We start from the raw sequence: 60,948 nt of genomic DNA, 5'->3' as shown, positions 1-60,948 counted from the left end.
CTCAGTCGGTTAAGTGTCTGACTTTGGCTCAGAGGGTCATGATCTTGCGGCTCCTGGGATCGAACCCCGCTTCCCGCTCTGTGTTGACAACTCAGAGCCTGGGGCCTATTTCAGATTCCGTGTCTCTCTCTCTCACTCTCCGCCGCTGCCCCCCGCCTGCACTCTGTCTCTCTCTCTCAAAAATAAATAAACATTAAAAAAAAAAGAAAAAAGAAAAGTTTTTTACCAGAGAATTAAGAAGCTCTATATGTTGATACAGAATGATAAAACACATGGTTATAAGAAAAAAAAAATGCAAAATCACATGGCTGGTGCACTACCACTTTATTTTTAAAAGGAGGGAAAAAGCATCCATATGTATTTGCATGTACAGTTCCCCCCTTATCCACACAAGATAGGTTCCAAAACCCCCAGTGGATGCCTAAAATGGTTGATAGTACCGAGCTTTATACAAACTACGTTTTTTTCCCTATACGTACCTATGATGAAGCTTAATTTATAAATCAGGCACGGTAAGCGATTAACAACTACTAAAGTGTACCAATTATGACAGTGTACTGTAAGGAAAGTTATGTATGTAATAAATGTGGTCTCTCTCGCTCTCAAAACACCCTGTACCTACTCACCCTTCTTGTGATGGTGCCAGATGTCAAAACGCCCGCGAAACGAGAGGAAGCGAGGTGAATGACGTAGGCAGCGTGACGTAGTGTTAGGCTGCTACTGACCCTCTGATGATTCGTCAGGAGGATCTTTTGTTCCCAGTTACTGAAACTGCGGAAAGCGAAACCGCAGACAAGGTGGGGACTACTATATATATTGTATACATAATTACACATGTGTGTTGTTCTGAAAAAAATACACAAGAAATGAATGATACTGTTGGTCTATTAGAGATATAACTGGATGACTGAGGGACAGAGGTAAGAGAGGATTTTCACTAAATGCCCTTTTAAGGTTTTTAAATTGTTAAGCATGAGAATGTATGACCTATTCAGCTATTCTTTTCCAGCAAATAAATACACAGCAATAAGAAGAATTTTGTAGACAGATGTACACTTTTTTATTTATTTCTCCAAAATGGGATGAGAAACTTAAGAATGTGTTGAGAACTGGTCCTGACTTGAGTTTTTGCTTTTGACTGAAACTTGGACACTAAATAACAGATTTCACATTTCTCTCTTTTGATGAGTGAAAAAAGAAGTTTGTAAACAGTTTGTGTTCCCTCTCTTCTAAGACTGTATTTTAATGACTTACCCAGTAAACAGAAAAATACTTCCAATTCGCGACTCATTTAAAACAAAACAAAACAAAACACTATGGTTCAGAATAAAACACTTGTATACAAGCTTTTTTTTTTTTTTTTTTTTTCAATTTGAGAAGAAAAGATTCCTCTGACAATCACATTCAGACACTGCTCAGGAAAATAAAAGAATAATCACGTTACAGATTTCTCTATGGGGGAAAGTAATGGGCGGGGGACTTTCTAGCCTTTGCTCCGTAAACACACTGCCAGCATTTAGAGAGGTTCAGCTGCTCAGGAGTGGGAAAGTCTGATTTCCACTGGCCCGTGGAGTCTGGCTGCAACCAATAGGTGATGTTTTATGAAAGAAAGAAAACAAATCAAAAAACTTCCCCAGCCCTGTTATAGACATTCAGAAGAGTTTAAGGAAAACTGCTCTTACAAATTACTAAATGTGAGGGGTGCCTGGGTGGCTCAGTCAGTTAAGTGTCTGACTCTTGATCTCAGCTCAGGTCTTGATCTCAGGGTTGTGAGTTCAAGCCCCATCTCTTAACAAAAACAAAACAAAACAAAAAACTAAATGTGAAAAAACAATTACTAAATGTAAACTTTGGTGAAAGTTAAAAAGCTAGTAAGAAAGAATACAAATCAAAACCCCAAAGAGGTATCACCTCACACCTGTCAGAATGGCGAAAATCAAAAACATAAGAAACAACAAATATTGGTGAGGATGCAGAGAAAAAGGAATCCTTGTGCACTGTTGGTGAGAATGCACACTGGTGCAGCCACTGTGGAAAACAGATGGAGGTTCCTCAAAAAATTACAAAGAGAATTACCCTATGATCCAGTAATTCCACTACTGGGTATTTACCCAAAGAATATGAAAATACTAATTAAAAAAGATATATGCACCCCTATGTTTAGCGCATTATTTACAATAGCCAAGATATGGAAGCAACCCAAGTGTCCACCCATAGATGAATGGATAAAGAAGAGGCGCTACAGATAGAAAGAGAATAGAATAATATTCAGCCATAAAAAAGAATGAAATCTTGCCATTTGCAACAACATGGATGGACCTAGAGGGTAAAATGCTAAGTGAAAAAAGTCAAAGAAACCCAAATACCATATGATTCCACTCATGTGTAGAATTTAAGAAACAAAACAAATGAACAAAGAAAAATGACAAACTAGAAAATAGTCTCTTAAGTGTAGAGAACTGATGGTTACCATAGGGGAGGCGGGATGGGGGATGGATGAAATAGGGGAAGGAGAGTAAGAGGACACTTACCATGATGAGCACTGAGTAATGTATAGAATTGTTGAATCACTACATTATACACCTGCAACTAATATAACTCTATACATTAATTATACTGGAATTACTTCCCAGTCTCCTACTTTTACCACTTAGGAGTCAGGATGTGATTACTTATTCAGTTCTTTATTATTCAAACCCAAGCATTCTTTTTATTTTTTACTTTAATTTTATGTATTGAATTTAAGCTTCAAAATCCAAAAGGCACAAAAGGGTATAAAATGAATAGTTTACCTCGTATCTGTCTCTCAGCAACCAACATTATTAGTTTCTTGTATATTCTTTCAGATATATTCTATATGCATACAAGGAAACCTTACCTTTTTTTTTCTCAACCTTCCCTTTTCTTCTCTTTTACACAAATGGCTACATGGAACCATGTCTTTAAATTGAAATAAAACTCAAAAAATCTTTACATAATCTTAACTCCTTATATGAACACATTACTCCTGTCTATAAAGAAATCTCTTTTAAAAAGACAAATTTCTTTTCAACATCTCCCATATCACTCAAAGTTAAGAGAGAGTTGTTTGGAAGAAAAAAAAAAACGGGTGAGATCTAAAAAACTAAACTGCATACAATTACACAACAAATCAACTCACTGAATTTCTGGTCCAGGATTCTGATTGATCCCTGAAAAAAACTATAGATCTTCAAAGTTCCCACCAAGGGTAGTTTTGCAGAGGCAACATTAACACTCCATGGAAACCTGTTCCGGGGTCCAAAGGCCCCTTCAATGAAATTCAAGAGGGAGAGAAGAGGGAAGTAGGAAGCTAAATTCCAATGTTTGGTTCTTGTGGATTAGCAACAAGGAAGTGAAGGCAGATGAAAAGAAGCCAGGATTGCCTCAGATCAGTTAATCAGTAACACATATGCTAGCACTAGATCCTTCTGCCTTTTAGCGGGAATTGATAATTCATGGGCACCTGAATGTCTGGACAAGTGTGTAAGTCCCTTGTTAAGTTAAGAAGAACCAGCCACAGAGAAAAGAGGCTGCTAGTAGGGTAAGCCACAGATGCTCAAGAAGAGGGAAACCTTGGAACCTGCCGGGGTCCTTCCTGTGTAGTACCCAAAGCCAAGACTGATTTCCAAAGTGGAGTCCAGCATCCATTTTCTGAAACCCTCAAACTTCTCTTCCCTGCTAGAGTCAGACATAGGGAGTAAGAAGGGCCAGGAGAGAGGTGTGCTTTTAAAAGCATGGTTTGCGGGGCACCTGGGTGGCTCAGTCAGTTAGGCGTCTGACTTCAGCTCAGGTCATGATCTCACAGTCTGTGGGTTCCAGCCCCGTGTCAGGCTCTGTGCTGGCAGCTCGGAGCCTGGAGCCTGCTTCGGATTCTGTGTCTCCCTCTCTCTCTGCCCCTCCCCTGCTCATACTCTGTCTCAAAAATTAATAAAAGCATTAAAAAAAAATTTTAAAAACATGGCTTGCTACTAAGAACACTAGACCAAATGTCTGCCAGCAATGTCAAGGTTCAACGCAGCTCAGCTGTGTTAAGTGCAGACATTCGTAAACTTCAGTTTCTGCGTGGGTAAACCAGCCCAGTCCAATCCAGTTTCAATTTCTCAACAACAAAGCAGAGCTGTTTTAGGGGCACCAAAACTCCAGCTTAAGTTTAGAAATTTTCCGCAACTGGACCACCTGGGTGGCTCACTTGGTTAAATAGCCACTCTTAATTTCAGTTCAGGTCATGATCTCACAGTTCATGAGATCAAGCCCCGTGTCAAGCTCTGCCCTGACAGCCTGGAGCCTTCTTGGGTTTCTCTCTCTCCCTCTCTCTCTCTGCCCCTCCCCAACTTGCATACACACACCCTCCCTCTCTGTCTCTCAAAATAAATAATCTTTAAAAGAAAAAAAGAAATTTTCAGCAACTATCCAAGATAGTTATTATCCAAGTTAGCAATTATCCAAGATAATTCTGATCTCCAATTTGAAAAGCATTACAGGAAGATACCCACTGGTTCATGCCAGCAATGTCTCTCACTACTATTTCAAAAAAATAAGTGGGCAAAGGTTACAGAAGATAAAACTAATATTTAAGTCTTAGGATGCCAGAAAACACACATTAAAACCATGAGGGGTCCTCTTAGACCCGCTGCAATTTGACAACAATCCAGAAGTGATAAATAAGTGAGCCGCTTTGATGTAGAAAAGCCCCTGCAGAAGAGAACCTAAACACCACTCACTTCTAAACAAATAGCCAACACAGTTTACAAACAGTCTTGAGTGTTTTTCTGGAACCAGGGCTGAATTTATAACCTCCTAAACTCCACATAGGGAATGCAGCTTCTCCACTCACCAAACAGCTGATTAGAAACGTTTCTACCTGCCTGTACTTTGGATAAAAGAGTTTGAAAAGAAAGCCAACCCAGTATTTTTCATAAACTCAGTCTTTGTTTCCCAAGTGGCAACATGATCTGATAGAACACATAGGCTGAAAGACCCAGGCTCAAATTCCAAGTCTGTTCCATGCTGGCTTAGATCTTGGGCAAGAAATGAACCTCTCTGAGCCTCATCAGGGACATGAGAGAATTCCTGCCTCCTGATTATTGTGGGCTTTAAAGAGACACACAGTAAATGTCGAGCCACGTGGTCAGAACACATTAGTATTCATTTTCTCCTTTTCTTGCAGAACACCTTCAAATTTTTACTAAATAACCAGAAAAACTGTTTCCCATTACATTAAATCATAATGATGCCAGAATTCCTCAGACTAAAATAGATAATAATTGAAAAAGCTCTTCTGCATATATGCAAACCATGTGTCCGTATGATATACACATGTGTATAACCAAATATATAATCAAAAGGTGCTCACTGTCAATTCTACTCAGTGAAATTAAATCACAGGACATTGCTGTTTATCATTTTTTGTCTACAACTATAGTAACTTCAAGTCTAGAGCAAGGATTTCATATGTGCCTGACCTTGATTTCCTGGAAATAGCAGAATCATTAAAAATCAGAAACTTGGCATTTTCATCCCAATTCGGTCATTTATTAACCATGTGACTTTAAGAAAATCATTTAGCAACCTTGGGCCCTGGTTTCCTGACTTACATAATGAACATGATAGATTCATCTTTTTCTGCTCTGTAATTTTATGACTAAAATGAGGCACAGGTGCTTAGCTTAGTGCATCCAAAATGCAGTCGGTGAGAATGTTTTTAACTTTGCTATAAAAGTTCTCCTGGTTGTCCCCTCTGCACCCACCCTGTCCTCTTCTACTTTGAAGCACAGAAAACAGAGGCCCTGATGATAATAACACAAAGCTGTGTAAACTTCTTCATGGGCCCTTAAAACGCACTTCTAATTCGGTACACCCTACCACAGCAGTACTGAATTTCTCCTTAAACAAAAATGGTCACGGGTGTCAAAGAGATGTGAGTGAGTGTCCACTGAACTGTGTCTAAATGATTTTCCTTGTGAGGAAAGCCAGCCTGGAATAAGCCCCTACTAGTGAGAAGAGAAAACATGCTTCCCAGGCTGAGGAGGCATTGTTCAAAGTAATGAGTTCTGCACCACTTGGTCCACACTTCACAGCAGAGTCTGATTTTCATAGACAAAGAGCAATAACCAAATGGAGATGCTCTTCAGCAAGATTTTCTGAGCTGATTATTGTTATTAAACTCATGAGGTGGTGGGAGAAAAAAAAAAAAAAAAAAAGGAGACTACAGTCTCCCTAACCTGCTACATTCTCCAAAAGAGGAAGGTTTGTCAACCTTGGTCAGTATTATGCCAGGGGGTTGTCTGTCACAGCTATAATGGATTTCGAGTCTAAACTCACTACAAATGCCTAGAATTATTCCAGCTCAAAAGTCTAAATGTTTAAATGCTCTACTGTATTCCTTTTATCCTTCTATCATAATTTTATCTTTTTTTTTTTTTTTTTTTTTTTTTTTTTTGCCCAGAGAAATAACAGTCATGATCCTTGAAGCATGCAGACCAACACTATTCTTAGAAGGGAGCTGCAGGAGGTTTATTATGTCATGAAACATGGAGCCAGAACAAAGGACTACTGAATCACTCACCTTATCTTCATCTAAGAAACCTGAGAATTACAGGGTTTCCCTGTTCCTCTCAAACTCAGCACTGCACTTGTGAAGACAGCAAGTTGTAGGGCCCAGTCTATACTACAAAAATGTAAAAAAAAAAAAAAAAAAAAAAATAGATGCACACAATGCTTCTCACAATATACTTCTCTAAAATACTCAGAAACAATGTTCAGGATTATTTTAAATCAAAGTTTAAACATTTGTTTCTGAATCTAGATGTATGATTGCTCAGCACTAAATCAACTGTTCTCCCTAAGAGTACTGTAAGTATTTACTCTGAAAACCTGAAACAGCATTAGAATTATTTCAGAACTCAACTCTGAGTTTATCGAAGGCAGGAATATAGATTGATTTATATGCCTTATATACAGTTTTCAATAAATATTTGTTGACTAAATGAATAAATCTCATTTAATTAAGAGTTTTCCCAGTATATTACATTAGGGCACCTTAACACAAAGCACCAATATTCTATTTTTATAATTCTATCCTTGTAATTATTTAGAAGACTGATTCTAAAAATAAGTTCAATTGATATTGATGATGTAAGAAAATGTATCAAACAGAAGCAGTAACTTTAACAGCTTTTATGCCGAATATGGTGCAGCAATAAATCTTGGCTCTGCCCATCAACCTTCCCTCCCTTTGTCTCCTTCCCAATGCCTGTCCCCAGCCTTCCCCCAAGCACTTGCAATCTCATTATCCCATGATCTGCTAAACTGCAGTTCACCTCCTGGAACCAGCAGAAACACATGTCACTGAGAATTACGGAACTGGAGCCAGTTACAAACCACCAAATAGGGTCACAAAGTATCTGAACCTGAAAATTAAGAGTGTTTCTATTTTTTTTAATTATGAGAAAAGGGGAAAAAACTTAATTGGACAGTTTTGAACATTTGAGCTAGATGGATTGCATAATGTCTAGGCATTTATAATGAATGGGATGGGAGAGATAACTTTAACAGCATGTTATTTGCTAATCAGCTGAAAAGTAATATTATGTTGACTTCATTTGCTGATGGTGGAAGGATATTGTCTGAAAACTTCTACCACTAATAAACATTTGCTACTCTTGAAGGCAAATTGTTTAAAAGTAGGATACAGCAAGACCATACCCCTAGTTCTTCATCTAAAGTATTTTTATGCCACACTTTATTCAGAAAGAGTTACTCCATTTTTAACTTTTACTATTTTAATTTTAACCAATATTTATTTAATAACAACTAGACACATTAATCCTGCAGCCTAGAAAAATGATCAACAAGATTCAGGTCCTTAAGATGTGTACCCTTGCCAAATGCTAACCTGTGTGTAAATAAATGGGATTTCCTAAAAGGGATAGAAGCTGTGGAGACTCACAATTTCAAGAAAAGGAAAAGGACATTCTTAACGGGAAGCTTGAGAAAACTGACTGGTTCCCAGTAAGGCTTCTTGAAACATTCCCTGCAGAAGATTAACCTCAGAAGTGAACAAAACTGAGGGGCAACTGGAAAAACAATCACTCCTTCTGGGAAAGCTTTTGTTTCTTTTCAGTGGCATTTTACTTCGGTCCATTTTGGAGCTCATCTCCTTCTCATAAACATGCCATAAGGAGGACACAGGTGCTCGGGTTTGCACACACTGCACTAACCACCTGCGCAAAGGAGGCCCAAGTCTGTAACCTTACTGCTCAAGAGCAAGGGTCTGATTGAATTTTTTAATGCCTCACCACCAAGGAAATATATTTTATTTAGTGGGGGTAACAGTTTAGTTACTGCCCCAATGATCAAAATGGTAATGCGAAACGGCGGGGAGGTGGGGGACAGTCTTCTATTTCAGTTTAGTTGGTTATTGTTTTAATGCTGAACTGTTAGCGTAAAAATGAGATCATAAACTCATTCCGAGTTACAAACAAAGAAAAGGAAGAGGAGAGAGGGGGCCGCAGACGCCCAACAGGGGACTGGGCTTAGGGGCGAGCCTGGTGGCATCTCTGACTCGCGGCGCCGTCGCCATGGGAACCCCGCGCAGGCGCAGAGAGCGACGCCGCGCAGCCGAGACTTGCCTCCACCTCCCCGCGCGGCGTCGCTCCGGTGCCCTCGTTTATTCCAGGAAAGGGTAATGGAGTAAATCCTCCTCGCGCTGAGTGTACCCGGCCTTCTCCGAAAGGGTCCTGAGTGGGGTCACCGAGCACAGGAAGAGTCGTGAGACTCCCCAAGAATAATGGACAGCGTACTTTTCCTTTCTGGGAAACGCGGACCTGCTTTCTCCGCGCTGTCGGGAGGTCAGAGTACGGTTCTGGGGACCCCGCGTGTGGGTGAAGCATCCTGCAGCAAAGCTTCGCCCTCCAACGGACGAAACCCCATCCACCGCCACGGGCGACTCGAGAAGTCATTTCTGGCGCGGGCACATGCACACCCACGTCTTCTGAATTACGCCCCCCAACCAACCCCCCTCCAGGACTAGCCGTGGTCCAGTTCGCGCTGGGGGTTTGGGGGATCCCCACGCACAATACTCACAGTCCCTTAAAGAGCGCGTCCCGGCCGGGACTGGGAAGAGGAACTTGAGCCACCTGCTCATTTGCACACCTGGTCTGGTGTACCAGTCCTCGTTCTCTTTCCGCCTAGCTCCCCCCAAAGCACTGACCTGCTCAACTTTGAGTGTACGGCAGTTGAAGGATTCCTGGGAGTCCTTGGCACAGGAGCAACCTCCAAAGTGCTGGGGTGGTGAATTGTGGGCCCCTGTGACTTTCAACTCCAAAACCCCGTCGAGGGACGGAAAAGCCCCCCAGAAGCGCACTTCTCCCCACCAGCCAACAGAAAACCCTGAGACGCGCAGGGGAGAGCGGGGCGCCGCCGCCACAACCTGCTTTCTCATTCAAATCCTTACGCTTACACTGGAGCCCCCTCCCTCCCAGCCCCGCAGCTCCTGAGGAAATCAGGAACTGGAGCTAGAGAGAGCGGACTGGAGCTCCCACCTCCTCCAAGGGCCCCAGCCGGCCGGGGGTAAGGGGTCGAGGGCTGGACCTGGACCGCCCCCTACCCCCGGGCGCATGCGCCCTTACGGGGCTCTCAGGGGGCAAGAGCCAGAAGCACTGGGAATAAAGTCTTTTTTTTTTTACCCGTAGGTTTCAAAGTTTCCCAAACCCAGGGACACCTCCTGGATTCTCAGTTTGGGGCTGTGTTCCCAAGAGCCTCGGTGGTTGTAGGATAAAGGAGTTTGGAGAAACGAAGTTGGAAGCGAGGAAACAGAATGGGAACGGTTTGCAGCTTGCACCAAAGTAAAAAAGTGTCAGAACCACACCTTAAAAGAAAATCCCAAACCGCCCATCTTATGTCACCTTCTCTTACATTTCTAAGAAAATAGCATTTAGTATGCTGTTATAACCAAGGAAATCTGCCTTGAGTAAAGTGCAACTAAGACGGAGGAAGAGGGAGTGTAGGTAACCCCCTGCCTTTATTCCCCCCACCTCCCACCGTCAGTTCTTCCAGATGTTTCTCCTAAACGTTAACGGGACAGTTATTCAATCGATCAGTTTAGTGGCTGGCAGACTCCAGCGGCCACCCGGCAGTAAGAGCTTGGCCAGGGCGGAGGAAAGCTTGCACACAGTAGGTATTCAAATAGTGATGCAAATGATGAAATCTACTGAGTGCAAAGACAAGGTGATTGACTCGGTTGGTGCGGCTGCTGGAACGCTGACTACCGCTAGCCTCGGCAGTCACGGGGTGATCCGGTCTCAGGATTCCAGGATTTGCATTTATCAGCCTTCATTCAACCTGCCCTATTGTTAGTTCAAAGCCTGGCTGGGAGGGACTTCTAGACTCTGCTCCTCACTCACCTTCAGTTTAAAATTCTCCACCAATAAGAAGGTCCTAGAAAAGCTGGCAGCATAGGGTTGGCAGGGATTTTCTGGGCTTAGTGACAACATAAACTAAAGTCATTTTCTTTTTCATGCGTGAATTTGCTCAGGAAGTTACAACTGAGTGCTCCAGCTTGGAGAGAAGGGCCGGGCTGCCTGTCCGCTTTGACGGACAGTTAGTGTGGGGGGTGGCAGCACCGTGACCTCTCAGTGCAAGATCTAGGGTTTCACCTTTTCATCCCACTTAGCCGATACCATAGAAACAACCCATTTGTATTATTCAATTCAACAGAGGCAATTACAATGTCACAGCAAAGCACCATGGGCATGAAGAAACTTTATCCTGAAAGCAATCTTGGACTCTCAAAAAAAAAAAAAAAAACGCCACGGGAATAGTCATTTGAATTTCTTCATGCCAGGCTACCAGGAAAAAAGCAATTTGGAAAAACACATATAAGGTCGTTTGGCTCCAAAGAAAGAAACCTCCCAATTTTTTAAATATGTCCATACAAAAATCCTCAATTTATAAGAAATTAAACAGGTAAGGTAACTCTTCTAACCCCAAATTGCTTCTTGTTTTGCATGCAAACATGTGCTGTTTAGAGATTTGTTTTGCTGGTAATCTCCATGGTGAACAGGAAGTCCAAAAAGAGAGAATGAGAGACGCGCACACCAAGACAACCCTTCACACAACCATGGAAGTTATCCACTCCAAACCTCCTGTGTTTGTCTTTCTCATACCTGAAAACCCACAGATGGGTGTTAAAATAAGCTCAGACACCAAGTTTCAAAACAAGAGCATTTGTTTGTGATGCAGTCTTTATTTTGAAAGTTTTAATTTCCATAATTTCAAGAACTTCAAATTTCTTTATGCAGTGTTTCAAACCTACTAAAATCAAGGCAAATACCCATATAATACTCCTGCTCCTTTACACCTTTTTTTTAAATAAAGCATTACAGATACAGCTAAAACCCCATTTCCTGGCCCTCCTCCCTCCCATTGTGTGAATCATACTTAATCATGGTCTTAAGTGTTTAGGACATATGGATATATCCATAAATCTTTTAATGTAGCTTTTCCCTGTGAGTTCTTTTTTTTTAACACCATTAATCAGAAAAATCACTAACTAAAACCAAGAAAATATTGTTACATTGCTAAGTGTTTGGAAGCCAGACAGAACTATTTTTCCCTGCTGGTGACGGGGGAATGATAACAAAGGGATTAGACAGTGGGTAGTAAACAGCCTCTCTAGGTTACACAAACCCTTCCATGGTTACAGAATGGTCAATAGAAAAACAAAACAAATACTACCCCCTTCCTTCACTGGGTACAAGAGAATTGGGGGAAAAAATGGGATCTAGATTAACACTTCTTTGGGCAGGTAAAACAAAAGTCCTATCTGAGTAATACCTTTTTTTGCATGGTCTCTTGGTCACCTAAACACTAATCTTTTAGTGTGGATTTACCCCTTTTCCAAATATAAGGGCTTCTGCTGGTAGCTCAATTCAAGGTTGAAATCAATCCCGCTGAGAAGTCCGGAGTTGAATCTTCCTTGCTTCCCCATACACGGGGACCTCCATCTGTACTGCAAGTTCAGCCAAGCCCTTTACAGCAGTCCTTTGACTTAACCTCCCCTGTGCAGTAAAAGGGCTATGAAAGCACCGATTTTTCTTAAATGCCATTTACTGGTGAAAGACATCCTTCCCCACCCCCACTCTCCTCTGGCTTCCAGAGCGATGACTCTCATTAATTATACTGGCACAGCACTGTCTGGCCTCCCTTCTAAATAGCTGCCAGATTTCTACATATCACCTCTGCCTTGATACAGAATGTGCACTGACAACAGGATCACAGAAAATCCTGTAAAAGGTGCCTGATAGCTGGTAAGATGATTGATGTGCTTTGAGGTGGGCCTGCTGTGCTGTGCTGCGCATAAAGGGTTTCTTAGAAAACTGCACTAGGAATCTCTGTTTTGGAAGTAGATATTTCTAGCTGTACCAAAAGGGTGGCTTTCAGTTGCAAAAACAGGCATATTTAAGATACTCGAATTTAATCAGCAATAATCTGCAAGTTATATCCATAAGGCAAGAAAGTGAAGGAGATGAATATTATCCCTATTTTAACCAATGCACCAAAAAGTCACAAGAATAACCAAAGAGTTTGACAATTACTGAGGAGTTATATCTCTCCCAACACATTTCTTGAGTACTTGCCATGTACCAGACACTGTGCTAGATGGTAATTCTTAGCTGGAATTCAGATAGTACTCCTAAAGTACAGATCAGTAGCTCTCCTAACGGCCCTACTTTTAAATACAAATAACAAAACCACAACTCAAAGTAGCTTGAGTAAAATAGCCAGTGTAGTGAGTCCCACCTTACAAAAGAGGCAAGGATAAAGGCTTCAGGAATCACTGGATCCAGGAAATCAGAATTCATCATTTCTTTCTCATATTCTCACTTTTGATCCTTCCTTTTCTCTCCCTGCTTTTCTCAATGTTTCTTTGTTTAATGTTTATTTTTGAGAGTGAGAGAGAGCACGAATGGGGAAGGGACAGAGAGAGAGGGAGACACAGAATCTGAAGCAGGCTCCAGGCTCTGAGCTGTCAGCACAGAGCCTGACGTGGGGCTCGAACCCACGAACCGTGAGATCATGACCTGAGCCCAAGTCGGATGCTTAACTGACTGACCCACCCAGGCACCCCTCGATGTTTCAACCTTACTCTTTCCTATTACATAGGCGCTTCCTCTATAGGCCAGTGGGTAGAGAAAACATTACCAGAGACAGCTCCAGGTCTCAATCATCTCAGCTAGTGTTCCCAGGGTAAAGAGAGGATTTTTTTTTTTTTGCTTTTACTATCTGTAAATAAGATTGTAAGAAAGTGGGGTGCCTAGGTGGCTCAATCAGTTGAGTGTCTTTTCAGCTCAGGTCATGATCTCACGGATCGTGGGACAGGCTCTGCACTGTCAGCACAGGATTCTCTGTCTCCCTCTCTCTCTGCCCCTCCCTGCCGCACACACACTCTGTCAATTAAAAAAAAAAAAGAAAGAAAGAAAGAAAAATGAAAAGATTGTAGGCAAGGATCCTAAATGACCTGGTTCAGGTCACGTGTCCATCCATAGGTCAATTAATGTGGTCAACAACAAGTAGAGTGTATATATAGCCAGTCTCTGATTATATACCCACCCCTACAGCCAGGAGTTGGGGTACCTTGAGTAGCAGCCCCACCAGAACTATGTGGAGTCAGGAGGATTTGTCCCCCATAGGAAGGGGGCTGTTCTTTCCAAATGAGGGTAGGAATGGGTTCTGGCAGATAAAAAGAGCAAGGGTCCCCTACTGTGTCACCTCCTGAATCTGCCACCAAAGATAGCCATAAACACCTTTGATAGATTCCTATGTGTATGACAGACATTAAAAAAAAATGAGTAAAGAAACTTCCCGTGTCCATTAGGAAGAACTGAGGGGACGGGCAGTATAAATGCCACCAATCTTTCCCTCCCTAGCTACAGAAGCATATATCCCCACATGAAGCATATATCCACACATGAAACACATATTCCCACATGAAGCATATATCCCCATATGAAGCATATACCCCCACATGAAGCATATATCCCCATTTGCTAAGCTGAAAAAGGAGAGAAAGGAACATAAATAAGCAAGATGGCTGACCTCGAGAAGAGTGGCTTTGTATTTGTGCTTTTCACTTTTTATCACAGAAATTTTCATACGTACACAAAAGTAGAATAGTACAATGAAGCCCTACATATTGGTCACCCAACTCTCAACAATTATTAATATTATGAAAATCTTTTATCTATTCAGGAATGTGACGGATTCACTGAATACTTAGTTTCATAAATTAACACATTTTGCCCTGTTGTGATCTTGGTTAATGGAAGGAATGCGTGCCTACAAAATAACTAAATTAAATAAGACTACTACAAATAAATAAGTAAATAAATAAATAAATAAATGAATAAATAAATAAATAAGACTACTACATGTGAAGCTCTTAGCAAAATGCCTAGCACAAAATAACCTCTCAAAAATCTCAATTATTGGGGCGCCTGGGTGGCTTAGTCGGTTAAGCATCCAACTCTTGGTTTCTGCTCAGGTCATGATCTCATGGTTTGTGAGTTCAAGCCCCACGCTGGGCTCTGTTGCTGAAGGTGCAGAGCCTGCTTAGGATTCTCTCTCTCTGCCCTTCCCTTGCTCATGCTCTCTCTCTCTCAAAATAAATAAACAGTCTTAAAAAAAAAAAAAAGTCAATTTTGTAGGGGTGCCTGCCTGGCTCAGTTGATGGAGCATGTAACTTTTGATCTTGGGGTTGTGAGTTTGAGCCCCACGCTGGGGGTAAAGATTACTTAATAAATAAATTACTGGTATTACTTGCAACCTATTTAAAGCTTTTAAACATTAGCAAAGTCTACACATTGAAATGTATTTGGGCTACAGAGGAAAACAAATTAAGGCTAAACTCCTTGCCAATAGACAATAACATTTTTAAGTGCTCCATTTAAAAATTTTTTTTTAATGTTTAATTTTGAGAGAAAGAGAGTGTGTGTGAGTGAGCAGGGGAGGGGCAGAGAGAGAGGGAGACACAGAATCTGAAGCAGGCTTCAGGCTCTGAGGTGTCAGCGCAGAGCTGACATGGGGCTCGAATTCACAACCAATGAAATCATGACCTGAGCCAAAGTCAGACGTTTAACTGACTGACTCACCCAGGAGCCCTGTAAGTGCTCAATTTTTAAATGGGTGATTTGTAATTTTTATAGCACAAGCCTATGTAATTGTTTCCCCCTTCCTATATGAAAACATCAAAAATATTACAAGCAGGGGCACCTGGCCGGCTCAGTCAGTGGAGCATAGGGCTCTTGATCTCAGGGTTGTGGGTTCAAGCCCCACATTGGGTGTAGCGATTACTCAAAAACAAAAATGTTTTTAAAAGTATATTATAAGCAAATGCACTTTTCACCTTACAAATAGTAAGACACATGTTAAACTGTCAAGGTCAGGAAAGAGCTTGGACTAAATATCGGAATTCTGAATTCCAGGTTCCCTACTTGAGTACCTTGGCAAAATAATCCAGCCTTCAATGCTGGGTGAAAACAAAATAGCAGAATTGAGTCTGTCTAGGTTAAATCCATCAGTTCAACTAAGATTTTCTTATACCTCGGTTATACTTCTTAAAAGACTCTCAGTTCCCAGTATAGAATGAATACTTTTTTTTAAGTGAATACTTTTTTTAAAAGTTCATTTATTTTTTTCAATAATCTCTACACCCAACATAGGGCTCAAACTCACAACCCCAAGATCAAGAGTCCCATGCTTTTCTGACTGAGCCAGCCAGGAGCCCCAGAAAGAGTACTTTTTAAAAGGCAGGAAGGATGCTAATTAAAGTGAACTTATTCCATTTTCTGTTTTTCTCCAACTTACTTCACTGTTTTCTCCTGGTGGTTGGGGGGCAGGGAATAAAGTATTCTAGAGAATACTTGACAATAGTATCAGCGCCCCCTTGACTTCCTCCTAAGAGCTTCCCAGCCCAGCTCTGTGACTTTTGTTTCCAGAAAGACCTCCCACAGAGCCAGTATCTACAATTTTCAAGATAGTCAGTGTCTGCTAGGCAGGACAGACATAATTGAAGTACTTTCTTGGGCCCAGAAAATAATACTGAAACTCGGATATCACATATTTTCATTACGGAATATACTGGGTTTCCCCTCCCATACCACCATTAAAAATTCCTGTAGAATCCCATAATATAATAAAAAGAAAAATGTATCTTCACAATCTATTCAGTTGCGGACCAGTCATCTAATACAGCAATCATTTTTATAGACATTGAACAAAAGTTTAGGCAAATGAGCAAATTGTAAGGCGAAGAGAAAATGAAGAGAACTGGTAAGCCAGAACGCAACTTCTTAAAGCTTTCAAAGCTGAGGAGGAGGGAAGGCAATTTACACCATAAGGAAAATTCTCCTATTTCTATACTATTTGGAATCCTTCTGGTGTATGACCTCTCTTATTATTAACACCTGTTTTTTTAACCAGAAGACAAACATTTAGGTTTTTCCATAAATAGTAAAAGGAAAAACTGCATTTTAAAAGCCATGTTAGTTTTTGTTTCATTTAAGTATTTCCACTAAATATGTATTTAGGGCGCTTGATTTGCCCAAAATAAGTATTGTTTTCAAATTTGACAAGTTTTAAAATATTCTTTCAGACCACTGAAGGCAAATTAATCTTCACAATGTAGGATCATATGATGTATAGAGGAAAATTAGAATGGAAAAATAGATTCTGGTCAAGATGAGTAGGCAACAAAGAAACGGTTCACTTTATACTGTTTTAAGATTTTTTTTTTTAAAGTCATCCCTACACCCAACATGGGGTTCAAACTCACAACACTGAGATCAAGAGTTGCATGCTCTGGGGTGCCTGGTTGGCTCAACCAGTTAAGTGTGCAACTTTTGATTTTAGCTCAGGTCATGATGTCACAGTTTGTGAGTTTGAGCTCTGCATCAGGCTCTCTACTGTCAGCCCACTTCGGATCCTCTGTCCCCTCTCCCTCTGCCCCTCCCCACTGGTTCTCTTTCTCTCTCTCTCAAAAATAAATAAACTTTAAAAATAAATTAAAAAAGAGTCGCATGCTCTACTAAGTCAGCCAGGCACCCCAGTCTACTTCATTATTTCATTCCTTATTTAACAAATATTTGTAGAATTCCCAATGAGCAAGAAACTGGACTAAATGCTGTGGAGAAAGCAGAAATGCTCCAAAGTTTAATAAGGTACGGTTTGAGTTGCAGGATCCATTCCACTTTGGAAGAGAGAGAAGACAGGTAATTATAATATAATGTCACAAGCACTAAAATAGATATGTGTTCAGTGTTGTGGAAGAACGGGAGAGGGCACTAATTACTCAATTTCATTGCTAAAGTATATATAAACTATGTTTCGAAAACCAAAACAGGAAATAGAATCATCCCAATACATCAAGTTTAAAAACTCTGCTTGTGTCTCAATTACTTGTTGTCCTCACTTTAGTTATGGAAATCTATTCATCAGGCTTCTTCAAAAAAGTCCTAGAAAATGAGATCTGCATTTTTTGCGCGTCAAAGCCAGTGCACATATTCAAATATTTACAACATGCAAAAAAATAACAAAACAACCCTTCTCTTTGCTATGTGCAATGCACTGTGATATATTTTACTCTGTCCTGTTTTTCTTAGCCCAACATGAGGCTTGAACACAGGACTCCAAGATCAAGAGTTGCATGCTCTGCTACTGAGCCAGCCCTGCGCTCCTGCTCAGTTCTTTTGTTCTTTCTTTTTAGATTGCTGGAGGCAACTCATTAAATTGATTTCATATCTCACTAATAGATCATGGCCTACAGCTGAAAAACACTACTCCAATATGTCCTTTAAAAATGAAAAAGAGGGGCGTCTAGGTGGCTCAGTTGGTTAGGCAACCGACTTCTGCTCAGGTCATGATCTCACAGTTTGTGAGTTCGAGCCCCGCATCAAGCCCTGTGCTGACAGCTCAGAGCCTGGAGCCTGCTTCAGATTCTGTCTCCCCCTCTCTCTACCCCTCCCCTGCTCACACTCTGTGTCTCTCTGTCTCTCAATAATAAATAAATGTTAAAAAAAAATTTTTTTAGTAACAATGAAAAAGAGGGGCACCTAGCTGGCTCAGTTGGTAGAGCATGCAACTCTTGATCTTGGGGTTGTGAGTTCAAGCCCCATGTTGGATGTAGAGATTACCTTTAAAACATTGTAAAAAAAAAAAAAAATCGTAAAAAAAAAAACCATGAAAAAGCATGGCAGTAGTGCTCAGAACAGAAGCAGTGTGGTCAGGAGGACCCCAAGTCACACCTTCTGCCCAGCAAATTAATAGATATCAAAGCCATATAGGAATAAGCCTCTGGGAGAAAAAAAAAAAAAAAAAAGGCCTGTGATTGCTCAACCCTTTAACCATGAACCCACATGAACAAAAAAGGCCCTCTAAAGTTGTCCAGTCCCCAAAGGGTGAATCCTCCCTAAAGGAGGATCCTTTGAAGAGACTGTGGAGTATAAGGGCAATCTTCTGGAGAGCAGAACTGGAGCATCCAGATTGACCAAGAAATTCACACATTGCAGGACCGAGAGTCATCATTTTCCCTGTCCAGCTGAGTAAGTAACATGCTATGATCTACTGACATCCCATTTTCCCTCCACATCCTACATTCCCTATGTATTGGGTGCATTGACATTTGGCCTTAAACTTCCAGATCATGAGGAATTACCCTGGACCTGAACAAAAGGAATTCATATTACTCAGAGATCCTAAACTAGGGCATGGACTTGATTCCTAGATGAACACCATCTTTCCTGAAGAATACTAAACCCTAGAATCCTATCTCAATCCAATTCCACTTCATCAGAGTTTGCAAAACTTCAAAATATCTAGCTAATTAACGGCATCTTCCCGTTTTCTATCATTTATACCATCTTTTTCTATTTCCTATTTGATATTTTAATGTAATTTGAATGGAAGTTAAATGAATGCACTCCATGGCCATCTTGAAATAAAAGTATAGTTGGTTCATTTTAAAGCTTTTTTACTGTTTCACTTTTAAAGTTCTGTTCTTGATATTTTAAATAATTTTTAATTAATTTTTTTAAAAAATAAGTTCTATGTCCAACATGGGACTTGAGCTCATGACCCTGAGATCAAGAGCCACATCCTTTATTGACTGAGCCCACCAAGTGCCCCTGTTCTTAATATTTTAATTTTTAGGGGAACCTGGATGGCTCACAGTCAGTTAAGCCTCTGATTCTTTTTTTTTTTTTTTAACGTTTATTTATTTTGGAGACAGAGAGAGACACAGCATGAATGGGGGAGGGTCAGAGAGAGGGAGACACAGAATCTGAAACAGGCTCCAGGCTCTGAGCTGTCAGCACAGAGCCTGACGCGGGGCTCGAACTCACGGACCGCGAAATCATGACCTGAGCCAAAGTCGGCCGCTTAACCAACTGAGCCACCCAGGCGCCCCAAGCCTCTGATTCTTGACTTTGACTCAGGTCGTTATCTTGTAGTTCTTGAGTTTGAGTCCAGAGTCAGGCTCTGCTCTGACAGCATGGAGCCGGCCTGGGATTCTCACTCTCTCCCTCTCTCTCTGCCCCTCCCTTACTCTCTCTCTCTCTCTCTCTCTCAAAATGAATGAAACAAACTTAAAAAAATTAAAAGAATAAGAAAAAAGTATACCTTAATTTTTAATCTTGCATTTTAAATTTTCTTCAGTCTTTTTTAAGACCCAATAACTGAATATTAAAAAAAATTGTTTAACATTTATTCATTTTTTGAGACAGCAAGAGACAGAGTGCAAACAGGGGAGGGGCAGAGAGAGACGAAGACACAGAATCTGAAACAGGCTCCGGCTCTGAGCTTTCAGCACAGAGCCCAATGCAGGGCTCAAACTCATGAACCATGAGATCATGACCTGAGCCAAAGTTGGCTGCCCAGCTGACCAAGCCACCCAGGAGTCCACAGTCTTTTTTAATGGTTATGTATTTTTGAGAGAGAGAGAGAGAGAGAGAGAGAGCATGAGCGGGGAGGGGCAAAAAGAGGGGGACAGAGGATCCAAAGCAGGCTCCATGCTGACAGCACAGAACCTGATGCAGGGCTCGAACTCAGGAACTGTGAGATCATGACCTGAGCCAAATTCAGATGCTTAAGCAAGTGAGCCACCCAGGTTCCCCTTTTCTTCAGTCTTTTTACAAATTTGCATTGCTTTCTTCCTGTGACTTGCCTTCACTGAAAGAGTTGCATTGGTAATGGCGTTAGAGAAGCTCCAAACCCAGAGATTGAGGACACACTATCCCAAATGTGGCACCTTGGCAGAGTGAACATTTTAAGTTGAAGGAGTCAGAAAACAGCAGGAGCAGGAAGGTCATTCTGATCTCCCTCCCTTGCCCTTTTTCCCTGAAACTGCTCATAAAATCATCCTCATCGTCATCAGAGAAGTGTCCTCCCAATAGCTGGAGGTCTGTTTCTCCTGTTACTTAAAACTTATGTTGAATAAATTTGCATACCTTTCTCCTGTTAATCTGTCTTTGTCAGTTTAATTTTCAGACTCAGCCAGCGACCCAAAGAAGGTGGAGGAAAACTTTTTCCTCCCCTCACCACAAAGAAGAGCCTGAAAACCAGTACCACCCCAGCTATCCCAACAGCAAATGAGCTCCTTAGTGTATCTGCCATCCCTCTTAATGGTGGCTTAAGTAATAATCATTCGTTGGGGCCCTGAAATTCTGAAGTGCTGCTGTTTTTTGGTTTCTTGAATCGTGTTGTTTCTCGTTAGAGTCACTGGGTTCAAATCAGTGCCATATACAACTGCTGGATTTGCGACAAACTGTGTCAACAATATGCCCCTTGGCAGCAAAAGGAGGGATTCAAATTTCAAAGATGCAAATGTAAGGAAGCAAAACGCACCATCCCAAAAAATTCTTCTTTGGCATAAGGATTATCTTCAGAGGGTTATTTTTAAGAAACTGCAGACATAAGAGAAGCTCTGAAAACTAAGTAAAAGTTAATCTTTTGTAAGAACAATTTACATTTATAAGGAAAATCTCCATTTGTCAAGGTGTCTCTCTCTGTACCAAGGAAACTAAATCTGACTCTAAATGTCTAGAAATTTACCAGTGGAGAAGGCATGGATTTAAATCTGTATAACAACCTTACTCTTGTTTACTGTGCTTTTCAGGGTAACCGCTCCTAACTGGCCTCGCCATCCCCCAACATCTTAGCTGGAGATACTATTTAAGGTGATGGCTTGGGCCATCTGGGGGAGTTACTCAGTTTTCCTTGGTGTCCCCAGGTATACAGGAGGTATACATGTTATTAAACTTCTGTTTGATTTTCTTCTGTTAATCTGTCTTTTTATTACAGATGTGTCTCAGCCAAGAACCTAGAAGAGTAGAGGGAAAATTATTTTTCCTCTCCCCCCAAACTTCACTTTGGTGAGGAACCAAATGATGCTGGAGAAATATAGAAGATAAAACTCTTGGCATATTATCTACCTCAGATGTGGTTAATTCTCCTAAGCAGGTTTTGCAAGTGTACCAGGTTGGTGTGAGGTACTGACCGGGAGCTTTACTACACTTAGAGTGACGTGAGAAAGCAGGCATAAGTAAGAGACAGCAGAACTGTTGAGGTCCGTGGCCCTATTTTTAAGTCAAGTTTTTTAAAAATGGCATTTCAGGCAGCAGATTCCCCAGGCTTTCCCAGTGCTGGGAAAGATCAAGCTGATTTAGAAGGTTTCAGGACCAAAAGGTGTAAGAGGTTTTGGAATAAGTAAGAGTTGGACAGTTAGAATTCGTGGGGCAGCAACCATCTCTTCCCTCTCCTGTTCACACAGAGGAAGATTTGACATGAGCACTTTACTTCCTTTTCGACAAGACTGAAAGTGCCATATATCCTGTTTCCACTATGTTAGGAAACAGTGATTATCTCTTTTCTGATATTTGCGAAGCTACACAGCCTTCTAGCACCTCATTTACCTGAGACAAGCAGAACGAAGCATGATAAAAAGGGAAGCAAGAGAGAGGGAGTGGCCCACATTCCCATCACTTGGTTTAAGAATACATGAGTTTCCTGCAAGTGGAACTGACACCATGGAAAGTGGCAGGACTGAAGCCAACTTGCTAATACTCCCCACAACACACACCCATGAGTGGAGTGAGTAAGCCCAGTCACTTTCCACAAGCAAACTCATGTTCCTTTCCATCCCAAGTGGTGGTGATCCAAGAGTTAAAGGCTGTGGACTAGGGGCGCCTGGGTGGCTCAGTCGGTTGGGCATCCAACTTCGGCTCAGGTCATGATCTCACAGTCTGTGAGTTCGAGCCCCGCATCGGGCTCTGTGCTGACAGCTCAGAGCCTGGAGCCTGCTTCAGATTCTGTGTCTCCCTCTCTCTCTGACCCTCCCCCATTCATGCTCTGTCTCTCTCTGTCATTAAAAAAATAAATAAATAAAAAATAAAAAAAAAAAGGCTGTGGACTAAACTGCCTTGGGAGTTAAGAAGGAAGGGAGAGAAAGAGGTAAGCATCTCCCAAGCCAGGGGACTATGATAGAGAGCCCCTACAGAACCCTCAAGGAATAACCATGGCCAAATTGTGCTAGAGAAGAAACTGTCTCATGCACAGAACTAACAAATATCAACACAAGAAAAGTAAAATGTAAGGAGACCTTGGTTGTGTGTTTTCTCCCTGGGATATGCTTTTATCTGTTTTCTGTCATCATCATCCTCATGATTTTGTCCAGAGGGTTACCCTCTTCATCTAACAATAGGTAGAAATTAGCCATTCTTTATTACTAGAAATGATCTACAGTGACCTTCTCACATACTTTGCCCCAAATTCAGTTAGAAGACACTTGGGAAAAGAGTAGCCTCAGACATGATGCATAGAGTTACTTTATTATAAGTAATCAAAATTGATAAAACCGGAAAAGTAAACAAAATATTCTCGTTGAACAAAAATTAAATATGGCTGCCCCAAATAACTAAAATAATACAGTGTCCAATAGTTAAACTCTGTCTTCAAATATTAACATTACAGATATACATCCTTTATCCTGGTAACTTTATAAAGTATTTCATTTTTCCTAAAAGCATATTACATTAATCACAATTTGCTTAAGTAATTCTGATATGACATTTAAAATAATCATCTCTTAAATATTTAAATACCATTAGAATGCAACTTTGATCATTTGGAGGAATTTCCGTTTCAACTCAATATCCATATATTTACATAGTTTACTCTTTTCTGAGTAGGTCACCTCCAGGCCTCTTAGAATATTTCACCCTTTTCTACGAAAGTGTATGCGATTCATAAGTTCTCTGAACTTCAGTATTAAGGAGTAGTTATTTATGTGGTCTTTCCATGTTTCATAAGTCCTTCTAAGTTTGTCATAATAACTTTCATTTTTCAAATTGAAATCTGATCCAATTTTTTTTAAATAATTGTCTTTTTTCCATATTTCTCTCCAGGAGCCTTTCAATTTTTCCAAATAACTTTCTTTTTCATATTCTTCCTTCCATATTCCTTCTCCTTTTTTTAACGCTGTTAATTCAGCTTTAAGTAAGTTTCTGTGAATTGTCCAATAGATTTTAGAATCATAATCTAGCCCTTTAACAAGAACAGTTTTGCCAAGGCCTCTTCTCAAAATTTCTTCATTCAGACTCACACTAAAATATCTACCCTTGAATAAAAAATAAAACAAACCAATTACTTAAGAATTTAGTAATTTATTCATTTACTTAAAATCAGTAGTTCAGCATTTTTTCCTCCAGCAAAAAGCCAAAAAACAGGAAGCAAAAGGGTCCCCAAGAGCTCAAAACAGCTAATGTTAAATCCAAGAATTTCATTACTAAAAGAGACTCTTGCTCAAAGTTAACTGCCTCTTTTGTAACATAATAGTTCTTCACAGACTCACTGGTCATCTAACCCAAAGAAGGTAGAAGTAATAAAGTATAAGAAGTGTTCTTGATCTGTTTGTTGTTCAGAGGAGTAAAGGAGCACACAAAATAGGCGAAAAGACAGAAGGCCACAGCAAAAGAAACTAAAAAGTATAAAATGCAAAATAAACTGAATCATCACTGAACTGTTAGATTAGGTTCAGAATTCCACTGTGTAGGAAGGCACTGGCATGTAAATGCATTTTTAAAAGACTTCCCACATGAGGCACCTGGGTGGCTCAGTCGGTTAAGCATCCGACTTCAGCTCAGGTCATGATCTCGTGCTCCGTGAGTTTGAGCCCCACGTCAGGCTCTGTGCTGACAGCTCAGAGCCTGGAGCCTGTTTCAGATTCTGTGTCTCCCTCTCTTTCTGACCCTCCCCCCACTCATGCTCTGTCTCTCTCTGTCTCAAAAATAAATAAACGTTAAAAAAAAATTTTAAAGACTTCCCACAAAATTATTAACATTTAAAATAGTCCTAGACCTTGAATCTTCATCCATAAAGAAATTTCCTTCATGGAAAACCTTACTTCCTAATGAAACCGGATAAATGGGACTTTTTTCCCCACTAATTTACAATATAAAGGAGATCCTGCTGGGGTGCCTGGCTGGCTCAGTTAGTGGAGGAGAGACTCTAGATCTGGGGGTTGTAGGTTCAAGCCCCACACTGGATGTAGAGATTACTTAAAATTTTTAAAAATCTTGGGGCGCCTGGGTGGCTCAGTCGGTTAAGCCTCCGACTTCAGCTCAGGTCATGATCTCGCAGTCCATGAGTTCGAGCCCCGCGTCGGGCTCTGGGCTGACGGCTCAGAGCCTGGAGCCTGCTTCTGATTCTGTGTCTCCCTCTCTCTCTGCCCCTCCCCCGTTCGTGCTCTGTCTCTCTCTGTCCCAAAAATAAATAAATTTTTTATTAAAAAAAATTGTTTTTAATCTTTTAAAAAACGAAATCCTGTTTAGTTATTTATATAGTCCTTGTGAAATTTTAACCTAACAAGATCAATTTTAACAACGTATTAATAACTGAATAGCTTTGTTGGACAAGTATTAAATTCTAAAAATGTGAAAACCCCAGGGTTAAGTAGGAGACATTTCTAGGACTATCCAAAGGAACAAAGTAATCTTTTTTCCCTTAAATGCAGTAACTCTGAGTCATACTAATAAGGAGTTCATGGGGAGCCTGGGTGGCTCAGTGGGTTGAGCATCTGACTTTGGCTCAGGTCATGATTTCACAGTTCATGAGTTCGAGCCCCACACCAGGCCTTCTGCTGTGAGCACAGAGCCCGCTTTGATCCTCTGTTCCCCTCTACCTCTGCCCCTCCCCAACTCGCACACTCTCAAAAATAAACATTTAAAAAAATAAGGAGTTCATAAATATAGTTTTAAAGGATTTATCATATTTTTCTCAATCTTTTAAATTTTTTAAATGTTTATTTGAGAGACACAGAGAGCACCAGCACGTGTGCACAAGCGGGGGAGGGGTGCAGACAGAAAGAGGGAGAGAAAGCATCCCAAGCAGGTTCCAAACTGTGAGTACAGAGCCCAACTCAGGGCTTGATCTCAGGAACCATAAGATCATGACCTGAGCCAAAATCACATTGAACTGAATGAGCCACCTAGGCACCCCTCAATATTTTAAACTTTAAGAGCTCATTCCCTTAAACCAAAATCAGAATAACTAAAATTCAATCTGACACATTAGTAAAATTCAACAGATGTAAATTACCACAATATGCATACTGCATAGTTTGATCACCTAGGAAGGAATATAAACTAAAGTATATAAGGTGAAGTAGAAGCTCAGGAGCCAGAAAGAGCTGGGCTTGAATACTGGCTCTATCACTTGGTTACCCTGAGGCCCACCTGTAAATGGGAGTAAAAACAAGGACTCCAGAAGAATGGTTTTGAGGATAAATGAAATACACTCCTCAATTTAAAAGAGAAGATATTGTTTCTTTTTATTTTTTTTTAAGATTTTTTAAAAGTAATCTCTACACCCAATCTGGGGCTTGAACTCACAATCCTGAGATCAAGAATCACATGTCTCACCGACTGAACCAGCCTGGTGCCCCCCTGCCTCCCAGCTTACTTTTAAATATATAATGCTTCAACCAATCAGTGTTGGATAATTCTTACTTTGAAAGAACTGAAGATGACTTGGACATACAGAAATTAATGGGTCTCATTAGGCTATCTATTAATAGTTCAAAGGCTCTAAAGAATTAAAATGTTTACAATTTTAATCACTTTAATGTGAAGTTATATTTTCTTCAGATTGTTTGTGTTTGTTACATAATAAGAGACTTTAGAAATAAGAAAACCGTTCTTAATCCTGTCATCACATTTTAACTATTTAATTTTCTACACTCTTTTTCCAGTACTCTTCCACCAAAAGCAGTGTGGAGTAAGGCACACACAAGGACTCAGGACAGTGGCACAGCAACACTGATGAGGCTCCGTGGCATCCCAGTTAGTTACACAGCGGCCATGGCCAATCATAAAGGTAGGAAAACTCTGACGCAAAGTCTTCAGATGACTGATTACTGATCATTAATAGTATGCAAGTACGCTCAACGTTAGAGTTCAAAGATTGAGCAGTATTAACCTTTAGAAAACACACTTACTCTTTGTAGTTTCCAGTTGACAGGAAACCCACTCAACAAGTGGTTTCTAATAACAAGGGGGATATAATATACTCATGTAGAAATAAATGTGTAAAGCTACTCCTTAAATTATCAACGTCTGAAGTCATTAATGATTTTAAGTTTTTTCCATTTTCTTAGTTGTCTATTTTTTCTATAATAAACATATAAGTAACATTTTATAACAAAATTTGTATATGAAACACCTGGTTCTCTATACATAATCACTATGAGTACCAATTAAGAAAAGCAAAAATTCAGCCCCATTATATATTCAAGGCTCTAATTAATAATGTTTATGTATAAATAAAAAGAATAAAATATTGCTCATTATTTCTTCATACTACTTACCTTATTCACTAGAAGATAGCAAATAAGTGCTGAATTCTCCTTTGCAAGAAGTTGAAACCATACCAGCTGGGAAGGTTTTAACTCTTTTTGTAACCACACCTTCCCGGATTCAGTGAGTTCTACTCCTGCCAGCTTAACCAGCAAAACACCACATGGCTCTTCTAAAAAGTTTAGGTAGAAAGGAATGTAGCTTTAATACCATGTTGCAAAAACGAATTTCAAGGTCACTCTCCCCCTATCCCAAACAAGCAAACATGTTTATTTATAAACACCCAGACACTCTAGATTGCAGGTTCATTTACATCTGTATTCAAGTTTTCTTTTTTTTTTAATTATTATTTTTTTAACATTTATTTATTTTTGAAACAGAGAGAGACAGAGCATGAACGGGGGAGGGTCAGAGAGAGAGGGAGACACAGAATCTGAAACAGGCTCCAGGCTCTGAGTGGTCAGCACAGAGCCCGAAGCGGGGCTCGAACTCACGGACCGCGAGATCATGACCTGAGCTGAAGTCGGCCGCTTAACCAACTGAGCCACCCAGGCGCCCCTCAAGTTTTCTTTTAAAGCAACCTAAGCATACAACAGATGGAATAATCTAAAACCCCCATTTCAGTAAGCTCCAGAACAGGATGTAGAACCCATTAATAAAAATATGAATAAAATGGCGCCTGGGTGGTTCAGTCAGTTAAGCATCTGACTCTTGATTTCGGCTCAGGTCTTGATCTCACGGTTCATGAGATCAAGCCCCACATCCATCGGGCTCTGTACTGACAGTGCAGAATATGCTTGGGATTCTCTCTCTCCCTCTCTCTGCTCCTCCCCTGCTCTCTGTCTCTCAAAATGAATCAAGAGGGGCGCCTGGGTGGCTCAGTGGGTTGAGAGTCCTACTTCAGCTCAGGTCATGATCCCACTGCTCATGAATTTGAGCCCTGCTTTGGGCTCTGTGCCGACAGCTCAGAGCCTGAAGCCTGCTTCGGAACCTGTGTCTCCCCTTCTCTCTGCCCCTCCTGTGCTTGCTCTCTGTCTTTCTCTCTCTCAAAAATAAAATAAACGTTAAAAAAATCTTTAAAAAAATAAATTAAAAAAATAAACATTTTTAATAATAATAATAATATGCACATATGGCAATTACAGTGCCGTGGCGCTGCAGGGCCTCTGGGGGCAGATCCTACTGAATATCATCCCCAGAGCAGTATAAGGTACAGCCTGGACAAACCCAGGTGGCAACTTTGCTGCCTGGGCACTGAAGAGTCATTACTATTTCAGGGAGAAGTGATTTAAATTATTATAACATAATGACAACAACTTAGAAGGTAGAGGACTTATGAAGTCTAAATCCTGCTTAGACTGAAATGGTCAACAAATAAATCTCTCTTTAGGGAACAATAGTCACTCAAATTGTTTAAATTCTGTTTGATTTATTAAAAGAATCAATCATGTAGGTATGTTTGGGGGGTGGAATCAATCTTACTCCTTTATAGGCATATCTCCTTGAACAGGTGAAATTCATTCATCTGAGGGTAGAAAAGAATCTTCTGGGGCAATTGGCTGGCTCAGAAAACCATGTGACTCTTGATTTCAAGGTTATAACTTCGAGCCCCACATTGGGTGTAGAGATTACTTAAAAAAAAATGTGGGGAGCCCGGGTGGCTCGGTTGGTTAAATTCCGACTCCTGATTTCAGCTCAGGTCACAATCTCCCACTTTGTGAGTTCGAGCCTCTCATCAGTCTCTGCACTGACAATGTGGAGCCAGCTTGGGATTCTCTGTCCTCTCTCTCTGGCCCTCCCTCCACTTGCACCCTCTCTCTTTCTCAAAACAAATTAAAAAAAAAATTAAACTTAAAAAAGTGTTTTAAACGAACTTTAAAAAATAAAAACCCCTTCATAAAATTAAAATAATATTATGAAGGTCCTTATTATTTAAAAAAAATTTGTTTTATTTATTGTTGAGAGAGAGAGAGAAAGACAAAGACAGAGACAGAGACAGAGCATGAGCAGGGCAGGGGCAGAGAGAGAGGGAGACACAGAATCTGAAGCAGGCTCCAGGCTCTGAGCTGTCAGCACAGAGCCGGATGCAGGGCTCGAACTCATGAATGGCAAGATCATGACCCAAGCCAAAGTTGGATGCTTCACCGACTGAACCAGCCAGGCACCCCAAGAAGATCTTTAAATATAACTAAATTTAGGGGCACCTGGGTGCCCAAAAGTTGGTTGAGTGTCTCACTCTTGGTTTCAGCTCAGGTCATGGTCTCCCAGTTCATGAGTTCGAGCCCCACGCTGGGTTCTGTGCTAACAGTGCGGAGCCTGCTTGGGAGTCTCTCTCTCCCTCTCCCTCTTTCTCTCTCTCAAATAAACTTTTTAAAAATGTATTTAAAATATAAAATGAATGTATAAGTAAAACTAAATTTATTCAACAAGCTTTGCCAAGTCTCCATTGGCTAACAATTATTTTTCTAGGGCCTGTGAATAATGAGATAGGTAGGAAAAGGTCCCTGCCCACCAGGGGTTCAGTTTAGTGGAGGATATAAACCTAAAATACATGACTATAGGAAAATGTGTTTAAGTACTGTAACCATAGTGTGTGTCCACTGTTGTGGGTGTAGTAAAGAAAGAAGCTAATTCAGCTCCAGAGTTAAGGAAAGCTTCACAGAAGAGCAGACATTTGAGCTGGATACTAAAGAATGAACTGGAGCTCAACAGGAGCCAAGGCACTCTAGGAAAACTGTGCCCAGGGGCATGAGAACACAAATAAGCAGCAGGCAGGAAGGTTTGTGTGAGTGGGGTCTTTGACACAAAGCAGGGAGAAATGGGAAAGCAGCAGGGGACATCAGCCCCTGTTCGGCTCTCCAGTCTCCTTTGGTGACTCTTGTCCCTTTCTTCCCTAGGCCCCAGCACTCTAGTCTTCATATGGCTTCTCAGAAGAGCCATGCTCATTCCCATACACGTTCTGCCTAGCCAGCCCCTTCTCGTTCTTCAGGTCTCTGATTAAGTAACAACTCATCCATGAGGCTTTCTCTGACCACTTTACAGGTATAGGTTCCCCATTCACATGACCTCCAGTAATGTTCATCCTAGCATCTTGCTCTTTTCTTCATAGCTCTTAGGACAATTTTCATTTGTCTGTTGTCTATTTTCTACTTAGACTGTACGCTCCAAAGGGTAGTCTTATTTGTTTCACTCAGTGCCATGTAGCTACAATAGGTCCTAGAACATAACAGTTGCTCAATATTTGTGGAAAGAATGCTTGACTGTCTGAATGAAATACTGAATGGTTGAATAAAAAAAGGAGGGGGAAGAAAAGAACATCTGGAGACCAATTAAATAGTTCCTTGTATTTAAAACCAAGAGTTTAGGGGCGCCTGGGTGGCTCAGTCGGTTAAGCAGCCGACTTCAGCTCAGGTCATAATCTCACGGTCCGTGAGTTCGAGCCCCGCGTCGGGCTCTGTGCTGACAGCTCGGAGCCTGGAGCCTGCTTCGGATTCTGTGTCTCCATCTCTCTCTGACCCTCCCCCGTTCATGCTATCTCTCCCTGTCTCAAAAATAAATAAATGTTAAAAAAAAAATTAAAAAAAAAAAAAACAAAAAACCAAGAGTTTATACTTTCTCTCATAGACAGTGGAAAGTTATTAAAATTTAAAATGACATTGTTTGCTACTTTACAAATAACTTCTAATTAACAAATACTAAAACAGTTGTATTATTCTTGTACTTTACTTACTTTTCCATGAAGTTATAATAGGTAAAGCAATGGGAATATGCTCAATTTCTAAACCATTCTCAGTTATTCGGCGTAATCGTCCACGTAGTTTAACATTCCTTCTTATAAATTCTACTGGAATATCTGAAGAACTTGTAAATTTTGATGTCTGTTGATTTATAAAAAAATATAACATTTTATTATTATTTTCATTTTAACATTAAGCATGTCAAATTGTTACCTAAATATTTAATAAGAAGACGTAACCCCTGAAATTTTTTAATTTACCCCTTAATTTTATATATTAATATTTTAGTGTGATTTAATCAAAAGTGTTTGTAGGAAGGGGGCACCTGGCTAGCTCAGTCAGCGGAGCATGCAACTCTTGATCTTAGGCTTGAAGATTTGAGTCCTACATTGGGTGCAGAGATTACTTAAAAAGAAAATCTTTTGAAAAAAAAGTGTTGAGGCACCAAGATGGCAGTTAGTTAAGCGTCCAACCTTTGGTTTTGGCTCAGCTCATGGTCTTATGGTTTATGAGTTCAAGCCTCACACTGGGCTCTGCTCTGCCAGTGTGGAGCCTGCTTGGGATTCACTCTCTTTCTCTCTCTGACCCTCCCCTACTGTCTCTCTGCCGCTCCCCACCTTCCCTCAAAAATAAATAAACACCTAAAAAAAAAAAAAACCATGTGAAATACTACAGGTTAGAGTCAGTATTTTAAAAGATCTTGACAACTAGGATGATGGGATAAAACTAATGAAGGATAAGAGAATAAACTAATTATAGCATAGATTAAAAAGATTAAGAACCTTTAGTTAACTGTGAACTCAAAATGAGTAGAAGTGTGACAAAGCTGCAAAACAAAATACAAACTCCCTCTCCCCTACACTCCCCGCTGCGCCCCACCTAAGTTCAAACACCAAGCAACATTATAAGGAACGGGATCCAAAACGAGAGAGGTGAGGAAGGGATGGCTCTAAATCAGGCCCTAAGTGGAATATACTATGCTGTGCCAGGTACCCGTTTCATAAAAGACTCAAACAAACTGGAACAAAGCTAGAAGAGGAGAAAAAAGATCATAGAGTCTGGAAACCACATCACATGAGAAAACTAAGATTATTTTGCACCAGTGGGGGCGGGGGGTAGGCTGTGCCTGGGTTGTTCAGTTTGTTGGGTTTCCTGGGCCTCGGACTCTTCATTTCAGCTAAGGTCATGATCTCATGTTTCATGAAATCAAGCCCCTTGCCCAGCTCCTGACATCGCAGAGCCTGCTTGGGATTCTCTGCCCCATCTCCCACTCATGCTCACTCGCTCTCTCTTTCTCTCTCTCTCTCTCTCAAAAATAAATAAATTTTTTTTAAAAAAGAGTATTTTGCACAGGGGAGACAGAGTAAGTAGAGAGGATCATTAAAGATGTCTTCAATTATTAAACATCCATCCCTTTTAATTTTTAGGTGTTTTCATTAAAGGACACACATAAAAAAGACACGAGTGCCTTGATGTTTGGAGTTTTAGAAATTTTGGAGTTTTAGAAATTATTAAGCAGCTAGCTAAAGAGGAAACTAAATAGAACCCAATGTTCTATTTCCTTGAGTTCATACTCAAGGAATATGTGAAAAACCTTTAAAGGCAGATCCCACTGTATCTACCTTTTCTGGATCCAATAATCCCTCAACAACATAAAGTTCAGTGCTGTGTTTCTGTGACATGGCACTATCTGGAAGATGAATTAACTATATACATAAAACCAGAATACAACTGCAGAGCAATACATAGAGAGGCTTAAGATAAAGTGTAAGTGCTAACAGGTCAAAATGGAAAGGATAAGAACACCGGAGGAAGATATTTTTAAAGGAAGTGAATCCTGAGCCTGTGATAAACAGTCTGCTTTCCAGAAGAGGCAGAAAGATGATGCCACTGACAAGGATGCTGTCCCTAAGCTTCAGATGGTGAAGTGTCCTAGAGGCAAACAGACAAAAGCGGGAAGCTCTGTGAAGAGAAAATAGTAAGAGTTTCAAATTCAGGAATATGACATTTGAAATCCAGTTCTGCGACATACTAGCTGGGTGATCTTGTGAAAATAAATTTAACTTTTTTGAGCATCCATCTCCTCATCTATAAAACCTGGGTATAAGAATACCGGTTTCATAGGATTATTATAAGTATTAAATGAAATTACGTAGGGGCACCTGGGTGGCTCAGTCGGTTAAGTATCCGACCTTGATTTCAGTTCAGATCATGATCTCACGGTTCATGACATTGAGCCCCGAGTCAGGCTCTGTGTTGACAGTGAGGGGCCTGCTTGGGATTCTCTCCGGGGCTGGTGCACGATCTCTCTCTCTCTCTCTCAAAATAAATAAACATTTTTAAAAAATGATTTTAAATGAAATTATGTATATGAAGTGTTTAGCACAGTACTAAACTCAATCATCATTTTTTTAATATGAAATTTGGAATTGTCTACCAATAATTGAAAGAATATGAGAGCTTGGTAAACTCAGGAGGAAGAAAAACAACAATACAAAAAGAACACTGAAGGGGAACTACTAAGGCTCCCTGTGGCAGGCCCTTTGTTGGTTAATGCAATATTCATTCTCAACCCTCTCTCCCTTATCAGCAGGCACTGGAAGGGATGGGAAAGTTAAATGGCCGCTTTCCCAACTCCTTTCCAGCTAGAGGTGGCCATATGATATAAGGATGTAAGCAAAAGTCTGCTGAAGGTTTCTGGGAAAATTTTTGCTTTCTTCATGAGATGTGGCTCGCACCTTCCTTTTCCCTCTCCTTTTGCTTTGAACAAGAGTATGCTATTTGGAGCTAGAGTAGCCATTCTGTGCCATGAGGAAAGGCACAGAGAATCATACACTTAAAACCCTCTGTCACTGAATCACTCCAGGCATTTTGTGACATGAGGAAAAAGCCTTTTTACTTGGTTAAGCCACTGTCGGTTGGGGTTTCTCTTACTTGTAGCCAAAGTCCTTCAACTGTTACACAACTGAGTTTTTTGTTCTCTAAAGTTCCAATGTTCTTTTTCTAGCTTCTTAGCCTGCTCTTCTCATCACATGTTAGTCACTATTATCAAAAGCCATAAAAATCTAAAAAAAAGACACCAGAACTAAAGTCTAAAATGAATAACTTCATAATATACTAATATAAATTTATATTAATTAATGCATAATTTTCATAAATCAATAACATACCTAATATTGTATAACTTAAAATCATCTATAACTGATTCATGTAATTTTTAAGGGCTAACAAGGGAAATAACCCCTCAGCATTATTTTTACCTAAACACTTTTTTTTGTCAAGTTTATTTTGAGAGAGAGAGCATGAGCAGGGAAGGGACAGAGAGAGAGGGAGCCAGAGACTCCCAAGCAGCCTCTGTGCTGTCAGTGAGAAGCCCAATACTGGGCTCGATCTCACGAACCATGAGATTATGACCTAAGCCAAAATCAAAGGTCAGAGGCTTACCTGATTGAGCCACCCAGGCCCCTGTATTTTTACCTAAACTCTTACTCAGATCATTTAATATTTTGACAATTTTGAAACCTTCAAAATCCAAATGTCATGGAATACAGATTGTAAGATAAAGAAAAAATGAAATGAATGAAAACAACTAAAGTTTCCAAAGTTCCATTCTAAAAATATATATAAGCTAAAAATGAATGACTTACATAATCATGGAAGTGTTAAAAGAAAAAGCCTATTAGATTATTAGATATAAGGTTAAAAAAGAATGCAGGGCACTTAATAAAGAGGATAAAAGTTCTGACATTGGAGTCAGGGGGGAAAAGGCAACAGATGGAAAAGATACAGTATAGTAGAGTAACACTGTGTAGTCAATGATAATATAAAATAATATAGAGATAATAAATACAGGAAATAAATATACACAGAAGCAATAAACCCATACCAGATTGTAACATGACACTAAAATTACACCCAATGACAAGAATCAGTTATATAAAAAATACTTCTAAATCTTGAATTACTAAATGGATTTCCACAGTATCTATTATTAAAAAATTATTGAAAGGGCAAAAAAATACGCTAACTGAAAGGATAAATTATTTTTTTTACATCATACACCCTGCTTTATTCATTGAACAGATATTACAGATTGTTGCAAATCAGAGAAAGCATAAATTATTCAGTGCTAAAGGACATAATTCGACTGTGATCTAAATCTAAAACCACTATACAAAACACTTTTGAGACATTCCACAATGTCTGAAATGCAAATTTAGTGATTATAGCATTCTAGCAAACCAAATCCTTTACAGATTCCTTTTTAAGCGTGAAGACGTGATTATGAAAATACAGACTGTGCAATTACTTTCCATAAAATCCTGCAAATGTGTTACTTTTAAATCAAGGTCTTAAAATATGTTCATTGTTCTAAAATAATACTTAAAACTTCTAATATGAATAACAAAATGATACCCAGCTTGAGACAAAAACTGTTTTGAAGTGAGAAATTAACTGTCTCTTGTTTATCACAGTTCACAGTGCCTTCTTCATTTTTTAACTTACCATCCGAATACTTCTTAGAAGTAGCATTATTCCAGCTATGGCCATTACGGTGCTGATGTTCTTCAGAAAAAGATTAAATGATTAATTCTCATTAGTTATTATTCATAATAGTGAAAGTAGTAATTAGAAGGGGGGAAAAAGAAGACTGTCCCCCCAATATCTGTCCAAATAAGGCACATCCTTCAACTAAAGGCCCATTTCTTCCAAAAAAACTTCCTTAACTGCCTACCTACTCAGTAATCTCCCCTTTCTTTCCCAAACACTCTGACATGTATAGTAATTATATACATAACATTGTATTGTTCTCTATTGCCTTTTACTTTAACCGTGAGTACCTTAACTGCATGAATCAGTCTAATACTTCTTGAATGATGCCCACAGTAACTAGCATAACCCCGAGCCTAGAGTGGGAATTTAAATCTTTGATAGAAAAATTTGCCACCAAAACATTACAATACAATGTCTTCGATGTATATATGGATGAACAGTTGGGAAAAACTTATCAATGTTTTTAAAGTGCTCCATTTAAGCTGAAACAGACCTAAGAGAGTTTAATTTAAAAATAAGAACCCTGCAGGGCACCTGGGTGGCTCAGTAGGTTAGGCGTCTGACTTCCCGACTTCCCGACTTCAGCTCAGGTCATGATCTCACTGCTTGCGAGTCTGAGCCCTGCGCCTGGCTCTGTGCTGACAGCTCAGAGCCTGGAGCCTACTTCGATTCTGTCTCCCTCTCTCTCTGCTCCTCCCCCGCTCGCACTCTGTTTCTCTCTCAAAAATAAAATAAAATAATTTTTAAAAAAGAACGCTGCAACTGCCTCAACAAGAGTGATAATCTAACATGCTTTTCCTTCAATAAATACAACTAGGTATGTAAGAAATGAAGCTGAAAATTATATGCAAGGAAAGAAATGAAGATACTAAGATTGGCCTTAGTGTTGAAGACAGATACAACTCTGATCATGCTTTAAACATCAGGCAAACAGAAAATAAGGCAATGGAAATTTTGTAATTACCAATACATAATGCTTTTTGTTCTGTAGATTTTGCATTTGTAGAAGGAAAAAGAAAGAAAATGAACACTAGGATACATTCTGTGATTGAGATATTTGGAATAATGTTATCTGTGGGCTAATTTAAACTGTTTCCTCTCAATCTGTTGAAGTCATTTTTTAATTTGAAATGACCCATGCATCAATTTCTGCTTCACTAGAAGAACCCAGGCCTTGCCAATTAGCACCTATATCATTCATTCATTCATTCATTAATCTATCATTCATTAATGCCACCAATATGTATCTAGCACTTAGTAAATGGCACGCAATACTCCGAGGACAGGAGCTGTAGTGGTGAATGAAAACAGCCATAGCCCTGGCCCTTGTGCTGCTTGGCTGCAGAGCTTTTGCAAAGCTGATGGTCCTACTCAACTTCTCAGAAGGATGTAACAAAGTTAATCATTCTCTCTGAAAATTCTCTTCACTTGACTTCTAGAATGCCTGGTTTTCCTTCTCCTCCGCTGTTTCTTCCCAGTTTTTGCTGATCTCCTCCTTTTCACTTCCCATATTCTAAATGTTCAGTGTTCCTCAGGTCCCATGTCTGAATTCTAGGACTTGTTCCACAGCTTTTCTGACTTGCTCCAAGATGTCATCCAAGCTTTAAACTTAAGATTTAGGCAGTTCATTCCTAAAGTTATATGGCCAGTTCCGATCTCCCTTCAATGCCAGATTCCTATATCTAAGTTGCCTAGATAATATCTACAACTCCGTTTAGAATTCTAATAACCATCTTCAAGTTCACACATCTCCACTTCCAAGTTCACATGTCCAAAGGGTCCTCTGAATTTTCCCAACAAATCACTGGCCCCCACTCCTCCACAGAAACAACTTTCACCACCATCCACCCAGTGGGCAGCCCCCCTGATTCCTCCTTGCACCCCACACCTAAATCATCCACACCATCCCCAGGGTCTTAGCCACAATCTTGTCTTGCCTGGACACCTAAGATGTCCCATTCTTGGTCGAACTCCAGTGCCCTCTCACGTCACTTAAAACACAAGGCCTACAGTAGGACCACGTGCCCTATCTTCCACCCCGTCGTCTCCGTGCGCTGTGTCCCCAACTGCTTTCGGGGGACGCACCAAGCTGTGCTGCGTCTCGGTCTCTGAGGTATCTCCGGGGCCCAGCACTGTCCTGGCAGTAATTAAGAGATGGTCTCTCCAGCCCACCGCGGCCATCCCCACGCACCGAGCCCAGCCGGGCCGCGCTCGCTCCCCAACCGCCCCCCCCCCCCCCACCGCCGCCGCACTCGCGACCCCGGCAACGTGGCCCTCCGCCCAGTCCGGCCCCGACGGGCTCCACTGCCCGTGGCCTGCCCGCGCCACGTCTCCCTCAGGCTCGCTCCGCGCGACCCTGCGCCCCCCGCCTGCCCGGCCGGTCTGCGATACCCGGACGAGGCGCAGGTGGTCGTCCGCCCATTTCGAGACGCGCGCCACCACATTGGGCGCCGCTCCGTCCGGGTCCGGCGGCTGTGAGGCGGGGGCCGTAGGCCGGCCCGCCATGTTGCCGGCTTCCCGCGAGCCCGCGTCGCGCTCCTCGGGCGGACGGCAGGGGGCGCCGCGCTCCTGGGGCGGACGGCCAGGATCCGGGCTCCCCAAGCTGTTAGGGGCGCCGCACGGTGGTTGACAGTGGGGTCCTCGTCTGCGTTGCCTGAGAGTGGCCTTACGACTGGCTGTTCGCTCCCTCTTCGCCTGGAGGTGGGCCTCCCGTATCAGTGACCCCCCTCCCCCAGCATTTATGCAGGGTTTTCCCACTGAGCCGGACATTTTTATGGGACAGGGACGGGGGCTGAAGGCTTCCCGGCCATGCTGGTGGGAAGACGATCAGTTTGTGACTTCAGTTAACCCAGCCTCAGTGTGGGTGCCGCATCTCCTCTGCCATGCAGAAAGGAAATTGAAGTAGTTCATTCCTTTCACCTGCTCCCAAATATAATAAGATGCATATTTCTTACGTTTGAATTGTGCTTTAAAATTTGCACAGTTCCTTGGTAATATTATTAGGTGCTCTAAATTGTTGAACTGTTAATTAATTAAAATATATATGGAAAGCTGACTATATTAGTATATTTCGTATATTAGTAGTAGTATTAATTAGTATATAAGTATATTTTAAAACAAAAATTAGATGCCGGATAGGGTAAATGGTATAGTAACATTTGTGTAAAAAAAATGTGTGTGTGTGTGTGTGTGAGAGAGAGAGAGAGAAAGAGAGAGAGAACACCATGGAAATCTATGCAAGAAACCTACAACAGTGATTGCCCCTGGAGAGAGGGATTAGGGTAGGAATGGTTGGGAGAACATTTTGCAATTATGGAAATGTATATCTGCGTTGTTCAGTTTCAAACCTAATAGCCACTTGTGGCTCTTGTGTGCTTGAAATGTAGCTAGTACAACTGAGGAACTGAATTTTTATTTTTTTAAAGTAAGCTCTAAGCCCAACCTGGGGCTCGAATTTATGACCAGAATCCAGAGTCCTCTGATCTTCAGACTAAGCCAGCCAGACAGGGGCCTCAGGAACTGATATATGTATGTGTGTGTGTGTGTGTGTGTGTGTGTGTGTGTGTGTGTACACACACACACACACACACACACACATACACACATATATACATATATATATATACATATACATATATATGTATGTATGTATATATATATATTTTTTAATGTTTATTTATTTTTGAGAAAGAGACAGAGACAGAGCACAAGTGGGGAACGGGCAGAGAGAAAAGGAGATCCAGAATCTCAAGCAGGCTCCAGGCTCTGAGCTGTCAGCACAGAGCCTGACACGGGCTCGAACTCACAGACTGTGAGATCATGACCTGAGCTGAAGTCAGACATTTAACCGACTGAGCCACCCAGGCGCCCCAGGAACTGAATTTTTAATTTTATTAATTTTAATTAATTTCAATAGTCACATGTGTCTAGTGGCTACCATATTGGACAGAGCAATACACTGTTAGAATTTTTTTTTACTTTTCTTTATGCACATATTATTTTTAGAAGTGAAAATGGAGTATGTTGTACTCCTAACACACATATTATGAGTAGTACCTTCAAGGAATGTATTGCCTCAGTACTATAGCTAATAGAAAGTAAATTACTGGCTAACACTTAGATCTTACTATGTGTGAGGCACCATTCTAAATACTTCTCATGTATTAGCTGCCTTGATGCTCCCAACAACTTTATAAGATAGACACTATTATTAATACCAGTTTAAAGAGTAAATACGCGAGTGATTAAGACAGTAGCCAAGGTCACCTAGCTAGGAAGTGGTGAGCTGGGCTGTTATGCTGGGATTCAGCTCAGTGAATTGGCTCAGTCTGTACACTTACCACAACACTGCTTCCGATAAAGGCAATCAGCTAAAACACATCAATCCCTATAAATTTCCAGAGAGGGTGCAATGCGCATGGTTTTGGGGGAAATCCAACTAAAAAGATACACTATAGGGGCACCTGGGTGGCTCAGTTGGTTAAGTGTAGGACACTAGGTTTCACCTCAGGTCATGATTTCACAGTTCATGAGTTCCAGTTCCAAGACAGGCTCTGGGCTGACAGCGAGGAGTCTGCTTAGGATTCTCTGTCTCCCTCTCTCTCTGCCCCTCTCCCCATCTCTCAAAATAAATAAACATTAAAAAAAAGATATGCTATAACCAAAATCCTTAATCACCATTTCAAATAAAAACAAAAGTTATGTGTGTTAAGAGATGTTGAATAGCTTTAGTTCAAAAGTAGAAAAACTAAGATTCCTTCATGGGCAATTCTGTTCCCAATTCTTCTTTTGCTGTTTCAGTGTCCTGTCTCTACATGCTTTCTGCTCTCTCTCCTGTCCTAGTTGAAGACAGTTCTATCCAACATCCCTACTTTCCAACCTAAAGTCTTCTTTTCTGTAACCCAGATATCAGTCGCCTGGGTGTTTCCAAGTCCTCCAGATATCTCAAGGTGTCCCTTTCAATATTTCAGCATCATCCCGCTAATGATTGATGGGAGAATCCTGGCCGCTGCAGGATTTCTGCAGATTGAGAGATTTACCATTCTCCTGGGGTAGCTTTACCAAGGACTCCTGCTCCTTTTGCTGTTGATGACCTCTCTGGATATGCTGCTTCTATGAGTAGAGAGGTATGCATGAAAGCCACACTTAGATTCATTGCCCGCCCCTCAATTTCCCACAATACCGTGAACACAAAGACAGAGTTTGTAAGACTTTTATTGGAAGTTTTATATTAACTATGCAGAATGATTATTAAAAAGAAATTAATTGGACATTAATGTGAATGTTCCCAGAACCCAAAGAATTAGAAAAAAAATGAATATTTAATGAGGACCCCCTCTCACAAAAACATCTCAGTTTCTAGCATTGATTTCCAGTCAAAGTCAATCATTCCACTGTGTTATGGACTGAATATTTATGTCACTCCAAAATTCATATGTGACATTTTAACCCCTGATGTGATGGTGTTAGAAGGTGAGGTCTTTGGGGGGTAATTAGGTTTAGATAAGGTCTTGAGAGTGGAACCCCTATAATGGGATTTAAGTCCTTATAAAAGAGGAATAAAGACCAGATCTGCATCTCTTCCACCCGTGTGAGCACAGAAAGGTGACAGTCTGTAAGCCAGGAAGAGGACTCTCAACAGGGCCCCAATCTGCCAGCCCCTTAATCTTGAACTTCCCAGTTGTGGGAAACAAATGTCTGTTTAAGCCACCCAGGCTCTGGTAATTTGTTACAGCAGCCTAAGATGACTAAAACACCTGTGTACCGCAGGACCAGGAGGTGAGCTCACTAACTTCCTTGCCATCGCTACTAATACCTCTTGCCCTCTTACCCTCTTCAGGACTGTCAGGAGTGATGGAGGCTGTCATCTTGTGATCTCTTGGTCGCTCTGTGAGATCATGACCTGAGCTGAAGTCAAGAGTCAGATGCTTAACCCTACTGAGACACCCAGGTGCCCCATGGTCACTCTCTTTTATTCATTGAACACTTTAGCAGCCGACTTAAAGTCTTTCTCTTCATTTCAATCCCTGTTATTATTCTGATCTCTCAAGTCTCATGCCCAGTGACTTTTTCCTCTACCCCAACTCAGCCATCTCTTCCCATGGTTACACTCTGGGTCTTGTCTTCACCAGAAATTGCCACATCTGCAGCCACAGCCCTGACACTGCCCTCTCCCACCACAACCTCCTGTTCTTCTGGCTCACTCGAGAAAATACCCCTTATGGCAATAGCTCTTTGAGCTCAGTAAAATGATCAGTCCATTGAACCACGGTGTCCTATTCATCAGCCCCCTCTAGTCTTCAGTTTCCATCTTAACCAGCTTGGACTCTGGTTTAGCATTATAATCACTCCCTTAAAAATAGCCTCAACTCCAACCCTTCTCTGCCTCCTTTGCACTTGCCCGCCAAAACCCCAGCACTGCATTACACCCAACCTCCACCAAACAGTTGGGAGTCCAATAGGGAGAGATCTTCAGCTTTTTTCAAGAAAAGCTGCAGATCTGGACTTTCATATGAAGTCACCCTGTTTTGAAATTAAAATTGTTGGCAAAACACTGTGGTAGGTAAAGAATTTATCTTGAGGCAGAGACTACAGACTTTCAGTTTATTACCTCTGCTTGTATGGCTTTCCATTACGCTTCAAGTAATGTCAAAACTGTAGGTTCACGTACAGGTGCTACATAATCGAGGCTCTGCTTCTCTCTCAAGCTCTTCTTTCCTACCCCCTACTTCACTCATTTTACCTCAAGCACACTGAGCACATTGACCTCCCTCTTCTTCACACGGGCCAAGTTCATCCCTCTGTCTTAGAGCTTTTGCATTTACTGCTCACTCTGCCTACAATGCCCTAAGCCTTTCCTTTCACCCTCCAGCCCCTCTCAAGCTGCCCCTTTCCCCCTTATCCTTCAAGTCTCAGTTTAACTATCATAACCAGGGGGCTCCTGGCTGGATAAGTTGGCATGTGACTCTTGATCTCAGGGTTGTAGGTTTGAGCCCCACAGTGTGTAGAGATTGCTTAAAAATAAAATCTTAAAGAAAATTTTTATTCTTTACAGGACTAGAGAGAAATGAATGACCAAAAAAGTACAAAACCCCTATTATTTCTTTTGTCAGAAATTATTAACCTAATAAAATATAAAATGTTCAAAAAAAACTGTGAAAGTGTTATTTTGAAATTATTTCACCACTTTTTAAGGCCAGAGTTGTTTCTTTATGCTTTTTCAATAATTTCCTGACTTATAGGGTCTGATTTCTTCAGATAAACCCAATTTTTGCTTTCACTCACACCTCACAACTGAAATTCTAGATTTAAAATATCTTCTACCCACAGGAGTAATAATGCCTTTTTTTTAAAGGCACCATTTTTTTAAGTTTATTTATTCATTTTGAGAGAGAGAGAGTATGAACAAGTGGGGGAGAGGCAGAAAGAGAGGGAGAGAGAATCCCAAGTAGACTCAGTGTTGTCAGCACAGAGGCCAACGTAGGGCTTGAACTCACAAGCCGTGAGATCATGACCTGAGCCTAAATCAAGAGTTGGATGCTTAACTGACTGAGCCACCCAGGTGCCCCTATTAGCACTTTAAATTGAACTACTTGGAAAATTTGCCCATTTAAACTAGAAGAAAATACAAAAGGAGACATCTAATCACTTGAGACTGAACTTTTGGTTCTAAAACCCAGACTTTCAAAAACACAAGTGGGGCACCTGGGTACCTCAGTCGGTTAAGTGTCCAACTCTTGTTTTCAGCTCAGGTCATGATCTCATGGTTTCACGACTTTGAGCCCTAAGTCTGCCCAGAGCATGCTTGGGATTCTCTGTCTCCCTCTTTCTCTGCCCCTCCCCAACTCGTGTTGTCTCTGTGTCTCTTAAAATAAAGAAATTAACTTAAACACACACACACACACACACACACACGTGTTGGTGAGGATGTGAAAAAGAAGTCCTCACATACTGTTTGTGGGAATACAAACTGGTGCAGCTACTGTGGAGATTCCTCAAAAAATTGAAAATAGAATTACCATATGATTCAGTAGTTGTACTACCGGGTATTTACCCAAAGTATACAAAAACACTAATCCGAAAGGAAAAATGCACCCCCATGTTTATTGCAGAATTATTTGCAATAGCCAAATAATGGAAGCAGCCCAAGTGTCCAGTGATAAATGAATGGATAATGAAAAATTGAAATGGAATATTCAGCCACAAAAAAGAACAAAATCCTGCCATGTGCAACAACATGGAGATAGAGTATAATGGTAAGCAAAGTAAGTCAGAGAAAGACAAGTACTATATGATTCCACTATGTGAAATTTAAGAAACAAAACAAATGAAAAAGAAAAAAAAAAGACAAACCAAAAAATAGCTCTTAGCTATGGACAGCAAACAGATGGTTACCAGAAGAGACGGGGGGATGGGTGAAATAGGTGAATAGGATTAAGAGTACAGTTATCTTGATGAGCAATGGTTGGTATATGGAAGTGTTGAATCACTATATTGTATATCTGAAAGTAATATAACACTGTTTGTTAACTATACTGGAATTAAAATAAAAATAAAAAACAAAGGGGCAGGGGCGCCTGGGTGGCGCAGTCGGTTAAGCGTCCGACTTCAGCCAGGTCACGATCTCACGGTCCGTGAGTTCGAGCCCCGCGTCGGGCTCTGGGCTGATGGCTCGGAGCCTGGAGCCTGTTTCCGATTCTGTGTCTCCCTCTCTCTCTGTCCCTCCCCCGTTCATGCTCTGTCTCTCTCTGTCCCAAAAATAAAATAAACGTTGAAAAAAAAAAAAATTTAAAAAAAAAAAACAAAAAAAAAAACAAAGGGGCACCTGGCTGGCTTAGTTGGAAGTGTGTGCAACTCTTGATCTCAAGGTCATGAGCTTGAACCCCACACTGGGTGTAGATTATGTAAATAAATAAAATTTAAAACTTAAAAATAAAAAATAAAATAGGGGCACCTGGCTGGCTCAGTCATTAGAGCATGCAACTCTTGATTTTAGGATTGTAAGTTCAAGCCCCATGTTGGGTATAGAGATTACTTAAAAATATAAATCTTTAAAAATATAAACAAAGTTTTAAAAATAATAAAAGATAAAGAATAGTCAGTAGGGTAAAAAAACAATAAAACTTAAAAAATAAAACCCATACTTTCATTATCCCAAGGTTCTGAACATATATAACCAAAAAAAAAAAAAAAAAAATGAATTAAACAGAACACAATTTCAATAATTTCAGACAAAACATGTCTGTCAAGTTATGTTTATTCACATTGTACTGGAAGTACCCAGTTTCTAAGCAGGGATAGATCTAATTACTGCTTATAATAACCACACTGGTTCCCCACATTCCTATTTCACCTGTATGGTGACCAGTGAAAGCCAGACTGATAACAGCTTATCAGACTAAGAGACTAAATATACTAGGGTTTGTGCTGTAGTTGAGGAGGTTCAAAATATGAATCCGGGTGACTATATAGGACAGTTGTAGGGAAGACTTCTTATGTCCTTAATATAAACAAATACTCCCGGGAAGGATCCTGGGTTCTTATCCTTTGGAATGTAAATATGTCTTCAGGGTCAAGACCAGATTTATAACCCACAGATGTGTCCATGGTCCTAAGTCTCATCCCCTGCCTTGAAATGTGCATACCAGAGAAATAAATATCTCTTGTGTTATGGACTAAATTGTGTTCTCCCAAAATTCATACGTTGTAGCCTTAACCCACAATGTGATCGTATTTGAAGTCAGAGTCTTTACAGACGTAATTAAGGTTAAATGAAGTAATAAGGGAGGAGCCGTAATCCAATAGGACTGGTGTCCTTATAAGAGAAACCTGCAATGTGCAGGCAGAGAGGAAGGTCACGTAAAGATAGAGCAAGAAAGCAGCAGGCAGTCTCTAAACCAAGGAGATGGGCCTCAGGAGAAACCAAACCTTCTGCCACCTTGATCTTGGACCTTGCCACCTTGATCATCCATCAGAATTGTGAGAAAAATTAATTTTGGTTATTTAATAAGCCCCCTAGTCTGTAGTATTTTGTTACGGTGGCCCTTAGCAGACTACTACATTCTGGATGTTTCTCACTATTTATTCATTCACAATTTAGCCTCAAAGGCTTCTTTCAGCACAGGTCCCAAGTTGCAGTAAAATTTGCTTAGAAAGTTCTAACTGAAGAAATAAAATATCTTCTCTACCATCCCAACCTATTTTTTAATTTCAATAAATTCTTCGAAATTGTAGTTACTAAAGAAGCCAATATCCAATAACAAATGTTTAAAAAACAAGATATTTTATAATGTTTTATAATGAAGTTTCCCAGTGAAATTCCTTATAATCCCAAACTATCCATATAGTGTTGTACCTCCACGGGTTCTCCATTTTACCCAAGTTACTAATGGAAGATACAATAATTCAGGCTGGCTTCATCCAAAAAAAAAAAAAAAAAAAAAAAGGTTTGGTGGCAGGTGTACGCTTCTTGAAATTACCTTGCTTTTAATTACATAATTTTAATCTGGTATAATTTTAACATTAATGATTTTCAGGTAAATTTGGCTATTACTTAATAAAAATGAAAACAAGAATATTTCATTAACGTTTTATTTTTTAGAGATCAACTGTGAAACAATTATTTTGAGCACTTAAGTAATCCTTTATGTAAAAATCTGGAGAATTTATTTCAAATATACTTCAAATATTTAAACATTGCATAAATATTTAATAAATATTTATTATTATACATTTGAAAATAAATTAACCAAATAAACATTTCACATATACTAAAACACTTAAATAATGCTAAACTATAAAAACTAATGTTAGATCTTCTAAAAACAACAATAGAAATGATTTTGTGCTGTGCATTTTTAATTCACAATTGTACATGGGTGCAATTATTTCATAAAGACCCCAACAATGACCACTTTCAACACTGAGTATGTTTTCAATTTTACACTAATTCTTGCAAAGGCAATTTCTGAGGAACAATAGATACAGAGTCACTGATATAACTTGACAGTGGTAATCTTATCAATTTATCAAATATGCCAAACTAACTTCTTAAAATATCAAATTTTGTCCCAATTTTATATTTTCCTAGTTTTATAGATGCATGTGATAAAAATTTCAATTGAATTAACTATAAGGCTATAAAAAGTGAACTTTTCCCAACATATAAGGTCATTTTGATGAAAATAAGAATAGGCTTCAATATTTTAAATTTATTTTATAATAGTGACTGATTAATTGTAATTGACTAGGGTACTAGATCTGAGAGATGTATAATTCCCTAAAAATTATACCAGTACCTTGTTAATTTCAGTCATTTTATTGGTTACTCTTCACACAAAATTGTTATAAAAAATTATGTCTTATAGTGCCAATAAAAAACTATTAAAATGTAGCAACCTTTTTCTCAATGCTTCAAGACTTCATATACCATACAAAGTAATATCAATAATATTTTAACATAACCTTTAAAATTATGTACTTGGCAAAATTATTTAAGGAGAAATTATAATTAATCATAAAATTTTCATTTTACTACATAAAAGTATTGCCTTCTGTAAAATGTTCACCACCCCACAATAAACAAAAACTAAAACCTCCTTAAAAGCAAACTTTATAATCTGACAAATAAAAATGTTTCTATTCACATAAGGAGATGGCATGAGTCCTGGCATGAGCCCTGTACTGTACATTAACTATACTGTCCTGATATAGGACCTGCCTCTACCAAAACAGAATTCCAGGAAAAAACATAAACTCTCCAGGCCCATTTACCTTGCTCACAATTTAAAGGAGTAAAATGAAGATTCTAATAGCAGTTTTGACAGGTAGGAAAGGGAAAGACACCTAGTCCCAAATTAAATAGTGGTTGCATTAAAAATTTGGCACTGTCGGGGCACCTGGGTGGCTCAGTCAGTTAAGCATCCGACTTCGGCTCAGGTCACGATCTCACAGTTTGTGGGTTCAAGCCCCACATCGGGCTCTGTGCTGACAGCTCAGAGCCTGGAGCTTGCTTCGGATTCTGTGTTTCCTTCTCTCTGCCCCTCCCCAACTTGTGCTCTCTCTCTTTCAAGAATGTAAAAAAAAAAAAAAAAAATTAAATAAAAAAAAATGGCACTGTCAAATCAGGCAGAGATTAAGCTGTAGTGGAAAACAAAAACAAAAGCAAGGTCTATAATTGGTATTTAAAATCTGGTAAGAGAAAAATCAAATAATTATACCTTGCTATTCACCAAAGACATTGGTTAAAAAGAGTCTCACTAGTACAATGCACTCTATCACCTTTCTTCTGTAATGAAAATATAGTAATCCTAGTTAAAATGGAATCATTTTTTAACATTTATTTTCTTCCTCTAATACTAAGGTAAAATACATTTTGGAAATATGCATGGAATGTCCCCAACAAATTGGTTCTGTATTTTTAGCAGAGTCTGTGTTATAGTGTTATTCATTCTTTCAACCACATGAGAAAACATGATCCCCCCAAAATACAAAACACAAGTCTGGTCCTATGTTCTATATTAAATTATGATTAAATATTATCTCAGCCATTTAATATAAAACAACATACTTTTTGGGTATCTGTTAACAGGGCAAATAGAAATTATCCATAGGAAAAAAGGGTTAAATTACTAGGAAATATCTTTTCTTAGGGTTATATTTACCCTCATATCCCTCCCCTACCAGTAATCCCTTCAAGTTCACTACTACAAATGCAGACATTTTCTAGTTTTCATCATAGATTTTTCTTTTAACATTGTTTTTGGGATGCTTTAAACAATTAGTTTTAAAACTATTATTTCAAATTTATGTTTACAATTCAAAGTCAGTTCACATTCAATAAGGCATAGCTTTTACAATTTTTTGGATCACAGAGCATTTAAGATTTTAATAAGAGCTCTCTTCAGAAAGACAAAAAATTACATATCCAGTTTTGCTAGCAATTCAGGGGTTTCAAGACCCCACTGACACGTGTTTAGGATAAAAATCCTTGTAATAAAGGAATTAAATCAAACCATAGGTTTACATCTCAAAAGTTTAATGTTAAAAAAACAGACGAATCGGTTTTAGGTGCTGAACAATTTTTTTTTATGATTAATCAGGCAAAATTAATTACAAAGGAAGGAAGTTTTGGTTTTAATTTTAGCTAATCTTAACAGATTTATAAGAATATTAGCTAGTAAATATATATTAAGTGGAAAAGTTAATGTTCATACTTGTGGGCAGAGTTTATCAGATCTATCAGTAAAGAAAAAGATATGGAAAAATAGGTAGTATTTTTCTAATACTACCGATTTAACATCAACAGATCCTCAGATTCAAGTAGATCATTTATAAGATGCCATCAGTGATCAATGTATACAACCTAGTTGCACATAGCTATTAAGAAGTCATTTTTTGGTATGCATTACAAGCATGTACCCAAATAACCAAACAACTATAATCCAAAATAATTATTCATTTCTAGAGCAAATGCAATTAATAGCTTTCACCTTAAAGGCTTAAAATATATTTTAATACTTCAAGTCATTAAAGATTTGTCGACTTCAAAGTATGTTTGAAAGTATGTAAATTTTAGGAATGGGTAAGAAATGAAAGGTAATTATGGCAATGTGACCTTCTTAATCCAACAATTAAAAAGTAAAATACATTTCACATTTGAGAGTTAAGTGGGTTTTTTTCTTTATTCAAGTAAACATTTTGGTTATAATACATGATAATGGACAACCCATGTGACAAAGTATGGTAGACTATAGGTTGGTGTAGCCTCCTTGTTTCTAGGCTGTTTTTCCAGGTGATTCTTCAGGATCTGGCATCGATGCCCAACACAGGCTTTCCAATGGCAATGCATGAGTTCTAGAGGTCACTGCCTCCATCTTTCTTCAGATGCTGAGTGCCATTTTCTCCCACCCATTTTTATCCTCCATTACTTATAAAAAAACCCACTCTAAAATTCAACCTATGTTATAAAATTAACAAAATCAAAAATTAGTATTTTCCCACAAACACAAAATTAAGTAAAACTCAATCTTTCTTTTTCTATAACTTTGGAAGGATTTACATAATCTCTAGAGTCAGAGTAATACACAACACAAAATATGCAAAGAACCTTATTACTGGGTATACATAATATGTTGGGAGTTGCTAACATATTCAAAAGCATAATTCTCCTGGGATACCAATCCTCCACTGGAAATTACAGTTTACAAACAGATAGTTGTAAGTGGAAATACAGTACCTGATTTCATATAAATTGTGAGGTGTTTTCTCACTAGTAAAGTGCTTAATTGAGAAACCATCTTCCACAACACGATTTAACTTGTCAAAGGCACAAAATGTCTTTGTCTCTCTAAAGCATTAGTCTTTAAAATTATGGTTAAATTACTCATTTACATTTTACTTAATCGGAAAGCTTTACTGTTTTTTTTTCCTCTCAGTAATAAAAAAAACTGCTTGAAGAAAAACATTTTTTATTTTCCAAACTTTGCCATGAACATACATACAACACTAAATTGGATCCCTTCATGAGCTGTCTGTATGCCATGAAGCACTTATGACAAAAAACATATGTAAGCTTTAGGGTAAAAGTTAACACAGAATCAAAATAGCTTCCAAAAAAAGGGGAACAGGGGAATCATTAAATTAAAAATCATAGCTTTCATTTTATAAAAAATAGTTTGAATAATCTTCTTATAAATCTTTAACGCTTACAAAAGCAGTAAATACATTTAAGAGTCTTTTTAACACAGATTCATTAGTACAATGTGGTTATAGTCAGAAGAATAACAACTAAAAAGGCATTTCAGTAGTCTACATTCTCTTCTCAGTAAATTCCACATAGAATTTAACCAATTTGCAATTCAAAGTAAGATTTAACTGCCAACAAGGCCAGACTAGTTGTAATTAGTACCTGGATATCAAGCTTTGTTCTATTTAATATATTTTACCAAAATTTTAATTATAGCTCAATGATAGGTACTGATAACAATACTTGACTGCATGGTTATCACCCATGACTACTGCACTGCAGGTTAAAACATACTTTGGTCAGTAAATTAAAAAGATATAAATCAAATAACAAGGCCAGAAAACTTGTTTTAGAACCAATGTCCTGACCTTAAGTAAACTTTAAATACATTGACAAGGCAAGGAAAATATAATCAACTATACAGAGAGGTCTCTATTTTTTAATCATTTGGCATTTTATATTAATAATTTCTGTGTTTAAAATAACATTTTATACTCCTGTACACTGATTATCATAGCTGTCTGAATTAAAATGAAACTGCAGTTACCTTCCTAGAATGTCCAGTAGTGAATGCATTAGTTGCTTCTTTTGCACTTCCATGAAGATGGTCCTTCATCCTGTAATTTTTTCAGTTTTGGACCAAGAAAGAACCACCAACAAAATCCAATAAAAACACAAATGACGGATTCTACATAATAACCATCCAGCGCTGTAACACATGAGCCACCGAGTTTTTTGCAAAGCTGCAAAAATAAAATTATAATAAATATTTCACAGTTTCAAAATGGAAGTATTCAGCAATTTAGATGTTTCTACTTTGTAATTTAAGAGATTAACAAAAAATATTTTTTAAGTATTTTTTATTATTGTTTATTTTTAAAAATTTTTCTTAATGTTTATTTATTTTTGAGAGAGAGAGAGAGAGAGAGAGTGAGGGGCAGAGAGAGGGAGACGCAGAATCTGAAACAGGCTCCAGGCTCTGAGCTGTCAGCACAGAGCCACATACAGGGCTCGAACTCAAGAACCATGATGGGTGGCTCCCCTTATTTTTTTTTATTATTATATTTTAAAGAATCCAATGTGGGGCTCTCATGACCTGGAGATCAAGAGTCACAGGCTCTACCCTTCAAAATATACTTTAAAAAAAAAAGCAATTTTTTTTTAACATTTATTCATTTTTGAGAGACAGAGTATGAGTGGCGGAGGAGCAGAGAAAGAGGGAGATACAGATCTGAAGCAGGCTCCAAGCTCTCAGCTGTCAGCACAGAGCCTGACATAGGGCTTGAACTCACGAACTGTGAGATTATGACCTGAGCCTAAGTTGTTTGCTTAACTGACTGAGCCACCAAGACACCCCAGACATAATTTTTTAAAAGACATAGTACCTCTAGAGGCAAAATAAGAAAATATCTTTCTTTTTTTTTTAAGATTTTATTTATTTTTTAAAGTTTTATTTTATTTCTTTTGAAAGAGAGAAAGTGTGAGCAGGTGAGTGGGGAGAGAAAGAGAGAATCCCAAGCAGGTTACGCACTGCCAGCACAGAGCCCAATGGTGGAGCTCAAACTCAAGAACCGTGAGATCATGACCTGGGCCGAAACCAAGAGTCAGATGCTTCACCAACTGAGCTACCTAGGCAACCCTAAGATTTTATTTTTTAAAGTAATCTCTACACCCAATGTGCAGCACAAACTTACAACCCTGAGATCAAGGGCTACGTGCTCCATGGACTGAGCCAGTCAGACACCCCTGAAAATCAGGATCTTAATATTAGCTTAATTTTATCTATAGTTACAAAATACTTACCTCAACAGCATCAGGTGTTCGACAATTCTGGTTTGATGCTCCTACACACTCTTTCACTGTAAGGGGATCTACCAGCCAAAGAGCTACTGTAGAAGGCCAGTTTCCTCCCAGATTGGACACAGTGTTTAAAAGGGTCATGTATGTTCCTCCAATAAGTGGATCACTAACCTTTGCATTGAAAGCCATTATGGAAACATACATGCTATACAATGTAACCTACAAGGAAAATATAAAACATCTTTAGCATAATCAGACCTTATAAAACTACAGTCTGAATTAAGAACATCAAAATCACAAACCTAAAAATTAATTTTCATGACCCTTATTAAACTCAAATCAACAAAGATTTATTTAGTACCCACTATAGGGCAGGTCAGACCATGGCAATAAAAAGATGAATAAGACAACAGTCTGTCTGTGCCCTTGAAGAACTTGTTCTAGGCTGGGAAAATAAGAAATAAATAATTATGATGAAATTATTTTCATCATAAGTAAGTAAGTAGTAAGTAAGTAAGTAGTAAGTAAGTAGAAGTACACACTTTGTGCTACTGGGGACCAAATAAATGAGATATTAATTCTACAATAAGTAGTCTACTTACTAATTCTACTTATTAATAGTCTACTTATTAATTCTACAATAAGTAGTCAAGGAAGGCGCAATAGAGAAAATGACAGATAGGGTGCCATCTAAGGATACATATAGCAATTAGCAAAACCCCATGTTTGTACTGTTTCTAAATACATCATATATACATATACATATACATATACATATACATATATAGAGATAGATAGATAGATAGATAGATAGATAGATAGATATGTATACTACACATGTAAGCAATCAAATATCCAAAGGAACATGAATATATAATTATATACATACATATGTATATAATTTTATTTTATATCCATGAAAGAAAAATGACATTACAAAACTCATGAGACAAACTAAAGAGAAAAATCTCCTTAAGAGGCAAGAATTAACCCTCCATTTAGGAACATGGAAACAAACCATGTTTCCAAAACTGTATTCCTTTGAATACTGCTTCATGGGATGTTCATAGAAAAAGGAGTTCCAAATTCAAATAAGACTGAGAAACACTAAGTTTCACAAAAAATAAATAGGTCTCTTTCACTATAGGTCTCTGAAAGCCTTTAGGATATAAACGCCCTAAGGGCAGGGATATGCACTGTTATATTTTAGTGCTTAGAATGGTTCCTGGCATGGAACAGGTGTCCGATTAATATTTGTTGAAAGAATGATTAAGATGCTACATAAAGAGAGGTTATGTCATGTATCATTTATTTCTCAAATTTACGTGCCATTGTACTATTTTTCCCAGAAAGCATCCGGCTATCTGAACAATCAACAACACTTTAGAAATTTTTTTTTATGAAATCCAAAGCCAAACAAATGATTTTGGATTACTTCACTGTAGTTTTCCTTTACTTACACAGAGAGTGAAACATTTACTAAGCTAAAGTACTACTTTAATTTTAATGTTTTATTTATTTTTGAGAAAGAGAGACATAGTTTGAGTGGGGGAGGGGCAGAGAGAGGGAGACACAGAATCTGAAGCAGGTTCCAGGCTCTGAGCTGTCAGCACAGAGCCTGACTCGGGCTCGAGCTCACAAACCATGAGATCATGACCTGAGTTGAAGTCGGACGCTTAACCGCTTAACTGACTGAGCCACCCAGGTGCTCCTTAAAGTACTTCTTTAAACATACAGTTATTTGGGGTGCCTGGGTAGCTCAGTCGGTTAAGCATCCGACTTTTGATTTCAACTCAAGTCATGATCTCACAGTTTGTGAGTTTGAGCCCTGTGCTGGGCTCTGCACTGGCAGCATGGAGCCTGCTTGGGATTCTTTCTCTATTTCCCTCTCTCTCTCTCTGCCCCTCCCCTGCTAGCACACACACACACACACACACACACACACACACACACACACTCTCTCTCTCTCTCTCTCTCTCTCTCTCTCAAAATAAGTAAATGAACATTAAAAAAAATTTTAATAAATAACTAAAAATAAACATACAATTAGTTGGACAGATCCATTATGGAGTTCTCCTAAATGAACTGTATGCAAAAAATTATTGAGATAACTTGGTAGCCATATTTTTAGGTTTTAGTTAAAAAACAAGTGAAGAATTTATAGATACAACTTTCAAAGAATTTAAACTAGGTTCCAGAGAAAAATCCAAAGTGACTCTTAAATATAATTGGTAATAAATGCAGTCAAGTCCCAAAGTTTACTGCTGGGAGTCTACAGTTTAGTGATGGCAAAACATACCTAATAAAGAAAGAGAAAGCATATTAACACACAACTTCCAACATCACAAAGAGTCAGTCATAACTTTCAATACAGAATCTAAACTGAAAACCTGGGATCTCTAGCTCAGTAGCCATCATTTCTCAGTACTTTCAGAAAGAAAAGGCATGTGGAATAGAAGAAATAAAGAACCCAAGTTTACACACGGACTGGGGGATACTTAGTAAGGGTAGAATTACTGGCTTTGGAATAAATTCTGTAATGTAACAAACACTGGTTGAATGGACAAAAAAAATGAAGAAGAAACTTTCTACAAATAGAGCTCAATAAATCAAAAGCCACTAGGTTTAAAGTTCATTGTTAAATAATTTCTTCAGTGTCAGATTCATGCTTCGGTCTTAAAATTTATCATCATTATTTCAAGGCAACTTTAGAAAAATGTCTTCTTTATTTGCCAAAAACCGTTTACTTCCTGAGAAAACCACGGCAAACTTACCTGATGTAACGCGTAACTCAGCAGCACTATGATATAGTAATATACAGGGAATCCTCCTTGATGCTCGACTTTGGGAGTCCACCAAACTAGTAGAGCATATTCTAATCCAAGCAATAATCTATAGACAAAGAAAGACACATGGAGTTTACTTCCATTAACGTTAAAAAATAGTAACAAAAACAGAAATCTGTATGCTTACTATGTGAAAGAAGCCTGCTATCTAAAACCTGTTAAGAAGTTAAAAAGAGATAAAAGTGCATTTAATGATATTGCAGTTGAAGACGTTTTTCAAGTCTTATTCATATATACTTTACACACAGGCATTAATGATACTGACGAATATTACTCATTTAACCTTTCTTATATAGTAAGGTTTTATTTCATTGTTACCTGTAGGGCATGGCTTTGTAAAATATGTTTAGTGGCTGGGGACCTGCAGTGTATTTGCTGATAATCAGAGGTAATATTATCTGCAAAGGAACCATTGGAACTGCCAATAAGGCTAAATGTTCTTTGGGTACTCCCTCTTCTACCAATTTCAGTCCTGTTACTGCATCTGCTGCTGAAAAACCAATCTGCAATATAAAAACAAAAAGTATTTTAATTTGTAACTTACAAAATATTTTCCCCCAAGCATATGTAAGTTCTCCGAGACCTCAATGTCATTACTGATTTACAAGAAAATAGATTATTCTATCTGGTACAACAATCAAATTATGGAAGGCACACTTTGTCCTGTGGTCTACTAACAATATTCAGTGAGAACAACTGAAAATTCAGCACTTTTAGGAAATGCAGATGCTTGTAATTACTATTAAATTTCAAAAACTTTAATGTCTTAAAATAAACAACGTTCAAACCCAAACTTACTGATCTCTATATTTTAAGTTTAAAAAAAAAGCTTTTAATTGACTCCAAATAAAATCTGGCTAAAATGAAGAATCACTGGGGCTCAGTCGGTTAAGTGTCCAACTCTTCGTTTTGGCTCAGGTCATGATCTCATGGTTCATGGGTTCAAGCCCCACGCTGGGAACTGCACTGACAGCACAGAACCTACTTGGAATTCTCTCTCTCTCTCTCTCTCTCTCTCTCTCTCTGTCCTTACCCCACTCATGCTCTCTCTCTCTCTCTCAAATAAACTTAAAAAAAATTTTTTAATAAAAATAAATAAAATGAAGCACCACTGCCACACAAATACATTTTGATGATTTCTGACTAATCATAATAAAATTTCCAAAAATATTTAACATTTCAAAAGTAATTCCAAGAAAATATTATACTTGAAGGGCTAAATGAGAGGGAAGAAAAATTATAGATTAATTTTTAAGAAAGCAAAAGCCAAAAAACAAAAAAAAAAAAAAAGCAAAAACAAACAGAGTAAGAATGCTAAAAGCAGTGAATAAAAGTTTGGGGTGAAATAAGATATTTAGAGAGTCTCAAAGTATCTCTTCATAAATTATTTTTTAATTACAAAAAGAAAAATAGTAACTTTACAATGGGTTATCTGAGTAATCAAAGTTAATAACGGTTAATGGGATAAAGGGACATGATAAGGCTCCTGATGTAATTCTCTGAAGTCATCAATATTTGCATAACATGAACCTCAATATGAAGAAACATCAGTTACACATAAATGGGATGCCATTCTACAGAATAATTGGCCTGTATGCTTTAAAAATATCAGGTCATGAAGGACAAAGAAAGGCTGATGCCAGCTAAATCCACTGTGTGATCTGGACTGGAGCCCTGACCAGGAAAAGTAAAGTTATACAGGCTGTTATTGGGACAACTGGTGAAATTTGGATATAGATTGTGATTAGATAATAGTATTATATCAATTTCAAATTTCTTCCTTTTTATTTATTTTTAATTTTTTTAAGTTTATTAAAAAACTTAATAAACTTATTAAGGGGGGACAGGGGGGGACAGGGGATCCATAAAGGCTCTGTGCTGAGAGGAGAGAGCCTGATACGGGGCTCAAACTCACGAACCGTGAAATCATGACCTGAGCCCAAGTTGGATGCTTAACCAACTGAGCCACCCAGGCACCCTAAACTTTTTAAATTTTTAATTAAGTTGTGGCTTGGAAGAGAAAACCTTTGTTCTTAGGAAATACATACTCAAGGCATTTATGGATAAAGGGGCACATAATATGTACAAATTAATATTTCAGAAGAAATATATGATAGAGCACAAATCTACAGAATACAGAAAGTGGAATTAAATGTTAACAATTGGAGGATTTGAGTAACGATATATGGGAAGTCTTTCAACTATATAAACAAATTTTCAGTAAGTGTGAATCAATACTAAAAAACTTTTTTTTTTATTAGTTTTCTTTTTTTTTGAGAGGCAGAGAGAGACAGAGCACGTGTGGGGGAGGGGCAGAGAGAGGGAGACACAGAATCCGAAGCAGGCTCCAGCCTCTGAGCTGTCAACACAGAGCCTGACACAGGGCCCAAACTCACAAACCGTGAGATTATGACCTGAGCCGAAGTCAGACACTCAACCAACTGAGCCACCCAGGCGCCCCCTAAAAAACATTTTTTAAAGGAATTATAATAGTATGCACTTTAACTTCTTGGAATGGAGCCAAAGGGCAAATTTCACCATGGAAGAATTAAAGGTCAAAGACATTTCACTTAACTCCAGAAAAGGATTTCACTATTTCACCCACTGTCTTTGTAAATATTAGATATACAAACTAACTTCAACATTTACTCTATCTTAAAAGTACTATAGTAGGAGATATTTGTAGTACAAATATCTAACAAAACACCCAGCATATATAAAACTTCTACAAATTTAAAGAATAAGGTAGCTCTGGATATTCAAATGGCCAATAACCATATATAAAGATGCTCAACTTCTTTAGTCATCAGAGAAATGCAAATTATAACCAAAATGGGATTCCACTACACACCCACCAGAAAGGCTAGATTTGAAAGGACAAAATATGTCTTCTCAAGGCTGTGAAGCAACTGGAACTCTCTTACACCACTGGCGGTAGGGAAAAGTGGAAACAACCACTTCAGAAAACTGTTTGGCAGTATATACTAAAGGATTTCTCATGACCCCACAATTCTATTCCTAGGTATTTACCCATCATAAATGTGCATCCGTGTTCACCAAAAGTAATGTATATTTTTTATGAATATTCATATTTTATTTTTAATTTTAATAAAAATACAGTCCAAAAGTAGAAATAACTAAACATTTGGTGATAGAATGGATAAATAAATTGTAGCATATTTATATAGTGGGATATTATAAACAATGAGATGAACAAACTGTTGCGATAAATAGCAATATGGATAAATTACACAAATACACATTAAGTGGAAGAATTCAGAAGCCAGACATAATACATATGGGATATTCCAATGATTATAAAACTCAAAAGCAGAGAAAACTATCCTAACACATTAAAACTTAGAAGAGGTGTTACTTTTGGCCAGGTTTACTTTAAAAGCGGGACATAAAGGGCGTCTAGGTGGCTCAGTCGGTTAAGCGTCTGACTTCTGCTCAGGTCATGATCTCACGGTTCGTGAGTACGAGCCCCATGTCGGGCTCTATGCTTACAGCTCAGGGCCTGGAGCCTGCTTCTGATTCTGTGTCTCCCTCCCCTCAGCTCCTCCCCTGCTCACACTCTGTCTCTCTCTCAAAATAAATAAAGATTAAAAAAAAAAAGTTTTTTTTAAAAATAAAAGGGGGACATAAGATTCTTATACATTGCTGGCAACAGTATAACTATAATCTTTTAAAAAGCAATTTAGCAATCATATTCACTGATCCACTAATTGCCTATTTAAGAATCTACTGAAAGGAAATATTCAGAATGTATATGCACAAAAATAGTCACTAGTGCATTTTTATAATTAAAAAACGTAAGCAAATTAGGGGCACCTGGGTGGTTCAGTCAGTTAAGTGCCTGACTTGGGCTCAGGGCACGATCTCACAGTTCGTGAGTTTGAGGCCCACATTGGGCTCTCAGCTGTCAGCACAGTACCCACTTTGAATCCTCTGTCCCCCTCTTTCTCTGCCCCTCCCTGCTTGCAATCTCTCAAAAATAAACATTTTTAAAAAATTAAAATAAAATAAGCAAATTAAATGTACAACAGAAAAATGAGTAAATTGCAGCAAACTGATATACTATAACAATTACATAGGTATAAAAAAGTATGTTTTCAAAATAAATGTTTTTAAATTTTTTTTAATGTTTATTTTTGAGACAGAGCATGAGTGGGGAAGGGCAGAGAGAGAGGGAGACACAGAATCCAAAGCAGGCTCCAGGCTCTGAGTTGTCAGCACAGAGCCCGACACAGGACTCGACCTCATGAACCATGAGATCATGACCTGAGCCGAAGCTTAACCAACTGAGCCACCCAGGCACCCCTCAAAAATTATTTAATGATAAGGAACATGGAGTAATAAGACAAAAATGAGATAAAAATTATATATTATATGATCCAATTCCTTTTATTTACATGCATATTTGTGTGTATATATATATATATATATATATATATGTATATAAATACACATCTATATTATTAATTGGTTGATTATAACATTAATTATATTTACATATGTAAAGTATACACACACACGGAAAAAAGAGTGCTGGAAGAAAATATACCAAAGTGTTACCAATGATTATCTCTAAATGATGTAATTAGATAATATCTTGCTTGAACTTTTCATTATTTCCTAAAGTTGAATCTTAAGTTTAACCTTCCCAATGTTTCCTTTCAAAAACAATGAGGCTCCAGATTTTACTTCAGGAGTGTCAAAAGACACCTATAAACTGTTTATGTAGATAGCTTTAAATATGTAATATGAAACTCCTATAACTGATTTCAGATTCTAGGAATATTAATTCTAACACTACCAATATTTCACTATAACAAAATATACTTACCTTTCCTCTAGCATAATATCTTTAAAAATGTTTTTGGACTATAAAATTAGGACATCTTAATACAGAAAACATAAAGAATAAAATAAAAGTCACCAAAATGCCCATTTATTTATGGTATATTTCTTTCCAACATTAAAAAAAATAAGTCAACTGATTTTTAAATAGATTTCTAATGCTTATATATTTCCATATCTTTGTAGATCACATTCTATGTAAATAATTATAATACTTTTGATACTAAATGTATGTTCATTATAACAGTAGTGAACTATTATTTTTTTCAAGGCATTCATTTCCATACCAAGCAATAATATCATTCATTAGATAAAATTTCACATTTGTTAGAAGTATTTCAAATTGGCATAATTCTTTTCAAGATCCCAAGAGAGTTAGCTTACTTTGAAATTACATTTGATATCATCACACCTTTTAAAACAAATTTAATAAACAGAAAATACTGCTTTATATTGTTAAATTCTAATAGTAGCAGGAAGGGACTTATGATATGAAAAGGCAAAGGAAATATTCCATGATATTGGTAATTCTAGCAGAGTGGTAAATTTTGCTTTATAAATCTCTTACCTTTGCAGTTAGAATCAGAAGGCAAAAGGTCAGAACTGCTGGCATTTTTATAATTGCAAAAAGCAGCTTGTAAGTATCTGTGATCCCTTGAGTTTCTTCTTTTCCTACTGATACTTCTTTGTTTTCTTTTTTCAGAAGGGCAACTAGAGTTGTTGTTATCAAAAATACAGTTCCCCAGAAAAAAAGGAAATCTGAAATTAAAAAGTTAAAATCTATTAACTTTTTTTGTTTATTTATTTTTAAGAGAAAGAGAGAGACAGAGTGTGAGCATGGGAGGGGCAGAGAGAAACGAGACACAGAATAAGCACAGGTTCCAGGCTTTTGAGTTGTCAGCACAGAGCCCCATGCGGGGCTCAAACTCATAATTCATGAGATCGTGAAGTGAGCTGGTTGGACGCTCAACTGGCACCCCTGTTAACTAACTTTTGAACTGACATACCTGCGTTGATACTAAATAATTCTGTATACAACTTTACTTCAATTAAGTGGGGTTTTTTTTAATATTTATTTTTGAGAGAGAGACAGAGACAAAGCACAAGTGGGAGAGGAGCAGAGTGAGAGGGAGACAAAGAATCTGAAGCAGGTTCCAGGCTCTGAACTGTCTGCAGAGCCAGACACAGGGCTCAAACTCATGAACCATGAGATCATGACCTGAGCTGAAGTCAGACGCTCAACCGACTGAGCCACCCACGAGCCCCATCAATTAAATGTTAAAAAAAAAACAAACAAACAAAAAACCAATACTTAGGTGTTCAAGGCAACAAACATATCAAGCATAGCAGATAAACAGTCCTGGCTCTGTTGAACATATATTAAACAGACAAAATAAACAGTGATGTCTAACAAGGAAAAAGAAATGGAATGCAGATTATTTGTGGGCTGAATGAAACCAAAGTCTATCATGTCATTTTCA

At 38.8% G+C, this 60,948-nt stretch overlaps 2 protein-coding genes and 1 long non-coding RNA gene across 6 annotated transcripts in view; 1 reads left to right on the top strand and 2 right to left on the bottom strand.

Annotated features, from left to right (window-relative positions):
• The first annotated feature begins 9,364 nt into the window (after positions 1–9,364).
• LOC122230119 lies at positions 9,365–11,004 on the top strand. The gene is made up of 2 exons (XR_006207289.1): positions 9,365–9,591; positions 9,714–11,004. It is a non-coding gene; the product is annotated as an uncharacterized LOC122230119 (long non-coding RNA).
• An 11,927-nt stretch (positions 11,005–22,931) lies between these two features.
• On the bottom strand, positions 22,932–37,727 carry CC2H3orf33 (chromosome C2 C3orf33 homolog). 2 transcript variants are annotated; one of them, XM_042903359.1, is made up of 5 exons: positions 37,604–37,727; positions 35,165–35,224; positions 30,652–30,799; positions 26,933–27,093; positions 22,932–23,686 (listed from the first exon to the last, which is right to left on the bottom strand). In XM_042903359.1, exons 1-5 carry the CDS (start codon positions 37,715–37,717, stop codon positions 23,285–23,287), a joined length of 885 nt encoding a protein of 294 aa, XP_042759293.1. In that variant the 5' UTR covers positions 37,718–37,727; the 3' UTR covers positions 22,932–23,284. The 2 variants fall into 2 exon arrangements, with proteins under 2 accessions (XP_042759293.1, XP_042759294.1); XM_042903360.1 differs by lacking the exon at positions 37,604–37,727 and adding an exon at positions 37,298–37,426.
• Positions 37,728–48,867: 11,140 nt separating this feature from the next.
• Positions 48,868–60,948, bottom strand: part of SLC33A1 (solute carrier family 33 member 1) — a 25,373-nt gene continuing 13,292 nt past the window's right edge. Inside the window, exons 2-7 of one of the 3 annotated variants that reach the window (XM_042955833.1) lie at positions 60,036–60,226; positions 54,923–55,107; positions 54,533–54,650; positions 51,762–51,977; positions 50,506–50,701; positions 48,868–49,169 (exon numbers count right to left, since the gene is read on the bottom strand). In XM_042955833.1, the coding sequence (XP_042811767.1) occupies positions 50,534–50,701; positions 51,762–51,977; positions 54,533–54,650; positions 54,923–55,107; positions 60,036–60,226 (878 nt within the window). In that variant the 3' untranslated portion in view covers positions 48,868–49,169; positions 50,506–50,533. Of the gene's footprint in view, positions 49,170–49,663; positions 50,702–51,761; positions 51,978–54,532; positions 54,651–54,922; positions 55,108–60,035; positions 60,227–60,948 lie in introns of those variants that run through there. The other 2 variants (XM_042955834.1, XM_042955835.1) reach the window with 2 other exon arrangements.

The sequence above is a fragment of the Panthera leo genome, chromosome C2 (genome assembly GCF_018350215.1).
Source record: "Panthera leo isolate Ple1 chromosome C2, P.leo_Ple1_pat1.1, whole genome shotgun sequence".
In the NCBI taxonomy this organism is placed as follows: domain Eukaryota; kingdom Metazoa; phylum Chordata; class Mammalia; order Carnivora; family Felidae; genus Panthera; species Panthera leo.
This window is presented reverse-complemented; position numbering and strand designations above follow the sequence as displayed.

Bases quoted from the DNA above. Each gene is read 5' to 3' on its own strand.
- CC2H3orf33 (XM_042903359.1), bottom strand. From the start codon at position 37,717: ATGGCGGGCCGGCCTACGGCCCCCGCCTCACAGCCGCCGGACCCGGAC. The intron at 27,094-30,651 runs GTAAGTAAAGTA...TAAACTTTTTAG, and splicing joins TATTATAACTTCATGGAAAA to AAGAGCCATGTGGTGTTTTG. The intron at 23,687-26,932 runs GTAAGTAGTATG...TTTTTATTCAAG, and splicing joins GCTATCTTCTAGTGAATAAG to GGTAGATATTTTAGTGTGAG.